The 72,089-nt window shown below is 48.3% G+C and overlaps 1 long non-coding RNA gene across 2 annotated transcripts; it reads left to right on the top strand.

Moving 5' to 3' along the window:
• The first annotated feature begins 34,043 nt into the window (after window positions 1–34,043).
• On the top strand, window positions 34,044–38,312 carry LOC119869997. 2 transcript variants are annotated; one of them, XR_005354969.1, is made up of 3 exons: window positions 34,044–34,347; window positions 34,818–36,971; window positions 37,317–38,312. It is a non-coding gene; the product is annotated as an uncharacterized LOC119869997 (long non-coding RNA). The 2 variants fall into 2 exon arrangements; XR_005354968.1 differs by having other exon boundaries at window positions 34,818–38,312.
• The last annotated feature ends 33,777 nt before the right edge of the window (window positions 38,313–72,089 follow it).

Genomic DNA, 72,089 nt, shown 5'->3' with positions numbered 1-72,089 from the left:
CCCAGCTCTGAGAGCCAGGTCTGGAGGCAGAGAGCTACGTTGATGATAGATAAGGCCAGAACAGGAGCTCTACTGCCACCAGTTCTGAAAACGATTTCTGGGCCAAAGGCAGAAGACTGTTCCCGCCAAACCCTGGAACAGCAGCAACAGCACCACCCCAGGGCAGTGTGTGTACACGTGTGCACTGTTAGAAATGCAGATCCTCAGGCCCACCTGGCCCCGCTGCCCCAGAACTTGTGCTTTAATGAAGCTGTGAGTCATTTATTCCATCATTGAAGTCTGAGTGACTCTGATTGCATCCAGTGGTGCTTAATCATTTCAGTCTTAAGACTCCCCTACGTGAGGCACCTGGCGGGTTTCATCAGTGAAGCATCTGCCTTTGGCTCAGGTCATGATCCTGGGGTCCTGGGATCCAGTCCTGCGTTGGGCTCCCTACTTAGTGGGGCATCTGCTTCTCCCTCTGCCTCTGTCCTCCTTCTGCTTGTTCTCTCTCTCTGTCTCTCTCATGAATAAATAAAATCTTAAAAAATAGAAGACCCCTCTATGCTCTAAAACCTTCCAAGTTTTCCAAAAGCTATTGTCAAGAATGCTTCAATAATAAACATTTTTTGGAAAAGGATAATGAACCTGTTCCATGTTAATATGAAAGATATGAAAGGTAACTGTGTTCCACAGAACATCAGTGAGAGGAATGTGCCATTTTATGTTTTTACAAACCTCTTTCATGGCTGACCTGGAATGAGGCAGCTGGAGGCCCATGCCCACGTCGACCTGCACCTGCTCCAGAAGCAGACCCCACACCGGGTCGGAGTCCTCCCCCACGCGCTCATCCATGAGAAGAAACAGGCCACACAGCGTTGGATGCATGATAGAAATAATTTGGACCTGACAGGCCTGTCTTGGGGACGCCTGGGGGCCCAGAAGTTACGCCGGAGGATGGCTGCTGCCGTCCAAGGCCCAGACCGACAAGCCGTGGGGACTCTGTAAGGAAGCCAGGAGCTACCTTCTGCTCTTCCCTGGGTTTGCCCCTGTTCCAGACACTTTCACACCTGCGCCCGTGGGAGATAACCCAGGAGAGGTGCAGGGCACACTCAGCCGACCTGTCCAGCTAACCACACACTGGAATCGGATAGAGATCTTTCAGAGCTTGGCCTGGCCTCCTGGAGTCCCTGGGATTATTTGCAAGTGGTAAACTGAGGAAACATTATCGAGTAACAGACACGACCCCGTATTCACAGTGCCTTTGCATCGCACCCAGAGACTCAGTGTCCGACCACAGGTTCTCCCCAGGACCAGGCACAGGGGAAAGGCGCAGCCCCGCCAGGACTCTGCGAAATTTTCACATTTCTAAGTCGCTGGACACTCGTGGGACTCTGAACGCCAAGAGCAAAGGGAGTCCTTGCCCACCTGTAGCGTGGCCTGGAGGGCACAGTCGACGGCCACAGAAGGCAAGGTGCGGTACAAAATCGGTGGTCATGGGCTGAGAAACGCGATGTTTTCATTTTAGGAAGATTGGGGAAAAGTGGGATTTTGTTCATGTGAAGCAAATGTATTATTTCCAAGCCACCTGTGGATAGATGGGGAGACGCAATCCGGAGACATGGCAGCCAGCGTAGACGTTTTTGGTGTGTTAGGGAGGTTCCGACCCAGATGCACACTGTAATTAGGGGTCGGGGGGCGAGGGGAGGATGAACACCGCTTGGCCAGGGCTGTAGAGGGTGCAGACCTCCCTGCCCCGGTCACAGCTAGCGCTCCTTGGCCCGTGTCTGCGCTGCGATTGCCTAGGCCTGAAGAGGTTGCGGCCTTGCTCCCATTGGCAAGTCAGCCCCGCCGAAATGGTTATCCCATCCTACCTACTGGCACACCGGACACTCCTCCCAAAGGAGGAGCCTGAGAGATGGTCTTTGCTGTACCAGGTAAAGTGAGAGATGCAGGAACCGTTTAAGGATTGTCAGACCCCGTGGCAGGTTGTATGTTAGCTTTGCCTCAGAGTTCCACACGCAGGGCGGATCGCAGTGATGGTTGTGCTTTCAGGGGAACTGACATTCGGGTGTACAGCCACTGATAAACGTATAAACACGTGATGCCACTGGTGATTTTGGCAGCCCTTACGTGCAGTGTTTTAACATCAATGTATCTTTCATCCACCCATGATGTCTCTATCACAAGGTCTCCTGGAAAGTAGGGCAGTCGTCTGAGTCATAAAAGATAAATATATCCTGAAATGACTATTGTTTCGAGCCCCTGAATCATTTCAAAGGACAGTTCCAGTGCAAACAAATGATGTAACTAACTCTCTGTGCTCTCAGTAATACACCTGCAAGTCGTGTGATTTCCCAGGACCGTATTAAGTCTGCAAATAGACTGTCACTCGCAAACAATATTGTAAATGCGGTCCAAATAGCCTCTGTCCCGTGAAAAGAACATTCATCTGTGTTTTGAGCTAAAGCAATGCTCATTTTCTTAAGGGAATATCCCTTATTTTATTTCACTAAGGCTTTTATTATCACAAACTTCCCTCACGTAAAATGCAGCTAGTAAGAATTCTTTTGGTATACCAGCAGCCTGCATTACACGAAACCGATAAAAAATAGATTAAAAATTAAACATTTATGACCCAAGGAACTGCTGAGCAGATTATGCTCAGAAGAACATCTGTAACCATAAAACCCACAGTCTTGAAATCTGAATTTGCCTGTTGTGCTTACTTAATTACTGTGCAAGCTAACCTGTTGGGTTCTGATAGGGTAATAACTGGATTGCAGAAAGTATTATTCCCTTGGGGACATTCCTGTGAAAATTCTCTTTTCAATACCCACATGTGACCCCGTTGCTATTAAATGGAGTCATGGATACCATACACCAGATAATGGATGGAGAGAAAAAAGACAGAGGAAAAGCAACAGCACTTACTGTATCCTTGTATTCTTTAACTTCCAATTTGAATATGTTAAAAAAAAAGTAATGTTTGTGGGTTTTTTTTGTTTTGTTTTTGTTTTTGTTTGTTTTTTTTTTTTTTTTTTTAGTCTGGTAAGTGAACAAGGCAGCTTATAAGTACTTTTATTAATAAGAATGTAGATTTATGACTTGATGGTAAACCAGAGCTGTCTCCTCCCCAGGACTCATCCTGGCCACCCAGATAGCAAATGTCCAGCAATGAATGAGAAACCACGTTTCGGTCATTTTGCATGTCCTCCACGGTGAGTGGCATGGAAGGAAACAGATTCTCAATCTATGCTTACCGAAATGAGCTACGAAGATCACACAGCTTTTCTTTTCTTTTATTAATATATTTATGATTTCCTTTCTGAGTGGCAAACTCAACATATTCAAGGTTTGCAACCACCAAAATCACCAAATTTCTTAATTAGAGGCAATGTAAGGCTTCCACATATGAGTTTCCAGATGGCTGGATTCAGTGAGTTTCTGGTCTCAGTTAGGAAAAGGAAACTGTGACCATCTTGCTGAAAAATAAGGAACAATGAACCAGAAAATCAGGTCTTAGTTCCAGTTTTGGCACCAAATATCTGTGTTATTTTCAGTTCTCCTTATTGTTGTTCATTATTAGTCATCCTGGGCTGAAAAGACTTAGAGTGTCATGACGATGGAAATAAGGTAAGAGTCATCAAACTGTTTTCAAAAGTTCAATGTAGGATGCACGTGTTTTTAACATCTTTATTATTTGCATAAAGAAGTATTTCACATCTCTGAATTGTAAATGAATTATAGGAAATACACCTGACACAACAAATCATACCCAGAGCTTGGAAATGATAGTCAAATCCTTCTCTAAGATTTGTTTCCAGAAACAAACCGAACTTCACAAATATTAATACACTAAATAATAATCTGCCGCATTAGTATAGTAACACAAGAACAGTAAAGTGCAGAAATAATGCAGATCATCAGGAAACAGGACGTGATAAGTGATTGGAATCAGACACAGGCATGCAGAGAGCACATTCTCCCTCTCCATCATGACAACCACACTGGATTGTGCAAGATATTATCTGGACTTATATTGCGTTGACTCCTTCTCATTCATCGAAAAGTGACAACCCAATATTAATGGCATTCGGTCTAGTACTTCTTGATGAACCAGAGAGCACCTAGTTGCAGCAATTGGCGTATTTCTCCGTCTTGTTCCATACCTGAGAGGTGCCCTTCAGAAAGAGCTGCAGGCTGGATGATTTAGAACCAACAGGAGGCAAGGTGAGTCTTGGTCTTAGCCCCAGATTCACGAAATACAGAGACCGGAGGAGAGCATGGACGTACTGTGAGGACAGCAGCTGTAGTCAGCAGGCCTTAAAAGAGTGTGCATTTGGAGTGCCTGGGGGTCAGTGGTTGAGCATCTGCCTTTGGCTCCGGGCGTGACCCCAGGGTCCTGGGATCGAGTCCCACATCGGGGTCCCCGCAGGGAGCCTGCTTCTCCCTATTCCTATATCTCTGCCTCTCTCTGTGTGTCTCTCATGAATAAACAAATAAAATCTTAAAAAAAAAAAGAGTATGCATTTGTCCGACAAGCTGTGGTCCCACCTCTGGCTATATCAGCACTGAACACAATGTAATCATTCACACGGAGATCGTTGCTCTTAGCCCATACTTACGGTCGAATTGGCTTCCATCACGTATGCCATTTTGGACTCTTGCCCTCATGGTCATCAGTTGGACCAATCTAGAGGATGCCAGTGTGCTCCTTCAGACCAGAGCTACTCCAGGTAGCTCTGGACCAGCACCATCACCACCACATGGGGCCCTGTTATAAATGTAGATCCTGTGTCCAACCCCATCCAAGATTCAAGTCTGCCAGGTGATTCTGATACAATGAGTTTGGATGCTCTGCTGGAGATGAGAGAGATGGCCAACCTTCTCCCTCCATCACCTTAGGAATCCATAGAGCAGTGTCCTTTTCTTCTGTGCAAACATCAGAGGACTGAGGGTAGGGAATAAGAGAGGAGAAGTCCACAAAAACTCAAGTCTCCAAAATGGGTCTTGTCTGCCCTTAGATCGGTGGTTCTCAAACATGAGCAAACATTGGGACCACCGTAGAGCTTGTTAAAGCACTGCTAAGCAGGCCCAGCTCAGAGCGTCTGGTGCAACAGGCCTGGGAGGGGGCTGAGAATTTGCATTTTGAACACGTTCTCATGTGAGGCTGGGCCGGGGACCATACACTGAGAACCATCGTCTTGGAGGAACATAAACTCTTCACTCAGCTGTTCTAACCTTTAGGACTGGGGAGCCCAGTTTAGACAATAAACACAACATGTGCTTAGTAGTTTTGCCAAATGGGGAACGGTGGCTGCTGGAAACGGAGCAGACATTTGAGGGGTCGGAGGGGGACAGTAAGGAGAACCTTCCACGGAGAGAGAGAGAGAGAGAGAGAGGTGGAGAGGAAAGCACCTCCCAGAGAGAGAGAGTGTTCGAGGGAAAACAAGTGCCTCTGAGGTGCCGGAGAAGCACAGGCACTGGGTGTGAATGAGTAGGAAGGTAGAGTCACTCATGGGGCAATGGGCTGCCTGTGAACCAGGAGGAAGGGTCACCAGCAGACTCCAGATCTGCCCACACTTTGACCTTGGACTTTGAGCCTCCAGGACGGTGAGACATAAATATCTGTTGTCCAACCCCCTAGCTGTGGCATTGTGTGGCAGCCTGGGTGGCCTAAGATAACTGGTTTCTTAACCATGATTCACAGATCGATCTGCTGATTCTTAGACTTTGTAAATTGAGAATAAAATTATTGCTTCATCTTCCACTTTAAACACACAAGGCATCCTGGGGGGAAAAAGGTAGATACCCTAAAGATACCCCAAAAGGCGGTGAGAGCTGAGAGCTCACATACCATCCTCGTAGGGGATGGGAGGGGGCGGAGGCATCTCAGGGGGATGTGATTGGGCCAGCGGAGATGGCTGGGTCCAGAGGAACAGAGGGGAGGGTGACAGCTTGTGACACTCTGTGTGGGTGTGCGGTGACTTCTCAGTTCTCAGGGTCTGTCTTCCTGGCTGGCGAAGCTCCCACACTGGGGACTGAGGACATTGAGGTCCTTTTGGAGGATCCGTCTTCGGGCAGATGAGGGGCGTTCACAGAAAGCCTCCTCTTGCACCTGCCGTGTCTCAAGTGCATTTTGCTCAAATACCCAGTAGGCCCCGGCCACGCATTTGGGGCGGCACGTCCTGGACTCCCTCATTACTCATCTTCTCCTCACTTCCCTTACCTTACAAGTGAGCATTGCGTTCAATGACTGAGGCTCCCTTCCAGCTCTAAAATAAGTATATTAAAGGCACCACTCAACCAAGTAATAACACGAAGTTCCTTGCCTTTTAACTTTTCACGGATACAAATTGGAGCGGGTCCAGTGAGCAAAACGCTGATAACTGACTAGTCATCCAAGATACAAGCTGTTCCCAACGTCTCATTTATTTATTTATTTATTATTTTTGTAAAAGCAAATATAAGCCCAACTAGAGTGACACAATTCTCTTCTGGGTTTTAAAGATTTTTTTTCCCTATAAAATAGATGGTAAATGTGAACAAAAGTATTCTATGTATTTTAAAAGTAAATGGGGGTGGGGGGGATACTCTTTGTAAAAAGAATATCCACTCAGAGGCAGGAATCTCTTTATGCCAGTGTTGTCTCCCGCTGGCTCAATTTTGCTTTGCAGCTGATTGTTTCTTAGGGTTTGCAGCGGGAGTGGCGCGGCCTCCGCAGCAGGGCTGAGACGCTGCTGCTGTTTGACCTACACCCTATGGGAATACTCGCAGGAGAAGCCAGCGTTTTCAGGATGTTGGGCAAATATTTCACCTGTGACCTTCAGCCAGTACTGCCGTGTCCCCGGAGACCAGGAGCTTCCCAGCAAGCCACGCTGGAGGCCCGCCGCGGCAGGTGTCCTGGTGTCCCCGGCGCCCAAGCCGGTGCTTGCCGAGGTCACTAAGCTCACAGTCCTTTGTTATTCCATATGGATTTTCCTTGCGAGACGCCTTGCGATTTATGACGCCGACTCTGATTAGACAAGGCTGCACCGATCGATATCCTATTAATTACTAAGTCGAGGTTTGACATGCTCCCGAACACACCTGGCTTCGGGAAGTTGTGACCTCAGCCTTGCACACACATTGTTTCATAAATACGAAAGGCTCGTGTCACCTGGAGAGGAAGCCGCCGTGCCAGGAGGAACGGGATGCTGTCTACACCGGGGCGGGGTGGGGGTTGGCAGAGGGATGACTCGGTGTTAAAGAGAAAATCATTCCATTAGCGGATCACGTCCTGTTCTTGAGGAGACTGGAAAGAAACTGTGCGACCAGCGTAAGTGGCCGGTGCCCGGATTGCGGGGGGATGAGCATGACCCACTTTGCCTGGAGACGCTGTTGTTCGGTTGAGTACTGCAGTCTCCGGCCTGATCACCCCCACCCCACCCCCCAGTGGTGCTTGTGGTCATCAGCCCCACGGAGGTGGGCACCGACACTCAGGGGCCCATTTAGGTTAGGCCCTTGCCGCGAGGAACAGCTCTGGGGCTTAGGACTTCTAAAATAAATGGCTTTGGAGCCAAGTGATCCCCCCTAATGAGGCCCTCCCCTCCCCCTGTCGCCCCCACACCTCTTTCCCTCTTTCCAGGGCCTTGGGAGTGGCCTTCTGCACCTGCTAAGCAGGGTGAGCCTGCTGCTCAGGTAGTTAACCTCTGACTCCCCTCCATCACCTGCCAGTGGCTGGTCGTCCTGCGCCCTGCGCCCTGCACCCTGCGCCCTGCATCCCTGTGGACTGTCCTCACCAGCTGGGTGGAGACCAGCTGGCAGGAGCGCGTGCGTCCCCGCCTGTGTGGCAGGACTGTGGGCACTGTGGGGCTGGCTGCAGAGGGAAGAGCAAAGATGTCCTGGGGCAGCCCTGCAGCCTCTCCTTAGAGCCCGCTGCCTCCTGCTGCCGGCCCCACAGATGGAGACAGGAGGGGCCTCCGCCTTTCTATCCTCACCCTCCTGGCCTGTGAGCCTTCCTCCTCCTCCTCCCCCTCCTCCCCTTCTTTCTCCTCCTCCTTCTTCTTCCTCTTCTTCCTCCCCTTCCTTCTCCTCTTCCTTCTTCTTCTTCTTCTTTTAATTAAGGTAATTGTCTCTTTTTATTTTATTTTTTTAATTTATGATAGTCACACACAAAGAGAGAGAGAGAGAGGCAGAGACACAGGCAGAGGGAGAAGCAGGCTCCATGCACCGGGAGCCCGACGTGGGATCCGATCCCGGGTCTCCAGGATCGCACCCTGGGCCAAAGGCAGGCGCTAAACCGCTGCGCCACCCAGGGATCCCTAGGTAATTGTCTCTTTAAAGAGATTGGCTCTCCGCTTGTCTTTTTGCCTTACACATGGGCAGACTCATGGGGAGCACCCACGCCCACCTCAGGCCCAGGAAACCTGGGTCAGCTGCAGAGCACGGTCTCTTCCAGTCTCCAAGTGGGCAGGGGGATGGCTCCTGCCGCCCCAGGACAGGTCACAGGCTGGGACCCATCTGTGCAGTGAGGACTTTGGCCTCTCCTTCCTAAGCCGGTGGAGTTCACTGTGACTTAGCAGTTTGGGTAAATAATTATTGCACTTCGGGGAACAGAGCGTGGGAGGAGTTGGTGACAGAAGGCCCACGCTCCTGCAAGAATTTTGGGGATCAACCTTCCTGGGGCTTGATGTTAAATTCACTGGCCATAAAAATAAAACTGATTTTGTACCTTGGGGGTGTGTTTTATTGAAAGATTTTTTTTTTTAATTACTGGATGAGCCAGTGGAGACCTTCCCACCGACAGTGATGCAGAAACAGCATCTCTGTCTCGGCCCTCTATGGCTCCGTGACCACCCCTGGTGGGCCCAGACCCACCCACTGCACACCAGCCTGGCCGCCAGCTGCGGGGGCTTCAGCACAAGGCCCACTGGGGCCCTGATTCTTCCAGAACACATCCCCATGGGACCGGGGTTCCCTGCCCTGGTCCGTGAACACCTAGAGGCGTGGGCGTGGGTGAGCTGATGGAAGCCATCCTTTCTGGGAAGGGAGGGCTGAGCCTCTGCTTCCTGCTCCCTTACCCATCATATCATCCCACAAAAGGGAGGAGAAACAGATGCAAGTTCCCTCAAGGCCTTTGTTGTAGGCTTTGTATTTTAATTAAGATAATTGTCTTTTTTTTTTTTTTTTAGTTTTCAAATTTTTTTTATTGGAAGTCCATGCGTTGCCTTCATTTGTTGTATTTCAAATCACTGGACATTGACTTCTGTGCAAACACCGCTGGTATTTTCTAGTACAAAAGAAACCCTAAATATTGTTTCAGGAACATAGAGAAATGTCCAACTTAAAGAGCAAAAAAAGTGCACCATAGATAATTATCTTTTTAAACAGATCTGCGAACAGCTTCTCTTTTAGCCTCACAAATGAAGCGGAAGGAGGTCTTATAGGCTTCAGCCTGTGCCCCGGACCCTGTGCCAGGCTGGCAAGGGCAGCAGGAAGCCTTCCGGGGGGGATGTTCCCCACCTGGTCGTCCTCAGATGGCCACCGTCAGAGGGAAGAGCCTGCCCTACTGAGTGACCCCCAAGGCACAACACTTGTAGGCTGTGCAGGTCATAGGACACCCAACTAAATCCAGATGGGTTTAAATAGTAAAAGGAATGAGCTGCCTCAGGAAAAATGAGTCAGGGCCGCAATCCCAAGCCCCCAGGCCCACGACACTGTGACAACGCCAAGGATCTGGTTCTCTCCGTCTTTCTGTTCCCAACCCACCGGCGGCAGCACATCTCTTCTATCCTGTCCTCAGCATCTTCAAGCATCACGTCATCACATCAAAACCTCCAGGGGCTGAAAGAGAGGACATCCTTTCCTTGAGCACTTGCTAGGAGTGAGGAAGACCCACCCTGGTAGATGCACATGGGGTGACACTGGGGATGGTTGGTTGGGAGCACAGCAGAAGCTAACCCAGGCGATCCTGCAGCCCCCGGAGGGATCGTGCAGCAGAGGAAGGGCTTGCCTCAGCCGCTACCCCGTGGGTGTGGGGCCCACAGCCCGAAGGCCCAGGCAGTGGCCAGCTCTGCTTGCGGGGCCCGTGGTGGCACCTGCTCGGAGCTGCAGGGAGCCAGACACAGATGACAGCAATTCCAAACCTCGTCACCAGAAGAAGCTGCCTGTGAGGCAGGAGCCAGGAGGCAGGAACGTGCTGGCATCCAGGGAACTGTCGGCGGCAGGGCCAGAAGGAGGGAGGCAGAGGGCTGCTTGGGCTTGGTTTCAGATGGAGAGGATCCCTGTGTCCTGCTGCAGAGCAGGGACACGGACTGCATTCTCCTCACACTGTCCCCGAGTGGGATCTCCGCTACGACACCAAACCCACATTTCTAACAAAGCAGATGCTGAAACCTCCTATGAAGATGCATATTTTCAACTGACCACAAAGCATACTTGGGGTTGTTTGTTTTTTTGTTTGTTCGTTTGTTTTTGTCTTATTGTGTGTATTTTTTTTTCAATAGCAACATTTCAGGGGGAAAGGAAGAGGTAGATTGGACTACATATTTTTAAAAAAGAATCTGAGGATACAGATAAAGAAATAAGACCTTCAGCTCTTTGTCATAATTATTAAGATTTAAGTAACCACAGTTTTTTTGGGTGGGAGGCTCTGCCTCAGATTTATTCACTTTGCTCTAAAATAGTTCTTTTTAGGTTTGAATTTTCTTAGAAAAAGAAAAAAAAAAACCCTCAAACCTTTAAATTATGTTTGCCTAACAGACTGGGTTCTGTTTGTGGGTGCCAAACAGAACTATCATTTTCTATGAAAAAAAGTGTTTTTTAGAGAATATTCTAGGCATCACCATTCTGCAACTCCTTGTTCACAGAGCCTTGATATCATTGTCTAAATAAAGCTCTAAGTAGGGTGGCCAATTTTATGCTTAGAAAAGATTATGGTAAATGAGTCTTTCTTTTCAAAAGTTGTGCAGTCTTGCTGGTGAGCTCGATAGCTCTATACTTTCCCAGGAGGAATACCTGGAGTTCTGCAGAGGTATAGGTGCCAGGCAAAATGTAGATTCTTGCTAGGAAAGCCCATAAAACCCCAGAATTATCTCAGGTTCATCCCCCCTTCCTGTGCATGGACAATCATTTACACTATGGGACTTGGGGAGAAGTCAAACAAACAGAGTCAAGGTTGCAAATTCTTCCAGGGATCCAGGGTGGGTTCTCTATTTCCCAGCCCTCAGGATTCAAGGCTGCACCATGGGAACACCTGGCCCCATCCCTGCTAGACCCCAAATGAATGGAGAACACACCTAAGAGCTCCTGCAGACAGGCAGCCCCCTGTCAACCAGTCCACAGGGTGGGAAGACTTAAAACCAGCTTTAACAACAGGATAAGCTCCAGTGGTGAATAGATGGAAAATGGCAGAAGAACTAAGGAAGCCATGTGGAAAGTAGTTGGCGTTTCCCCAAAATGCTCATCATAGAGTCACACTGTGACTCAGCAATTCCATTACCAGGTATCTACCCAAGAGAAATGAGAATCTATGTCCGCAGAAAAAAGTTGAAGATGATTGCTCTAGCAGCATTATTTGTAAGAGCCCCATAGTGGAAACACCTCACATGCCCAGAAAATGATGAATGGACAAGTAGAAGGTGGGATTCCAAGTGATGGAATAGAAAGTGTCAGTAAAGGAACAAGGTACGATACACACTACAACGTGGCCACACCCTAAAACATCCTATCTGTAAGAAGCCAGACACAAAAGACCATGTGTTATACAATACCAGTGGGAAACATCCAGAATAGGCAAATCTGTAGAGACAGAAGGTATATGAGTGGTTGCCTGAGGCTGGAGGAAGTGGAATGGGGGGTGACAGCTCATGGGAATAAGGTTTCTTTTTGGAAGAATGAAAAATCCTCCGTCTAGACTGTGGTGATGTTTGCTGAACCCTGTGAATATACTTTCAAAAACATGATGCACTTTCAGTGGGTGCTTTGAGGGGTACGTGAATTATATCCCCCAAAAAGGAAAAAAGATATTGCAGACTATTTTATCAATTGCTAAAAAGGCAGAAAAGCAGAAAAAAGAAACAAAGACAAATCCCTGTGAATAGATAACAGTACATGATAAATAGGGAACCTCACATTGAAGCTAGAACTACATATAAATATATCAGTAGTTACAGTAAACGGAACACATTCATTCTCAGGTTACATGAGCAAAAACCCAACCATGTACATGTTTAGTTTGGGACTTCTAAAAAGCAGTTGGTGAAACACAGTTATCCAGGCAAGAGCTGTGTTAGAGGCCACCCCTGTAGCAGGAAGTGATGAGGAGCTGGGCTAAGCTGGATGAGCTGACTTGGAGGCAGGTCTGACCTCCAGGATGGGAAGCAGGGAGGGAGTGGGACAGGAGCACCTTAGACTCTAGTTCTAGGAAGGTTTGGCAGGGTTGTGGGGATTCATTCACCCAAACCACCCACCAGAGAGAGATGCCTATTGTCTCCAGAATGGACCTGCTCTTGTACAACTGCCCTGCTGCTCTGTCTTCGGTGGAAGCATCCAGAAGAAGCACAGCCTGACCATTGGATGTGGAGATGGGTCTGGAAGCCCGTCCCTCAGGAACCAGAAGGCACACTCATGGCCACCACCACACTGTCCACCAATGTCACAACATGTCACACACGTGATGCAGAAAGTTGACAATGAAGGGTATTGAAAGAATAAGCTTAGCAAACACCTTACACTTTGAGCTGAGGTACATTCGAGTAGTAAAAGAATTATTTGGAAGGAAGGTTGTAGCTCAAAGACCTTAAGTAGCCTCATTCCACTCCCACTTAGGGAAAAATCTCCCAAAGCTCCAAGTCATCTGCCCAAGATTTTAGTCTCTGCTAACTGTGATAACTAACTTGACGTGTCAATTTGACTGTATTGTGGGGTGCCCACGTATCTGACGAAACATTATTTCTGGATATGACAGGATGCCTACATTGGCTCCCTAATCTGGGGGGTGAAAGTCAAATTGGCCAAACTGCTAGAACTCTCTCCACCGAGGATAATAGTGCACCAAACACCATGGTGCATTTCGGGACGGATTGCAGAGATTAACGCCACCATCGAGGACTTGAAAAATGCAGGGGTGATGATTCCTTCCACATCCCCACTTAGCTCCCCTGTTGGCCTGTGTAGAAGGCAGATGGATGTATGACAGTGGACCACCAGAAGCTTACCCAGGTGGTGACACCAATTACAGCTGCTGAATGAGAGGTGGTTTCATTGCTTGATTTGCTCAATCCCCTCAAACCTGGCATGCACTGTTGACCTGGGAAGGGCCTTTCTCTCCATCCTCATCAATAAACCCACTGGAAGGAGTTTGCTTTCAGCTGGTAAGGCCAGCAATACACCATCCTCATCCTATCACTGTCCAGGACTTGGCCTAATGTCAACCACATTTCCATGGTTGCATGGTTTGTGTAGACACCAGAACTACCAAGTCGGTAATGGCCACCATTTGGGCAACAGTAATTATTTAAATAGGGTTGAACCAAAATAAGCTTTGGAATAGACACTGAGAGAGGTGAGAGATGACATGCTCACTCCTGAGATGTTAGGATTCTCTCCAAACTTCTTACATAGTAAATCTTTGGTAAAATGCCATTGATGGTAAGAGTTAAAGAAGAATAGCCAATGATGAATTCAGCTGCTTCCCAGCTCTGCCTTTGCTTTTGCCCGGCCACAGTATTTTTAGCTCATTTGATCCTACATTTATCTACTTCTGATACTGCTAGTTTCTTCTCCAGCTTTCTGCTGCTGCCAGGACGCTGGTGGTGGCCCTCTGCTGCTATTCTCACCTTCTGCACTACAAGCTCCCAAGCACCTGCTTTCACTGAGAAGCGGGTGCCTCCCACTTCTGGATCTAACATCTGAGCAAGAACCGTATCTGGGATTGTGCTCTGCTGATCTGGGAATGTAGTTTCAGTTTTTCTCTTTTCAGACCTCAGTGTTGATTCTTTATTCCCAGAAGTCTGGATTAGGAAAATAAAATAGTTTTTATTTGATGCTCTTTTAAATGAAGCAAAGTAAACAAAGATGAATAAATTATAGCTATTCCTTGAAATATATTACCAGTCTATGGTAATCCTGCCTCTCCTCCTCCATGCTCCATGCCAACACACTCACACGCATACACTCATCCTCTACATGATCTCACACATACACCCACCCTCTACACACTCTTACACAAAATCGCAGTGCATTCACCCTTTACACACACTATTACACACTCACACACATGCACCTGCTCTATACGCACAAGTCACTCATAATTTGTAGGAAGCTGTTCCTAAATCATTCTAATAACTCACTTTGGCCTCCATTTTTTGTAGAGCCTGAAATATATCATTTGGGAGAGTCTTATTTACAATAAGAATATACAATTGTTAGACATATTTATATTTATTTAGAATAAATAAATATATGAACATACCATGAGGACCTTCCCAGGACCTTGGGCCAGACCCTTGGTCATTAGGGGTCCAGTCCTGAAGCTCAAGTTTTATTAGTTTTATAGTAAATCTGTGCCTAATGGAAAAGAGACTTTACAAGGAAATCAACGCAAAGCCTACAGTGGATTGTACTGTTTGTGTGCCTAACCTCAGTCAGATCTAATCATCCAAAATGATTTGAAATGAGACTACAAATGGTTGAGTCTTTATTCAACCATTTTGATTGTCACCATGGTCTCTGTGTACCTGGCACTTCACATCCTCTCCTGGGCTCATTTTGTGTGCAAGCTCTCTGTGCTGGACTGCCAGGGAGAAGCTTAGAGGTGGGGTGGGGTGATGTACGACCTATGAGAGAGCCACTGAGAAGGCCCAGCACTCTTTCATTTTCCCTCTCCATGGTCTAGGGTCCCATATTGTATCACAGGCTCTGTGAGGCTGCTACAGGCGGAGCTCCAGCAGGAAACAGTGCACTCAAGATGCCTTGGGAAAGGCTTGTATCTTTTGCTCTTTGAAAGACAGACAAGGAAACACAAAGGTAAACTACAAACTGGGAGAAAATCTTGTGATAGATATAGCCAACAAAGGACTTATATGGAGAATACATAAAAAAGTATATCTATATTTATACATTTTTATGTTTTTATATTTTCCTTCTTATAGTCATGCTCATTACTTATTATATTTATGTACTTATATAATGGTTATGTTATCTATTAATATAATCTAATATTTATATTACTCTTTATATATTAATATACAATTATATTTGTTATTTATATTATGTATTATTATGTTATAAACATATCAATGTATTCATATTCATTGCTTATATAATATATATTTTATTATAAATATATTTACATATTTGTATTATTTATTTTATGCATGTGTTTATATTTATATAACATATTTATAAAAATTATTTAATAGTCATGTAACATGAAAATATAAATAATGAGTATAAATATAAGAATATAATAGATAAATGATATATACATATAAAGAGGAATCTCTTAGTAATAAAAAATAGGAACTCAATAAAAATGGCCAAAAGGTCTGTAGACATTTCACAACAGAAGATGCATGAATGGCTAACAAGCACGTGAAAGATGCTCAGCATCACTGCTCATCAGAGAAATGCACATGGAAGACATGAGATACCACTGCACCCAATGAATGGCTAAGTGTAGAAAGACTGTCAATTCCAAGTGTTGGTAAAGATGTAGAGCAAATGAAATTCCCGTTCAGTGCGGGTGGAAATGCAACATGGCACAGCTTCTTTGGAAATAGTATGCAAAGTATTATAAGGTTAAATATGCACTTACCTGCCTATGACCCAAAGATGTCATAGATGTCTCCACAAGAGACACAGAAACAGGTCTACGCAGAGATGTGCACGCAAATTTTCATAGCAGCTTTATTCTGAATAGCTAAGTACTAGAAAGGACCCAAATGTTACCGACTGGTGAACGGATAAACACGCTATAATACCCACCTGTACAAGGGAACCCTGGGCCACAGAGGAGCAATGTAGTAAAGAAATCAGAAAAGAAAATCTAGATGACAGGATAATGTCTTTCACGTGTAATTGTACAAAGAGCAAAGCCATAGTGATGGGAAACAGATCAGTGTGTTTGAGGCCAGGGGATGGGGGAAGGAATTAACTGCAAAGGGAAATAGGACACATTTGGGGCCCTGGAACTGTTGTGTGTGTGTCCTGACTGTAGTGGTGGTGACACAACTGTAAGCAGTTACCAAAATGTATCCGATTGTGCACTTAACAAAACATGGAAGAAATGAAACCACGCAGAGGCGTAACATCACAATTTGGAAACCAGCCTCATAGTCGGGCTATCTTGGAATGCCAGTGGTTTCCTGTGTAGCACTATCTCGGGGACACACCAGCACCCAATAATGTCATTCACATTATATTTTGCTTTGAAGAAACACTAACTATTGAGCAGCTGTAAATGTGCCAAATCTTGAATCATAAAATGCTAAGGAAGAATATAAGCTATTTACAATGGTCTTTCTGGGAAGCAGGACACTAGTTCTAAAGAATTAATCTGGGCAGCCCGGGTGGCTCAGTGGTTTAGCGCTGCCTTCAGCCCAGGGCATGATCCTGGAGACCCGGGATTGAGTCTCACGTCGGGCTCCCTGCATGGAGCCTGCTTCTCCCTCTGCCTGTGTCTCTGCCTCTCTCTCTTTCTCTGGTCTCTCATGAATAAATAAATAAAATCTTTTTTAAAAAAGAATTAATCTAAATATTTTAGAGCTATTTTTTGAAACTGCTTCTTAAACAATGTTTTATTTAAACTCCATTGCATTAACATACACTATATTATTAGTTTCAGAGGTAGAGGTCAGCGATTCCTCTGTTACAGATAACCCCCAGTGCTCATCCTTAATGTCCGTCCCCCAGTTACCCCATCCCCCACCCCCCTCCCTGCCAACTACCCTCAGTTTGTTTCCTATCTCTAAGAGTCTCTTATCGTTGGTCTCCCTCTCTGTTTTCATCTTATTTTATTTTTCCTTCCCATCCCCTATCTTCATCTCTTGTTTGAAGCTGCTTTTAGGCCTCTGAGTACATTTTTCTGATCCTTCTCAGTGATAGGATGATTTTGTCTTGGAAGTCGTGTTGCATTTCTGCAAATAAGTCATTTGGTGTTTAGTGTCTACAGTTAAGTAGGTAACCGACTATTTTAAGGGACGACACTCTTTTGGATGCTCAGGCTCTGGTAGGCTTGTTAATCAAGAGCCTTTGGCTTTCAAGTTTTTCTGCATCTCCATAAGCTTCCATAGACAAGTTGTTCCCAAAATAAATACAAAGACAGAATGGCATGCCCGCACCTGTTCTTGATGCCCGTCTTTGCTCCGTTCATGGTGTGCATATTTTCAGTATGAACAAAAGAAGGACTGTTAGAACAATGATGAGTAACTGGATGTAAAAAGAAAAGAATTATCCTAGAGTTTTGAGCCACCGATAAGACTGGGAACATTAGGGTAAGACTTGTTTCTGGAGATTAATCTTGAGTTTGGTTGTTGTCACATTAGGGTCAAGTTGCAATGGAAGAGTCAGGAAGGAGGTTTGCAAGTCATGATCTGACATGAATACTGTTCTGGAAACAGAGATTTGCCACATAGAGGTAAGGCATAGGTCTTCCAGGGGGAGGGCTCACCCCCAACTCTAGGGTACCTCCACTACACTCAGCAGCCCCCTTAACCTGTCCCACCCTCCAGTCCTAAAGTAGAAGCTGGAATTTAAAGTAAAAACATATTGATTTTATTTATATTTTTTTAAGGTTAAAACTTAGAAGAAGGCTCACGTTTATCCATGGCCAAGTGGTAGTGCAGGAGGAAAGAGAGGTGATGCTCAGAGCATAGCTGCAGCACATCCCGTGCTAGAACACAGGTCGGATGCATCATGTGTGATGCTCTTATCCACAGGAGAGCCTGAGAGAGCTCTCACTGTATCTGGGATCAGAGAGGCCCAGTTAGTTACAGACAGAAACCGTAGGGATGTGGGAACCAAACCCAGAGTTCGGGAATTTCTATAGAACCAATGAACCAATTTCTTCAAGTGACCCAGCACATAAATGGCATGAAAACAAAGCGGGGTGGGGGGAATGGCAGTGTTCCAGACTGAAAGACATACTGGAAACCTACCAACCAAATGCAAAGTGTGGTCCTTCTTTAGGTCATGATATAAGCAAACCGATGGTAAAAAGACATTTATTTTGAGACAATTAGTGAAAATTGAACACAGAATGGGCATTAATATTATTAAGAAGGATTGCCGATTTTATTGGGAGCGATAATGGAATTGTGGTCAAGGACAGCAAATGTTTGGGGTGCATAATAAAACATTTATGGATGAAATGATGTGTTGGGATTTGCTTTAAAGTTTTATAGTTAAAAACTGGTGGGACTGAGGAAACAGGAAGGAAAACATTGACAATTGCTGTAGACAGGATATGAGTGCATGGAGATTTACGGAATTATTTTCTCTAATACATGCACATTTAAAGTGTTCTGTAAGAGGATGTTCACTAAGATAGCAAATAAATCACACTACATCTGTCTGGTAGTTGTAGACACTTGTTTGCTTGAGATGTGGTGGGAGCCATTGACGTGGCAGAGCAGGAACTCAGGGCAAGATGATGCCCTGGGACAGACAGTTCAAATTCTGCTCTTCCAGGACCTGAGTCCTGTTTCCTGACATCTGGGAGCTTCTCTAGCTCCTTACGCCAGTGCCCAGAGCACAGCAGGCAGCATTCATTGAATGAACGCCTGCAGGAATCACTGAAGTAGAACAGGAAGCTTTCTGCAAAAGTATTGGCAATAGTAGTGTTTTATAAACATTCTCTTTAAGCAAATAAATAAGAAGGATAGGTGTGGATCTAGGCTGCCCTTCCAACTCTCCCTGGGAAACGTTTAGTCGGGGGTGAGTGGGGGAGGAGGGGCAGGGTTTACTCTGCACTCATCAGGACCTCCGTGTGCCAATTACCATTTAGAGAGGGGAAATTAATCTACATTTACAATAAGTGCTAATTCTGAGAGTCAAGAAGGCGCCTCCCACGATGGCAAGTATCCAGGTTTCTCTGCACATGTCTATGCAGCCCCTGGCATTTGCTTGTCACAAGATAATGGCTTCATGAACTAAACTGACCTTATCTGAATAACCTCTGCTCTGAGCTTCTCACCTTGCAGTTTGCTACAAGCAAAGATTCCCAAGGGGAGTGGGAACTACATATCCCCCAGGGAGCTCTTCAAGAGCACACCTGCATCATGAAACACACACGTGTTCACACACGTACATGTGTACACACATGGTTGAATGATGGTCGCTGGTGGGGGGGGGACAAGTGTTTTACCTTCAGGAGTGTTGGCCCATAAGCAGGACTGGGAGGGACAACTCTAGGAACTCTTCAACGGAGGAACCTACACATCACTATTTCAGCCTTGTGGTACAAGAGAAAATACCTGTGCCACAGGCAGGTTGGATGTAATAGTAGCTCCACTCCAAAATTTAACAAACACTTGCTGCTACTCTGTGGGCTATAACCTCCCAGTGGCCCAGGGCTGGGGTCTCACGCTTGCTGGCTTCCAGGATACCACTATGCCTACTTTGCCAAATGCTCTGGAGTCCTGTTTTGGGTATTCTGGGGCATTGTGTGGAAAGGGGCATAAGAAGGTTACGTGAGACCTAGTGTAGTCATCCCAATGGACAGCCAATGACAAGCTCAAGTAGACATGGGACTTATAGGGACTTATAGGGATGGGCACGTTGGCGGTAAGTAAGTGGTGGTTTGCTGGGGGTGTGTCTGGGATTCTGGAGGCTGCTGAGTATTTGAGCAAAGCTCCACAGGTGTGCCCTCCTCTCTTTACACACCCTTAGTATTTTCCAGGGGTGGTCTCTGCCCTGCGGCCATGGTCCTCCTCAGCCCCTGGCCCTGCAAGACTCCTCCTGACCATTCTCTCACCTACTCAGCCTCTCTTGGTCCAGTCCCTGCTCCCTCTTTACACCTGCCCTCAAGAAATACCCTGTTCCCTGCCTTTCTAATCCTCGACAATTCAACTTTACTGGCCTATAAAAACCACAGCTTCAATCTTCCAACAACCAGAAGGAAGGTTTTTCCTTCCCTAGAAGATAGACTGGGTTACTGGGCTATACCACCTGCCCCCTGCATTTTAGGAAAGGGACACTGTAGCTGGAAGCCGTGGACAGTGGAATGTAGGAACGAGGAGGGAGGGTGGACTTTCCTTCCTGGAAGAGGTTGACAACTTCCATGAAGTCAAAGAGCAAGAAGGAAAAGCAAATAGCAGTGTTCCTGGCCCAGCAGCAGTGTTCCCTATTATTTGCACAACACGCTGGAATGAGTTAGAATCAACCTCTCCCCCAGGTTGTGGAGAGGCAGCTGTAAAAGTGGAGATGCTACGTGTGGATGGAGGAAGTAGCCAGAGGTGCTCAGGGGAGAGAATGGTAGCCGTGTGAGGAGGGATTCCCTTCCCTGGGTGCAGCCTAGATGGCTTCCAGGGAAAGCTTTGCTCCAGTCCTCTGAATGGTGCCACAGAGGCATCCTGAAGAGGTTTCTGAAAGCCCTAAAACGAATGGGCAGCAGCGCTCAGTCTAGGGTCAGACAGTCCCCCATTACAATCCTGCTCCATCAGCTACTAGATGTGTAACAATAGGGAAGTTATTTAACTTCTTAGCAGCTCATTTCAAAAATGGTATTAACAGCAGCACTTTGTAGTAACTGCTACGGAAATGTTGAGGGAGGAAGGAAGGGAGGGAGGGAGGGGGAGTGGGAGGGAGGAGGAGGAAAAGGAAAGGGGGAAAAAAAGCAGCAAAGCAAAGTCCACGGCTGGAGACCACACCCTGGGCCACCCTGAGCCAGCAGGGAGCGTCCCCGGGGTCACGCAACACGCGGAATACATGTTCTCTGCAACCGTTATCAGAACATTTGCAAGTGATCTTACAAGCAATCAAGGGAAAGACTGGGCTCCATATTTCTTCCACTCCATAGAGCAACGATGGGAGCTGATGTTTATAAAGTGGGGAGATGGTAAACACTACCCACCGCTCATTAATCTAGAAATATAGCGGGACACGTAACAGCGCGTGATTTAGAGGGGCTGCCGGTGGCGCCCGTTTACCTTGCCCAATAACACAGGAGCACAAGGCGGTTGATTAAAAGAGAAGGCGCCCCATTTAAAACAGATAAAAGGGAACACTGTCTTGTTTACTCACCACGTAATTATCTGGTACACGTCCTCACTACAGGACATTATTGTGACAGATAGGCTCAGCGAAGGCTGAGGCATTTGTAATATAAAGAGCACGTGTAGCCACGACGCTCAAACCAAATTCTATGTCCTATCAAGCTCTACGCAGCTGCACAGGAAATGCTCAGTGACGCTGGAAAAGGCAGAGAAGACTTCCCCCAAAATTCAAGGCTTCAGACCAACCCCCGCACTGTCCACACCACAATGTCCCCCAAACACTGTGAAGCGTAGTTTCTCGAGCACAAGAAAAAAAAAATGTTTTGCTTGTGTTTTTTGTTTTTTGTTTTTACATCCTGGATGGATTTCCATTATTTTTTTTCCATTATGTAAAAAAGCACAAGGTTACATTCAAATGCACCTTTTCCCTAAGATTTTTGGCTAAATCATGAATTCAAGGGAGAATTGACTGCAGATAGTACAGTAGGCACCACAGGTGGTCGAACATAGTTGTACTGGTCACAAAATTAGATAATTCAGTGTCCTAAATACTTGGGCGGCAGTGGCTGTTCCAGATTGGTAACTGCATTGACAAATGACCGATTATTACTAAATTGCTATTTCTCTTCTTTTCATGTGGATAGAGCCAGTAGAAAAGGTGTGCTTTCCTCTAAATCGTCAGGATCCAGATTCTATTAGGGACATGACGAACCATTAGCCTGAGTAGGTTGGCAGTGAGAATAAGCATTTTTATTTCCCAGTAGTCTGACTATCACCCATGCCAAAGCCCTGAGAACCTCAGTCAAACCAGTTGCCTAACATTATGGAAACCAGAGCAGCAACAAGCAAAATCCCAAATATTTGTTTTTGGAGAACTCAAGTCCGTTACACTCAACTGATTTAAAATCCTTTGTATTCATAGCTATAACCTCACTAAGCCGGTTATTCCCCAATCTTTGGAAAAGTAGAACCACGGCTTATGTCAGACAATAATGCACCTACTTCAGGAAGAGAACGTGTCCTTACGAATGGGAAACGTAATGTCTGTGTATAAATGTATCTGTTATGAGGCACGGATTTGGATGGTTCTTCTAAATCTCATTTTAATAGTAACCAAATGAAAACAGCACATTTTTAGTTTATCACACCTTGCACTGCTACTTGAATGTGATTGTTTTCTGCCATTAAACTGCATATAAACGAAGCCTAAATAGTCACAGAAATAGACTGATTTTTTTTAATTTAACACATTTTAAATTTACTCTGTATCTTCAGGGATTGGATTGGCTCAGTCAATGAATGGTTCACTGTGGATATAAATATTCTTTTAGTTTTTACAGATTGCGGAGAAGGAAAAGAATGAGCAAGGATTATATTTCCACACACAGGTTCAATGAGTATTTGCCGCGCGGATTTAAAGCATTGCCTTCTACCAGCGTGCCATCTCCTTGGGGAACCATGGCTAACTTACAGAAAACCCAAACACGCACGATGTCACAACGTGTCAGGCCCCTAAGCCAGGGCACTGCTCTTTGAGATCAACAGACGTATGTAGACTCATGGAGGTGAAGAAGGTCCTTAAAAATAACATCTCCCACCAAGGCAATACTCATCTCCAGCAGTCCCCCTCCCTCACGTAGGGTTGCTTCTCTCTTTGTCAACCTCCGCTGGCATTGATCTCAAGCTGATGCTCATGCTTCTCATCTTATGCTTATCCTACTTGGGCAACTAATGCTGACTCAGTTTTCGATGCCAAATCTTCTCCAGTATTGCTTCCAAAGAAATGTACGCCCTACTCGTGTTGACTGCCCCATCTATGCGATACTGATCCCAGCCTGTGTTCTGGCCTGTGCCATTCCCAGGCCAGTGGTGAATGTTCAGAGGGACTCTGGCGTGGCTGAGATGATAAATTCTACATCTTGTGGAAGAGGAAAATCATCATGGGTTGAAATAATCAGAAGGGCTGAGGGAGAACATAGAAACTGACTGGAGTGCTGAAGAATAGGTAGGATTGGACAGTGAGCAAGGCTGATTGATGGCAATCTTTGCGAAGGAAACAGCAAGCAAAACAGAAGAAATGTGTGTCCAAAGACTAACCAACAGACCAGAGTGCTGGTGTATCAGTTAGCTTTCACTGTGTAACAAAGCACCCCTCAAATTTGGCAAGTTAAAACAATGTACATTTAGGGGCCCCTGGGTGGTTCAGGGGTTGAGCATATGCCTTTGGCTCAGATTGTGATCCTGGGGTCCTGGGATCGAGTCCCACGTCAGGCTCCCTGCATGAAGCCTGCTTCTCCCTCTGCCTGTGTCTCTGCCTCTCTCTTTGTGTCTCTCATGAATAAATAAATAAAATCTTTTTTAAAAATCCACATATTTATTATCTCACAGTTTCTGTGGCTCAGGAATGTTTGTGTGTTCTGGCTATCTGAGGATGTCTCAGTAGCCTGCAATCAGAAATTGGTCAGGGTGGGGTCTCATCTGCAGGCTCGACTAGAGAAGGACCAGGTCCAAGCAAGGTTAGAGCTCAGGCATTGAAGAAGCAGAGTGTTCTCGCTGTGCTCAGGAGACCAAGGCGGAGCACGGGATGCTGTGCTCATGTTCCTCGTTGAGAGCCGCTGGCTCACCTGGGAGGCAGGGGGCCATATGAGGGCTCCCCTTTCTTCCAGCTTTCACAGGAGTTCTTGCTTCAGCTTCTTTGACTTCTGGGCCAGGTGTGTGTTTAGTTCTGTTGGAAGGGCACGTGCTTCTCCCACAGGGACACTCCCATCTTCCAAAAACAGGGAGACTGTGAGGACCAAGGTGGGATCCCATTGTTCTCACAAGTTCCAGCTCAGCCGTGGAGGTCCCAGCTGGTCTCTGTCCCCTCTTTCTTGTTCATCTTCACTTCCCAGCTATTGCCCTGGGCATTTCAGGCTCCAGCATGAGATGCTAGAAATAACAGTCTCGTGTCTATTATTCAACGACTGGAGCTCAACCCTGACATATCCTATTAAGCATATACTGTGTATTTTAGTGGATCTGTTTCTCTGATCGAACCCTGCTGACCATGGTATCACCAGTCTGGTGAAAAAAAGGCATCAGAATGTGAAATGCAGACTTTTGAAGAAGCTTTGATAGCAAATTAGAGAGTCTAGTTAAGCTAAGAGAGGAGGTTATTTTCCCTTCTTACTCAAAGAGCTACAGTGCTAAGGTTGTCTTTTGTCCTAAGGAGGCTTAGGAGCATTTTCAGTTTCTGGGATAAGGAGGTGAGGACATTTAGGAAATGTTGCCATATGTGTGAGGATCTCCATAAGCCTCAGAATCTCTGGGAGCATGCCAGGTAAACAGGAACAGGTTCTAACGTTGGATGGCCTTAGATGTCTGCTTTATCTCAGCCTTTTAGATATATTTTTATTTCATAATAAAGGCTAAAACTCATTCCCCTCGAGCACTCCACATTTGTGGTGTGTGCCCTCTGTCCCAGCCCCCACTCTAAAGGAATCTAGCTCTTACTCTAGTATGGGAGGTGATTGTGAGTCACCTAGCCCTTGCTCTTGAATCTAGCTTAGTATTTGTACACTACAGTGTGCACAGAATAGGAAAGATATGGCATCAGGTTGATTATCAAGGAGCAAAATGTCTAGAAGAAACCATCATGTGGCCATAACATGCCCAGACAGGATGACTTAGAAGTGCCCTTTTGAGTCCTCCCCTTTGGAATCATCCCCACCACCATCTCCTTCTGTGTTTCTTTCTAGCCAAAGAGATGTTAAGAGGGATCACTGGGTGGGGATTTTGGGAAAGGGATCCTAAAGGGGATTGTCTCAGTCTATATGCACCTTTGTTCTTGGTCCTTCCATCTTCCCTTTGCCTGGAAGGCCATTGCAAATGTGGGTGCTCCAGCAGGTATTGGGAGGCCACAAGGACACTGAGATGAAGCATTACATGCTTGCTATAGAAGAAACCTGCATCCTGATGACATCTTTAATTTTTACTTCTTTATTTTTTTAGACAGAAAAAGCAGCCATCCCTAGCGAGGGGATGCTGCATCCACTGTAACCTGTACTCCATGGAGATAAACTTATTCTACAGTGCAGCTCTGCTCGGGGATCCCGTGCCCCAGAGCATCAATAAAGCACTGGAGGGAGCATCTTCCTGATGGGGGTGTGGGCACTGCCTCTCCTCGGCAGATCCCACTTGGAGGGTTGTCTGACCTCCCCACTGGGGCGAGTTCTCTGCTGAGAGGGGGGCAAAATGGGCTCACCTCCAGCAAGGCTCCATCAGGCCCCTGCCCTGCTGTGTTTGCTGAGCTGTTTCCCATGCTCCTCCTGAACAGAAACAACACGAGAGACAGACAGTCCATTTGATACCGAGAGAAGCAATAACCCCTCGTCCGACCACGGTGCTCTCAGGCCGGCCCCCCTTCCCTGGGCCTAGCACCAGGCAGTGTCCAAGCGCATTGTCAGGAAAATGCCAGGGAAGGCAATTATGCACAGCACATTTCAACCCATATGGCTGAACCAGGTGGTACGAGGAAACACTCCCAATTACGAGGCAGGCTTGGAGCCTCCAGGTGAGTTCCTGGCTCTGCCACCTGCCTGGCTGGCTCTGTGTAAATGCAGCACTGCTCTATCAATAAACCTGAACGTCTCTTCCTTCTGGAAGGAAGCATTCAAATAGCCCTTCCACCTGGGATTACTGGGTGCTGTCCTCATCACCGATTACTGTCCTCATTGCTATCCACGCGGCCCCGGTTTAGAAGATAGGAGAACTAAGTGATGCTGAAGCCATTGGAGCTTCTTGATTTGGAAAAAATACCACAGACAAAAGCATTGAACAGACACTGATTTCTCCAGTTCTGGATGCTGCATGTCCAAGACCAAGTCACCAGCAGCTATGGCGTCTGGTGAGACCCCGTCTCCTGGTTCACAGATGGGGTCATTTCGCTGTGTCCTGTGAGGGAAGGGGCGAGGGGGCTTCCTGGGGGCTCTGTTATAGGGACACTAACCCATCCTGGGGGCTCCACCCTCATCCCCCAGAGACTCGGCCTCCTGATGCCACCACATTGGGGGGTGAGGTGTCAACATATGAGTGGGGTCAGGGCACAAACACATAGTCTGTATCAATTACCTAACCTACAGTGGTATTATCGATATATGGAAATAGATAGTTTGGTTTGCCTAAACAGTTAAGTCCTTAAAGTTTTCTTTATATCATAGTTTGATTCACTGACCACCAATCAACTAGACTGATGCCCTCAAAGAACAATGAGCTTGCCTCATACCACCTGCTATGGGTTGAATGTTTGTGTTGCTCTCCTCGGCCCCGAATTTATATGTTGAAGTCTTAACCCCAAAGTGACTATCTGAAGGAAGCAAGTAATTAAGGTTAATTGAGATCATAAGGGTGGAGCTCATGACAGGTTTAGTGACCTCATTAAGCGGAGACCCCAGACAGCTTGCTCCCTTTCTGTGTGTGGAGAAGTCGGGGTGTAGGGACACAGTGAAGAGATGCTGTCTGCAACCAACGAGGGGCTCTCACCAGACACTGAACTGTCGCCACCTTGATTTTGGAACCCCCCAAGCCTGAAAACTGTGAGAAACCAATGCCTATTGTTTGTAAGCTTCCTGGTCCAAGGTGTTCTTTATTTATGGCGACCCTAGCAGACTAAGACATCACCTACCATGGGTTATAATTAAATTATTTTTTTATGATTTGTGATGATTGCCTTTCTCCTCCATAAACCCAAAACCCCAAATAGGGCTCCAATCCCCTAAGAGAACAGGAGACGCATAAGCCTCCTGCATGATTCCTGCATCAAATCTTCCTTTTATAGTTAGGAGAGTCCCAAGCAGAAACCAGGTGAATAATTTGTCTAAACTTCTGCAACCGTTTATTGTCCAGTCAGGATGAGATTGAGGGTCTTCTGTAACCCCATAACTGTAGGCAGCTGAGGCGGCAGAGAGAGCTGGCTGTGAGTCAGTGGGAAGGCTGTGACCATGTAGCCCTGAAACATGCCAGGTACTGTGATGATTGTGTACTTAGTCCCAGAACTGTGGAGAGCTCATCATATTCCCATTTCACAAGAGCAGATGTAAGGCTGAAAATAAGTCCTACAAACAGTACAAGGCAGATATGGGCTGCACCCCCCACAGCCCGAATGAGACCCCAGTCCCATCCCATCTGTGCACTACACATTCATGTCACTCACTCACCCTCTTTCCTGGGGTGAAGCTATGATCTTCCATGTGTATTGACAGAGTTTAGTACACGCCACCCTGGCAGACTGAGTACTTCAAGGTGAAGGAGCTTGACGGACCGCAGGTGCGGGAAAAACTCTCCGACCTCCCCTGAAGCAGGTCATGGGACCCTCCTGCCACAGGTGCCCTCCCTCCACCTTGAGGACGGGAGCGCCCTTATCTCCAAAGACGGGGACGCTGAGGGGAGTCCCAGGGAGCAGGCCTTGCTGGGCGTCCCCAGGTCACTACCCTGAGCTCATACCCTTCGTCCTACCACATTTTCCATGAATGTACACACTTCATCACGCCCAGCGTGAAAACACCCGGGTTTAACTGGTTCTCCACGTCTTCATTTCCTTATGAGGGCTCCGTGCCACATAAAACTTGTATTAACCAAATCTTTTCTCTTGTTAATCTGTGTTTTTGTTACAGGGGTCCCAGCTGAGAACTTGGAAGTACGGAAGGAAAATAGATTTCCCCTCCCTTATAATGAATTGCCTTAATCTCCTTGACTGTTTGCCTTCTCTAGATCTGTCCTCTTGTGGATAAGACAGTGTGAGCAATTTCTACCTTTCAAGGTCAGGGGAAGGATGAGACGAAATACTACACGTGGGATTTCTAGTGTGGTGCAACCTCAGAAATGCTTGCTGTTAAGCCACCTTCCGCGTGTGTTTTCATCAGTCGGCCTGTAAAAACGTGCACTGGGGGTGAACCCATTTCAGAGGAGCCTAGATCGTTAGCTCTTGCTGGGAGGAAATCCTCCTTTACCCTCTTTGTTTTCGATAGTTGGAATCTGCCAGTGAACTGGCAGTGGACAGAAACACAGGGCCCACTTTTATGGGTGTGCACACAGTGCGTACTCCGAAATGGCAAAAGGCTGATATACCATCTAACAGAAAAAGGGGAGCCCTAAACGGGCTTCAGTGGGAAAAGCATGGACACTTCCATTGGGTTTTCCATGCTAACGGGCCACTGGATTCCGACTTCCGCACGTGAATTGTCAGCCTTCTTCCAAACAGGAAACTCCCTCGGAGGGGGTGACTGGCAGCTATATTTTGAGGAGCATCTGCTTAGGTTTAGATAATGTTTCTTTCTGTGGCTGCTGATTGTCCAGATGTTGGCAGTGTAAAGTAATTTTAATCCCTTCATTCTCAAACTTGAGCAAGCATTAGAGTCATCTGGAGGCCTTGTTAAAACACAGATGACTGGCTCCGCCCCAGAGCTTCTTATTCGGTGGGTCTGGGGTAGGGACTACAGAATGGCATCTCTACACTTGGAGAATCACCGCCTGGAGGTAACCTTTGCTGCTACACAGAGATACAGCCTCGGAAATCAGTGATAGGTCTCTGCAGTGTCGTGGTGCATCAAGGGCCTGTGATGCGGTGGAAAAAGCTGGTGGGAAGAGCCGGTGAGAAGCCTGGTGTGCTGGGTGCCAGCTGCCAGTGCCACTGCCGGGTCCCTGGTGCCTGATGTGAATGGGCCACAGCCCCGCCTGGGGCTCACAGGCCAAGCGTGCATGGGAAGGGACGGGGTGGAGGGATCAACACACGTCCAACCGCAAGCTCCTATGCAGTCAGAGCAGGGCCCAGGCTGCTCCATGTCCCTTCGCCTCTGCCCTACACACTCCAGGGCTGACCCCCACACTGGTACACAAAATCCTCACTCGCCAGCTTAGCTGTATCCCGGCTCACAGAGCACATCGGCTATGATAAAGAAATAGGGTAAAAAACCAAAAGACCAATACTCAGAAAGAGAAATAAGTGTTAGAGACACAGTTTGGGGCCATCTTCTCACCCATCTGCATGAGGTCGTATTGATCTGAGAGTCGCAAAGGCACCTGATGAAAATCGCCTTGCGCAGACCTCTCCCCCACCGCATGTTGGGCCCAACAGGCACTTCTGGTTAGAGTACTTAGTCCCCAAGATTTAGAAATACGAAAGCAATTTCAGAAATACTACAACTAGGGATAATCCCTGAGAATGGTAGAAAGGAAGCGTCAGAGAGACGTCCCCGCTCTTCCCAGAGACGCTGTAGGATACATCGCTGCCCCAAGTCCTATTTTGCCAGGCGGACTAGCAAGTGCAGAAAAGTTCTGCAGTTGCATTCAGGGGAGGGAGGTCACACCTTCGCAAAGAAATCCGTTCCTTTCATTGAAAAATGTTCATGCCAGCACCAAGAGTTGATTCAAATGCATCCCCTCCGTCATCCCTAAAGCATTTCTGTGAGGCAAGCCAGGCCGCGTTTCCAGGAGTGATTTGGTTTCCAAACAAAGTTATTTCCTGTTCCTGCCATTCAGAGCTGGTGCCACCCTACGACCCTGGTCACTTTTGGGGCCCCGTGTATCTTAGTAAGGGAGGTGGTGGGATGAAGGGGGGAGGGACAGAAGCTTAGGGCTGCTTTGAAGTGTTTGTCTCTGTTGTGAGTTCTGGTTTGCCGTGCTCAGTGTCTCCCAGTGGGCACAGTGACACGCAGCGGGGTAGGTGTTCTCGCCACAGTGCCCGGTTACCCCCCGAGCGGAGCTGAATCCCCATCAGCCATCACATTGACTCAGCGGCCCAATGCCCTGGGAACACTATTATCCATCCCTATATTTTGTGCCTACCATTTGTCCCCAACATGGATCACAAGCAGAGGCGATGGGCTTGGGTTCATCTCAGATGATGAAATGGGTGATATTGTAATAGCTCCTTTCAAATTCCAACCAAAAAAAAAAAAAAAAGTCGCATTCACAGCAAAAACTGTCGTAAGAAGATGAGATTTGGTGTGCTCCCGTTACGAGTCCCCTTTGGTTCTTCACAAGTATTATCTAAGTCAAGATTGTTCTTGGAAGAGGTCCTGTGATGTCTTTTGGGGAAAACATCAAATGTATCTCGTCCTCCCATTCTGACAGAGCTTACCTGTCTCGAGGGGGATGGAAGGTGGTGCCTCAGTGGGCACGGGCATCCCTCGTTCGGCCCTTGGATGCCCCACCAGCTGCATCGTCTTCCTCAGCCTTTGTCGTCTTCCGAATCCTAACCTTTCCCTCCTCCTTGTCCCTCAGGTCCTGTCTCAGCCCCACTGGGGTGATCTCATTCAAGGAAGATTGAATATAAAATTGTGCCTAGCGTGATTACTCTGTTGTCCATATAAAGACTGTAAAATTTGAGGGGCGCCTGGGTGGCTCGGTCGGTTCAGCATCCGACCCTTGATTTCAGCTCAGGTCATGATCTCAGGGTCCTGGGATCGAACCCGCGTCTGTGATCTGTACTCGGTGGGGAGCCTGCTTGAGATTCTTTCTCTCCCTCTGCCCCTCCCCCACACCACTAAATAAATAAATAAATCTTCTAAAAAAATTTAAAAGACTGCAAAAATTTGCACGAACCCTGAACGATTCTCAGAAGTGAAACAAAATTGTGCAAATAGCAGTGAGCTGAATGTCGTCCCTCTGGACGGAGACTCCGGATTTCCCCCCATCTCTTCACCCCTGTGAGTGTCACTGGAAGGGAAGGACAGCCCAGCAGGGTGGAGGATCCTCCCCTAATAACGGAAAGAAATTGGGAGAACAAATCCCATACATTACTAGTGTATGTTATTTTCCAAAGGGATTTACTCGGATGCAATTCTTTTATCTTTTTATTTTTTATTTTTTTTATTTTTTATTTATTTATTTATTTTTTTTTGGATGCAATTCTTCATGTCACGTAGTAATGGGGGAAATTCCGATTGGGGTTTAAAACGAAACATGTGTGTGGGGGAGCACAGTGCTCCAAAGAGCCTCTCCATGAGAAAGGAGACAGGAGAAATGTCCGCAGGGGCAGGATCAAGTTGTTCTTCTAGATCTGTTCTGAGCGGCGCCCTTGGGGAGGTCATGCAGCTTATCAATGCCTCAGGTTAGCATAGAAAGAAAACTTACTTCTCAGTTATGATAAAGCTAAATAATTTAGCATCTATAAAGTCCTAGGAGATGAAAGGCACCATAGAAATGCAAATTATTATTTTATTAGGAGAAGCCTCCATAGAAGAAAAGGAAACTGCTCTCTTTGATGGATCTCCAGCTCAATTGACCGAGAGCATCGTGCTTCTATCTGAGCGATCTGCGATATTTAACTGCCCGGATAATTGCCTCCCCTCCTCCTCTGTTTCATCTGTCCTACTTAGGAATTATTTTGGTGGTTTCTCTTCAGGGGTTACCTCCCTCATTTCATTCTGACATTCCTCAGCACATTGAGCAGAATAAGTTGCCGTGAGTCCCCAAAGAGAAACAGTGCATCTTCATTACAGTAATTATGCTTTATGTGGAGGCTTTTGCATAACAAGAAATAGGTATCAAAGTTTCAATTTAACTTCAAAAGACAGTAGATTGCTGGTGGCAAAAACTGTAGCCGAAGCCCAGTTGTTCAACTCGGCTTCCTGCCTAGGGAAACGTTGCAGTAGGATGCCCTCCTCGGGAAAGAGGCTGTTCCCCCACCCCTTTAACTGCCATAAACAAGATCAGAACCCGCGATGCAGCGAGGAGGCAGCAGCAGCCACCTGCTGGGCTCTCCCGGGGCCCCGGGGTGTGCGCACCTGTCCAGCGCTCCGGCACAGGTGCGTAGACAGGCCTGCGCTCCCCAGCGCAGCCTCTAGTCCAACAGAAGGTCCGCGGCTGTGGCCAACCAGTTCCCCAAACAGGGAGGAAACCCACATGCGTCTCCACCTTAGGGATCCAGGCACCTGGAGAGGGAGGTCGCAATTTTGTGGCTCCCAATTCTCACAACAAAGGCGAACCAGCACCTGGGAGGTGGCCCAGCCAACAATCTTCACGATGGTTCCGGAACTACAGAATCTCGGACCAGGGGGTAAGGGGGAAAAACCCATTCCATTTTATAAAATTGGACTTTCTGGGTTATTTTTATGTATTTGGACAACAGGAAAAATGTTTATAGTTAGGACTACTCAGGAAAAAATATGGGTCCATAGATCGAAGGATCCTGGTGAAGAAAGATGGAGACATCCTTGACAAGCGAGCTGAGCAGCGCAAGTGGCCCGGTCCGTTAGGGCTCCCGCAGAGTCCTTCCCAACCGCAGAAATGCATTTCTCTCAGTTCGGGGGGTGAGGAGCCCAGGACCCAGGACCCGGCACGGCCAGACTCTGGTGGGAGGTGCGCACCGCCGTCTTTTCCTTGTGTCCTCCTGCGTCCTTGCAGGCTAAACCTCTCCCTGCTGTCTTTGGTGAGGGTGCTAACCCCATGGTGCGGGCTCCACCCTCCTGACCGCATCACCTCCCGCAGTCCCTACCTCCTCACATCACCACTTGGGAGGCTTGGTTTCAACACAGGAATTTGGGAGGGACATTGGGTCCGTAACACAAACACCATGGCCCCCTATCAGCACTTGTCTTTGACGTATCTCATCTCGTTGCCCCGGCCTTGGGGTCAAGACAGGCTTTGCAGGGATGCTGGCCTGGCCTAGGGTCTGGGCTCTGCGGCTCACGTGGGCGGAGCAGGTGACCAGCTGTCTGAGTCTTGGCTTCCTCGTGGAAAGACGTACGAGGTCCCACGTGTAGGAAGCACAGCGTGGTTTCCGGCACCAAGTGGGTATTTCATAAACACCGCTCCTTTCTCCTATTTCCCTCAGCACCAAGAGCAGGAAAATGCAAAGACCTCGTCCAAATAGCCTGTGAATTATTGTAATGAGGGAGATTTTGAAGTTGAATGCCTTGCATTTGTCAGCCTCTGGGAGTCTGCAGCAACCATGCGCATTTATTTCAAGTGTTCCTGAAGGTGCAGGTTTATGATCATCTAGAGGAACAGTTATTAAAGCAATTGCCAGATACGGTTTTTCATTAGGAAAGCTGGTTCTTGAACTCATGCCATTTCTAATACGCGTGAGAAAAGACAGAGAGCCAGGGAATTAGAATTCTGGCCTTTGCTTCTTTCTCACAATATTAAAACTGTCACGTTTGAGGGGTAATGTACCCCTCAAGTACACAAATATGCCTAAAAACATCTTTTATCTGTGTGTTTTTTTGTATTTGCAAAGTGCTTTGCCATACACGCTGTTTTATTTTACCCTCCCAGCACCGCTGGGATTTAAATGGGGAGTTTAATTCTCCCCCCTTTTGGGACAAAGCAGCTGAGAATCAGGAAGCTTGAGTGATTTCAAGAACCTTATTCCACGGGAACCATCCTTGCACTCCGGGTGGGGTTCCTGAGTTAGAAAACCAGCACGAAGAGGGAGATGCGTTCGGCAAATCGCTAACTTCCCTTGAGACCCGCGCTTCTAAGCGAATTTGGAACAGAATTGCCAGGGATGAGGTTAACGTGAGTACTTGCTTGTGGGTCTAGGTACACACACAAGTACGAAGGCACTTTCTGTGTCCTTCTTCTCGCTCAAGCTGTTCTGAGATACACCTTAGGCTAGATGGAAATTGGATGTAACCTTGATTCTTGTTCAAAACGGACTAAATTATTGGAAAGCAGGGACTGGGCCAGCAGGTCCGTAATTCAAGGACGATGAAACATTTCTGCCCTACGTTACAGACGTTCTTCTGCTTGTGAGCGCTTGCACCTTGGAAACCCCAAACAATGAGCTTTGGTCACGCATGTGGGTGACCTTAGCTTGCGGTTGAGTTTCGGTTTCATTGTGACTTGGATCTACGATGTGTGACCATCTGTGGGGCGCTACGTCAAATGCTTTACATACACCACGTGGTTGATTTCGTCTCCACCGGCAAGCTACAAAGCAGAAATGGTGACTGTTTTATCAGTAAAGATGCCAAGGCCTACATGGATCAAAAAGTTGCCCAGGGTCAGAGCAGGTAACTCAGACCTGGAATCCTAATCCAGATCTTTCTGTCCTGAAAGCGCTCTTCCGTCCTTGTCATTGGCCAGAAAATGGGACATTATGAGACTCTGGATTCTGCTGGAGGAAGACACTGCCCCTGTACGCCCAGACTCCACGCCTCGATCTATGGAAAACACAAACAGGCAGGTTAGCAGCAGAAAGATGTCCATATTAAGTGATTTTCTTAATCCTACATGCATGGGGGCATCATGGGACAAAGTGCAGATACCCCAAAAGGCAGTGAGAGCTGAGAGCTCACATAGCATCCTCGTGGGGGATGGGGATGGCTGGGGGCATTTCAGGGGGACGTGATTGGGGAGATGGCTGGGTCCTTAGAGGAACGGAGGGGAGGGTGACAGTTTGTGACAGTGTGTGGGTGTGCGGTTGACTTCTCAGTTCTTCCCCTGCGACGGGCGTGCATCTTCCCGGTTAGCGAAGCTCCCGGTGACACTGGAGGATCTGCCTTCGGGCAGAGAGCAAAGTTCGGACACAGCGTCTCTCCCTCTGGCCCGTGTTTCATAGGCTCCTCACCGAGGAGCACGATGGTGGGTGCTTTGGTAGAGGGTGACAGCCTCGTAAGCACCCACCAAGCGGGGCACCACTTTGCATGTCCTCAGCGACGACTGGCCCTGCGCGACGCCGAGTCCGCTGCTGATTTGCTCCTGACCTTCCAGCCTCGACAGCTGTGGGAAGTCACCATCTATTGTTTGAGCCCCCGGTCCACGGTCCACGGGGCAGGGAGCCCCCTGGAGTTCACAGCTGCCCGGTGTCCCAGGAGCCAAGGAGCAGCCCCCCCCCCACCCCGGGGACAGGGGGAGAGCCCGGCCGTGGCCAGCACCGGGTTTGCTTCCAGGGCTCAGGCCGGGGACCGGTGTTGGGGCATCTCCCAGGTGATATGGGACCGCAGGGCCAACCGCGTGTCCTCGTGGTGGCCGTGTGCATTCGGTGTGACGAAGCCCCAGCTTGTTTGGCCGCCCAGATCCAAGCCACCTTCTCCGTGTCACAAGGTGAGGCAGGCTTTGCGCGGGGGCCGCACCTGTGGCCTCAGATGCCAGGCTGGGGGCTTGGGGAGGGCAAGGTCCCTGTGGGCTCCGGGCTCTTCCTTTGCACGAAGGAAGGTCAGAGATGCCTGTTGCCGTGGGGGTGGCATCCCGGGGACAGCCGTCCCTGGCAGGAGGTCCTCCGTGAAGTAGGGCCAGGTTGTTGAGGCCTACGGAGGCCACCAACTGCGCAGCCGCAGGACCACGCGGCTCCCTGGACGTTACCCTCAGCGCCAAGCCCGGTCCCTGGTGTTCCCAGTGCCTCCTGCTCAGAGCACGAGCACGACTTGGCCACCGCTCCGTCTCAGCGCCGGCCTGGGGTCACAGGGCTGCTTCCTGTCTGGCTCGGCCGCTGCGAGGCCACCTCCATGAGCTCCAGGCTCCGTCCCTGCACGCAACAAGCAAGTGGGCTCCACACATGTGGCCACATGGGCCGGGTGCATGCACACGCGGGCACACCCAGCGGCGCCCTCCCGCTCCCCCGGGGTGGGATACCTAGAAGCTCTGCTCTCGCCCTCAGTGACAGGGACGTCCTTCCTGGGCCCCTGGGGCCTTGGGACTGTCCCCGACCTCCTTTTACTCTGCGGCAAACCCTGTGGCGACCCCGTGGACTGTGTATCCCCCGCTACTCGCCCCGACCTGGGGCTGGACTCAGCCCTGGAGACAGGGCTGTGGGCCTGGGGGAGTCAGCCCAGTGCAGCAGCTCCCCGGGCCGGCACCTGCCCGTGGCCACGAGCATCTGGCAGCTGCATCGCCTACATGGGCTTCTCCTCAGCTGCGTGTCCGTCACCCCGAGCCAGGGCGCCACACCAGGTCCTTGGTGTCCCCAGGTCAGATGTCCCCAAACGAGCAGCACAAGGCAGCGCAGGTATGGACGGCTTCAGGAGAGCCCATGGACTGGCCGGTGCCGCGGGGCCCAGGTGACACCCCCGGGGGCCTGGGGACTCAGGGCTCAGGGAGTCACCCGGGGAATGACACCCTCTCAGGTCGCAACCCCGGGACCCCCGCTGCCCTCTGGGAACCCCGGGAGGGTGCAGGAGTCTGGGGAACGGGCCCGGTGGACGGCCTGAGCATGAGGACAGGACAAGGTCAGGGGCGGGGCCACCGAGGTCGCTGGGGCTGGGGCTGCCCCCCCAGGCCAGTGTCTGGGTGAGGTCCCCGGGGCGCGTGGCTCTGGGAGTCACCCGGGACCTGACGGTGCCCGTGAGAACCTTCCCTGGCCTTACGCTCGCTGGTGGCAGAAGACAAGGCCAACCGGTCCCCACAGCAAGGTGGCCAGAGGGCAAGCTGGGCCCTGGTGACAGTAGTGGGAGCAGGACTAGGCCTGGGATCCTGGGGGTGGATGGTGTGCTCTATGAGGGGGGCTTCTGGAAGGTTCTCCTGAGCTGTAGTGGGAGCAGGACTAGGCCTGGTATCCTGGTGGGGGGTGCTCTATGAGGAGTCATGGAGGACTGTTTCCCCACATTCTGCACTGGAATCTCCCACGGAAACGTCTTGTCCACCCAGCACAGAACACCTGATGCTACTACAGATTTCGTCTCTGTAGCTTCTCGATTTCATGGCCTACGTCGGTGTCGCCAGGGTAGTGTCAGCCCGTTATTGTTCGCAGCACATGACCGACCCTGAGTAGCTACTCTCTGAGTTTCCTGCAGGCCGTGGCAAGGGGGACAGGTCATGCTGATCTCCCTCGCTGTCGTGTTCCCGGGGGCCCGTGCTGCCGCCCTTGCAAGGGTATGAGCGTCGGGAGCAGAGGGTGAGCGCTGGGCCAGATGGGGCAGGAGGGGGTGCCCGGCACAGGCCAGGCCAGTCCCCCTGTTCTCGGATGCTGCGCAGTCCAGCAGCGGTGACCATGTCGGGCCTTCTGGCCTGGTTCACCTTTGACCCTGCGTGGCCCCTCCCGGCCCTTTGGCCAGCGGGTGGTGGCTTCGGGGACCCGGAGGGTTGGGGGGGCAGCACATCAAGGGAGCTGCCCACGGAGGCACAATTATGTAGCATCACCACACCCGCACGGGACTCAGGGGGCCCCCAAGGGGCGTGACACCCCTGGCTTCTCCAACCTGAGCCCTCTGCCCGCAGGAGGCCAGCTCCTCAGGGCGGGACATGCAGAAGCACCGAGTCTGCCTGTGAAGCCAGGCCTGCTGCTCCCGGGGCCGACACCCAGACAGGGACCCAACGTCACCCCCGCCGGCACCCCTCCCTCAGTGGGAACTTCCATCCACCTGCCGAGAAACTTCCTTCTGAGCCCCCATTAACGACAGCACTTATTTTATACGAGAATCCATTTCATGCGAATTAGGGGACTGTTTCCCCAGTGATACGACCGCAGGCTCCGCAAGGGACAGACGCGTCTTATGGACACGAGGTCAGAAAGTCGGCCTCCGCGCCTCGCAGCAATTGACTAGCCACTCTGAATTATTTCGTAATAGAATTACTGCCTCTGCTGGCCCATCTTTTAAAAACGCACCGTGAAGGAGGGGCTAACTGGATTTCCCCTGTACTCTTTATTTTAGTTTTTTTTAATAAATTTATTTTTTATTGGTGTTCAGTTTGCCAACATATAGAATAACACCCAGTGCTCATCCCATCAAGTGCCCCCCTCAGTGCCCGTCACCCGTACTCTTTAAAAACATACTTGCAGGAAGAGGAACTCAGAAGGGACACGGGTGGGAGCGGGGACATGAAGCAGGTCCCCAGTCTTGGGGAACCCTGACCACAGCAGCCAGGGGCCCGCCCGGCAGCTCACGCGTAAGGGGACCAGCGGCTGGTTGGGGAGAGATGCTGAAGTCGAGCCCAGATGGCTTTGTGGTGCGGAGGGCGATCGGGGAAGGTACGAGCAAGCCAGAGTGACCCTGGAGACGGGGTCTCCTGGGGACAGAGCCGGTGGGCAGCGGCAGGAGGAGTGGGTTTTGCTGTAATGGGGTCTTTGTCTCCCCCAGGTGTCCTTTGCTCCGTGTCTCTCCGTGGCCCTAATAACTACTTGGGGATGGGAACAGAAGGGCAAATGTCCTGATACCAGGTTATTAATGTTTTTAAGATGGATTTTGAAGAATAAAAACAGAAATGACAAGTAAATCCCTCTCCTCTCTGTGAATTTCTCTTTTTTGCACCACATAGACTTTTTTTTTTAAAAAAACTATGTATATGGGCAGCCCTGGTGGCTCAGCGGTTTAGCGATGCCTACAGCCCGGGGCCTGATCCTGGAGACCCGGGATCAAATCCCATGTCGGGCTTCCTGCATGGAGCCTGCTTCTCCCTCTGCCTGTGTCTCTGCCTCTCTCTCTCTGTCTCCTCTCTGTGTATTCTCATGAATTAAAACAAAACAAAACAAAACAAAAAATCTACGTATATGTAGATTTTGAATAGTTGGGCAAAGACACTGGGGGCCAAGGACTCTCTTCCAGAATCTTGCTTGTCCTTCTGGCGTCAAGTAATCACCAAGTGGAGAGTCGTTTCTCAGGAGCTTATAAGGTGTCAGAAGACGCCGATGGCATGGAGAGGACAAATCCCCAGCAAGATCACACGTGACTCATGTTTAGGGCATGAACATCACAAGTCTCTATTATTTGAAAGCTTCCCTTTCTCGCTGCACCGAGTTAAAAGCTTATAATTTCCTATGGCAGCATTTTCTAGTGCAAGAACACCCTTCCAGCCAGGCAAAAATCATGGCAGGTCAGAATGCCTAGCAAATAAGTGAAAAGTTCAACGGTGATGTCACCGAAATTAAGAAAATCATTGTAATTTGCTTTTCCTGAATTACTGTGTCTTTTTCCCCCCAACACTAAACAGACTAAACAGTGTTCTTCAAAATGTTGCTGAATTAAAAAAAAAAAAAAAAAAACTGGTGCAATCATTATTTTATCTTGCTTTGTCTATTTTTGGCATCTTAAAAAAAGTGTGTATCTAAGTGACTCCCATTTGTGGCCGGAGTCACCTCTTGTTAAGTTGCCCGTCTTGGTTCAGGAGGCCCTGGGAGGAAGGTTGAGATCCGTGTTTCTAGCAAGCTTGAGGGTCGCACCTCTGCTGCTGGTCCCCGGTCTGCACTGTGGGTAGCAGAGGTCACAGGGAGCCGTGCCCCGGGACACCCTCGGAGGGGCCCATAAGGGGCCGGGGCTGGCTCTGTCCTGCCTGCCCCCCGACCCCGTCCAGCAGTAACTGGATGTGGCTCCCGAAAGAATCCTCATCTGCCCCTAGAATGGAAACGAAGCCAGAGTGTGCAGCCGAGACAATGTCGTGTGTGCAGTGGAGACCGCGGCCTTTGCAGCCAGGGGACCCCGGGACGGGTCTTACCTCTACACCGAGAGGCCGTGACACAGGGCCCAGCCTACAATGTCTTGGTTCATTTTATTTATTTATTTTTTAATTTCTTATCTTAAAAAACATAATCCAGGTCACCCCAACTGCACAGTTTTCAAAAATCCCACTTTCTCGAGTGAGATATTACGTCGGTGGAGACTTCTTCAAGAGGTTTTGGTTGATTCTAACGATCTCAAATTAGGCTCCTAAGCCATAGCGTATTTTGTGTGGTAGTATTTTTTGTAACAAATGAATCTATGACACACACACACACGTGTGATGCATGTGCACACGTTTGTACAGACATAGATATGGACACGGATGACAGGTAGGTAGATGGTGGCAGATGGATGTCTGGAGAGACAGGAAATGAGTTCCCGGACTCATGTGTACACCTGCGTAAACGCACACGACCCCCGGGTACGGCCTGGAGCCATACCTATGTAGGAAGTCTGCATTGTCACTAATGTGCAAGCTCAGGACCAGCCACTGACCTGGCGTGTCCCGGTGCCACTGGAGGTGACAGGGGCTTCCACGCTGCAGCCCCCTGTCTCCGTCACCGCCCAACCCGCTTCTGCCTGTGAAAGGGGACGGTTGAGGGGCGTAGCCACATGAGTCGTCTTTGATAGGACTGTTCTAGGCCAGGCTCCCTGGACAGAGACCGAGCGAGGGGCTCACCGGGAAGCCCAGGATCCCCAGGTGCAGGGGCCAGGATTTGCACCCTGTAGCCGGGGCTGGTGGGCTGGGGATCTCCTGGAGGCGGCCCCCGGGGCTGAGCGGGGCCCAGATTGGGGGTCAGCCGAGGGCCTGAGCAGCCAAGCCTGCGGGTTCAGGTCCTGAATGGGTGCCCTGTGCTGCTGTAGGGAAGGCCTCTTCGGGAGAGGGGCGGCCCTGAGGCTGGGGACACTTCATCCCCACAATTAGGGGAGTGCTGGCCCCTCATTTGTGTGATCAGTATCCCTCAGCATGGAGCATGCCTGCCCCGCACACAGGGTTGGGGAGCAGAAGCCCCCTCCTGGCGTCCCCCAGAGGCCTGGGAAGCAGAGGAGCAGTCGCCTGTCCTTCTCCCTTTGTCCATGGGTGGGGGCCCCGGGGCCAGGCTTGTGGCTGACCAGGACCAGTGGCCTTGAACACTCAACAAGCCAACAGTTCTCTCCTCTGACTCAGCTTGCTGATATGAAGCTCATGGGAAGTTATTCACCCTGCAAAGATGTGAGAAGAATGACTCGTTCCTTAGTCCCACACCAAATAAATCAGGGTCTTTTGTTTAGTTCTGTTTTGTTTCCTCCTTTGAAATGAGAAGTTAATAGATTGCTTGGTGTTATAAGGGCCGTTCTTATCTGCCTGTGACATTAATAAGATCCTTAAAAACTGACCAAAGGATGATGAGCATAGTTTCTTTTTAAGATTTATTTATTTATTTGAGGTGGGAGGGGCAGAGGGAGCGAGAAGCAGACCCTTTGCTGAGCGCTGAGACTCACACAGGGCTACATCTCAGGACCCTCAGCTCATGATCCGAGCTGAAACCAAGAGTTGGATGCTCAACCAGTTGAGCCACGCAGGCTCCTAATCAATCAATCAATCAATCAATCAATCAATGTTTTGTACTGAAAGGGCAGTAATTTTAGTTGAGATGTTATTTTAGGTTTTAGAGAAGAGGAAAAGGAAAATGGGAACATAGATAATGTTCGTGGCAGCAGGGCCGGCCTTTGGAAGGCTTACCCTGATGAGGCGCCTGTGCGGACGGGTTTGCACGGCCCCCCAGGATGCGGCGGTGAGTCCATGCGGGGCGCTCCATCTGTCTGCCCCCTGCCGCTCACGTGTGCTCACACCCCGGAATGAGGAATGAGCAGGGCTCCCCGGATCTGCCCCCAGCCGGTCCGTGCTGCGCTCTTGTCCCGGATGGTGGCTGCCGGCTTTCTCCTCTGCTCTTTATATGCCAATCAGACCCTTCCAAATCGCTCTTGAGGTGTACGCTCCTAAGGACTCTCCTGAGAAATAAATACAGATGTCTATGTTCACTACCGACGGCACTCTCCTTCTTTTGTTGCATTTTCAATATTTCCTGAGGTTTCTGATTTACTGTATCTGAATTATTCAGAACAATTCTAAGCTGTTGATCCTGCAGTCTAATGTGAATTTAGTACTTATGGAAAATGCACACTATGGTATATTCAGGGCAATATGGGCACCTCCTCTTTACTTTTTTTTTTTTTTTGATGGCTTGAGAATCAAGTATAAAAAAATTTTTAAAAAATGAATCAATGAAGTAGTTGAGTCCAAATCTGCCTAAGAGGAGCACTATATTTAGGAGCAAGAGCAAGTTGCTAAGTGCTGGTGCACACATATAACATATGGATGCAGGGGCTCCTGGCTCCCTTGGTGAGCATTCAGCTCAGGTCATGATCTCAGGGTCCTGGGATCAAGCCCCGTGTTGGGCTCCCTGCTCAGCAGAGGTGTCTGCTTCTCTCCCTCTCTGTCTCTCAAATAAATAAATAAAATAAATCTTAAGAAAATAAGATATGGATGCAATCCCTTTGCTGGGGAGTGAAACTGTGTCTGTGCAGGCCAACAGACAAGCAAAAACTTTGGAAGTGGCCCCGAGGGTAATTCTGCAGAGGTTCAGAGGAGAGACAGATGGAGGGCTTTGGAGAGCAGCCTGGCTTCAGGGAGGAAGTGTGAGTGAGCAGCAGCTTGAGGAAACGAGAAGGGGTCAGACGGGGCGCAGGGAAGGAGAGAGGTCCAGGAAGAGTACAGGGCGAGCCCGGACAGGAGCGGTAGGTGCAGTCCTGACATAGCCCTTTAATCTACCTAGCCCACCCATGCGTCAGGAGATTAGTACCTGTGATGGTTAATTTTGTGCATCCACTTGGCTGAGGCCCGGTGCCCAGATGTTCCGGCCAAACATGAATCTGGATGTTGCTGTGAAGGTATTATTATTTTTTTTTTTAGCTGAGATTAACATTTAAATCAGTAGACTTTGCAATCTACAGATTCAATGCAATCCCTATCAAAATACCAACCGCATTTTGCACAGAACTACAACAAACAGTTCTAAAATTTACATGGAGCCACAGAAGACTCCAAAGAGCCAAAGCAATGCTGAAAATAAGAGAAACAGAACTGGAGGCATCCCTTTTCCAGACTTCAAGATATATGACAAAGCTGAGGTTATCAAAATGCAATGGTACTTGCACAAAAATAGACACGTAGATCGATACAACAGAATAGAAAACCCAGAAATAAATCCAAAAATATATGGTCAATTAATCTTTGACAAAGGAGGAGGAATGAACATGCAACGGGAAAAAGACTGTCTCGTCAACAAATGGTGCTGGAAAAGTGGAGAGCCACGTGCAGAAGAATGAACCCAGACCCATACTTACACCACACACGACGTAAACTCACAAAAGGAGCCCCTGGGTGGCTCAGACACTTGAGCGTCCGACTCCCGGTTTCAGCTCGGGTCATGATCTCAGGGTCATGGGATTGAGCCCCGCATCAGGCTCTCTGCTCAGCAGGGAGTCTGCTTGCAATTCTTTCCTCCTCCCTCTCCTTTCCCCTCTGCTCCTCCTCCTGCTTGTGCACTCTCTCTCTAAAATAAATACATAAAATCTTTTTTTAAAAAAGTTAAAAAAAAAACTCACAATGGATCAAAGACCTAGTTGTGAGACCTGAAACAATAAAAATCCTAGAGGAAAAAACAGGCAGTAACTTCTTTGACCTCAGCCATAACAGCCTCTTACTAGATACGTCTCCTGGGGCAAGGAAAACAAAAGCAAAAATATAGACTGTCGGGACTACATCAAAGTAAAACACGTCTGCACAGCAAAGGAAACCATCAAGAAAACAAAAATACAACCTATGGAATGGGAGAAGGTATTTGCAAATGACATATCAGATAAAGGGTTTGTATCCAAAATATATAAAGAACTCATACAACTCAACACTCAGCAAATGAATAATCCAATTAAAAATGGGCAGAAGAGATGAACGATTTTTCCAAAGAAGACATGCAGATGGCCAACAGACGTGAAGGGATGCTGTACGTCACTCATCACCAGGGAAACACAAATCAAAAGTACAAGGAGATACACCTCACACCTGCTAGAAAGGCTAACATCAACAACACAGAAGAACAGCAGGTGCTGGGGAGGATGCCGAGAAAGGGGAGGCCTCGTGCACTGTTGGTAGGAATGCAAACTGGTGCAGCCACTGTGGAGAATAGAGTGGAGGCTCCCTAAGAAATCAAAAGTAGAGCGACCCTACACTCCAGCGATTGCAATACTAAGTATTTACCCTAAGGATATAAAAGCACTGATTTAAAGGGATACGTGCGCCCTGATGTCTATACCAGCATCATTTACAATAGAGAAATGATGGAAGCCGCCCAAGTGTCTGCTGACTGAGGAATGGATGCAGGAGATGTGGTATATACCCTATGGAATATTATTAGCCATAAAAAGGAATGAAATCTTGCCATTTGCAATGACATGGAGTGTTATGCTGAGTGCAATCAGTCACACAGAGAAAGACAAATACCTTATGATTTCTCTCATATGTGGAATTTAAGAAACAAAACAAACAAAAAAATAAAAGGAAAAACCAAAAAATAGACCCTTAGTTCTAGAGAACACCCTGCTGGTCATCAGAGGGGGGTGAGTGGGGGGGATGGATGGAACAGATGAAAGGGATTAAGAGGACACTTACCTTCATGAGCCCTGAATAATGTATAGAATTGTTGAATCATTATATTGTCATCTGAAGCTAACATAATGATGTTAATAATGAAATTAAAATTAAAAAGTTAATAAAAAAAAATAGGGCAGCCCAGGTGGCTCAGCGGTTTAGCGCCTGCCTTCGGCCCAGGGCCTGAGATCCTGGATCGAGTCCCATGTCGGGCTCCCTGCATGGAGCCTGCTTCTCCCTCTCCCTGTCTCTCTCTCTCTCCCTGTGTGTCTCTTATGAATAAATAAATAACATTTAAAAAAAAGTTTTAAAAAGTTAAAAAAAAATAAGGAGACTTTGAATAGAGCAGATGGTTGTCCATAATATGGGTGGGCCTCATCCAATCAGTCGCAGGCCTTTAAAAAAAAAAAAAAAGGAAGGAAAAAGCCTGACTTCCCCCCGAGCTGAGCAAGAGGGAATCGTGCCAGCAATTGGCCCTGAGGCTCGAGCTGAAACTTCGGTCTTCCCTGAGTGTCCAGCCTGCCCTGTAGATTTTGGACTCGTCAACCCTTCATGATCCCATGAACTGGTCACTTAAACTAAATCTTTCTCTGTACACAGACACACACACGTCCCACTGGCTCTTTTTCTCTGGGGGACCCCGACAACTACAGCACCCAAGACGCACCTGACACCCTGCCCTGGTCGCAGCCACGTCGTGGACCTGACCACCCGCTCCCGTCTTCCTCACTCTTCCCCGGCCACCTGGGCCTGACGAGCAGGCTGGCATTTGGACTCTGACAAATCCTCGTGGATGCAGTTCTGGATGCTTCTCTGGCACCACGTATCCCTCACTCCCTGGAGCCCAACCCGTGCTGGCCCTGTCTTGCCATCACCTTGTTCTCACCCTCCAAGGACGATTCAAGGCAAAGACGGCAAGATTCGGTGAAAACTCAGTCTGTGGCTCCGTTGGAGGGGCAGGACCTCGTTGGCCCGGGGGTGCTGTCTGCAAGGAGAGCTCACGGGAGCCCCCGGCCTGAGTGTCCCAGAAGAGGCTTGACTTAGTGGGGTGCTGGGGAGCCACGTGGGGCGCTCACCCGGCCATGGGGCAGAGGCTTGCTGGGGACGGGCATGGGAAGAGGTTAACTGGACCGGAGTGCACGAGGGGCAGGGCAGGAGGACAGACGTTAGGACGATGACTTCCTCGGGGACGAAGGGCCACAGAGGTGGTGCCAGGGCACAGAACAGACAATGGGCCACAGCAGGAAGATCAAAGAACACAGACCATAAACACAAAAACCGAGTCCGGAGTCCTCAGCCTCCCTACAGCGTGTTCAGGACGGCCCTTTGCGGAGGAGGAGGGCGCTACCCCCGAACCAGGGCCCGTTGGGGTCATGGAGGAGCAGGGCGGGCGGCAGGAAGGGCTCCCCTGCAGGGTGGAAGGTGCTCACCCTGTGGGGAGCGCTCGGGGCGAGGGACGTCCGGCTGACGGCCGAGCCCCCCCAGCTCTGAGCAGCTCCTGGATGCCCCCACCTGCCCCCACCTGGCGCTTCCTTGGTCTCGGCCTATTTGCCCCAATAAACTCCCACCCCGAGCAAATACGTGCGGGCTCTTAGCCCTGCGTCGGACTCATCCTTCACCAGACCTTCTCTCCGCAGGGCCCTTCAATGCCCGGGCCTCGGTGTCCCCAGGGAAAGAGGAGGGCAGGCCGGTGACGCTGGTGACCTCACCTCTCCCGTATTATACATGCTTTACTGCTGCCCGCAAACGAGCGATTTTCCATGACTGCAAACATGCGGCCCAAGGCAAAGTGCCAGCAGCAGGCAGAGCAGCTCGGGCCGCCCCTCAGGCCCCAGAGCAGGTGCGGCGCCCGCAGGCTCCTCCCGCGTCTCCGCAGGGCCGGATGGGGGCCGTTGTCTAAAACAGTGCGCAGCAGGCACCGGGGCTGCGTCCCTACGGCCACCTGCTCCCCGCCCCCCGGAAACCCCTGGTCCTCGCACACCTGCCACGCGTGGTCTGATTTTCTTTGTCTAATAGGCCCCCAGGTCTCCGTACTGTCTCCCCTATCCCCACCCCCGGGTCACCAGCTGGGGCTGGGGTGCAAGCCCTGCTTCCTGTTCCCAGAACGCGACACGGTCCCTGCTGGGCGGGCCGGCGACACCGACAGAGCAGCCACAGTCCCTATGGCCACAGATGAGCTCGCAGAGCAGCCCGCGTTCAGGCGGCCGCGCTCCAGGGCCGAGGGGTGTGCTGCGCGCGAGTGTGACACTCCCGTCCTCCATTCACCGGCCCCGCCGCGTCCCCCGAGGACCGCGAGCCGCACAGAGACCCGCGCGACCATCCATTATCACCCAGTAGCAGGTGGACGCGTTCCCGCCCCGGTGAGAACGGAAGAGCACTCGTGTCCACGCGGGCGCAGCATTGGGGACCGTGGACCGTGGACCGTGGACCCTGGACGGAGGCAATGTATTTTAATTTTTTTCTCCTGTGTCCTGCGGTTGGCATTGCCGGTGAGGCCGACCCGCAGGGAGGGTGACTCGAAGGCCGGAGCGCTGGGGGCCGCGGCTCTGCAGGTCCGGTTTCCACCCAGGAGCGGAGACTGGCTTGTGCCGTGGAAATGCCGCATAACTTCAAATTAGCCAAGTGAACGACTGCAGCCCAGTTCTTGGGGCATTAATCATCTGTTTTAGAATTTTATGAGAGAAAGAACGTGACTTTTTTCAGCTCCGGACGGATGTTTCCCGACGGGTGGCTTTGCTTCTGGCCAAAGCCAGCGATTTCTTTTCTTTTCTTTTCTTTTTTTTTTTTCCCAACATTATTGCATTTTTATTCTTCTTTTTTTTTTATAATAAATTTATTTTTTTATTGGTTTTCAATTTGCCAACATACAGAATAACACCCAGTGCTCATCCTGTCAAGTGCCGGCAATTTCGTCTCTGCCATACGGGAGCGTCCTCAAATACAGGAATATTCCGCGTCAGTTACTTATTTTCTTTTGTCTGAATTTGAAAGTGTATCTGCCTTCCTGCTCTGAAGGCTGCAGAGTCAGTGGCTTTTTTTTCTTTTTTCCCTTGAGCGCGCAAATGGGTTCAAAAGACCGGTTTCTCGACAACCCACGTTTTAGAATAGTTCTCTCTTAAAGGCCACGAACCCGAACGCTTGTCCTCGAGAGCTGAGCTCACGTGGGGACCGCGGGCAGCCTGGGTTCTCCAGAAGGTGCCCGGGAGGGGGAGCGAGGGCGGAGGGACCCTGCCCCCCCTGTCGCCCCCTGAGAGTGCATGCGGGGCTGATACCCCGGCTCTGCTCCTCGCGGCGTGTGGCACGTGCCCTCCGTGGACAAATGGCCCCGATGGGTAGCGCTGACCTAATGCTCAGGGTGATGTGCGCGGGCGCCGCGGAAGCACTTGCCCTGCGCGATGTGGTTGGGTTGTGATGTCATCTCACTGACTGCGTGGGGAGCTCAGGGCAAGCTCGTCTGGTGGCATGACAGTCACAGAAGGCCCGACCTGCATTGACAGGCGTGCTGCTGCTCCCAAACTCCAGATTTCTAAGGGCTTAGGGCAGGGTGGCCGTCACGGTGCTCTGCTTCTCGCTGGTCCCTTCCAGGTGGCTGAGAGGCACCTGTGCAGACTGCACTGCCCCCGCAGGGTGGGATGGGGGCTCCTAAGGGAGCTGGGTGCCACACTGAGAGCCACCTGGATGCCAAGCGGGAGCCATGCCTCCCTCCCCGGCACCGCTACCATCTTGGGTACGGTTCTCTGGATCTGGGCCTCAGTTTACAGAATGCATGGCTTAGACTTAGGAACCTACAAAATCCACAATTGCAGGGACAGGGGACCCAACAAATGCAAGGAAGAGCTACACCTTCCCTGATGCTGCTTCCCCCAGCTGCTGTCCCCGGCCTGACACGCGCAGGAAACCCTGGTGGGGCCGCGAGGCTGACACGTGTCCGGGGGGGGCCCAGACTCTGTTATGGCTCGTCACTGCTCCCCCAGGTGCTGGCCGGGACCCAGCCAGGGAGCGGAAAGGACCCCCAGGGAAAGGTTGCCCTGGCCGTGCGTCTGGCCTGGCTGGGCACAGGGAGGACGGCCGTTGTGGGCATGTTTACACACTTCTCCGTGTGTGTCCCTCCCTCGGAGCAGGGAGCGTTGGGGTCTACGGAAAGGTGTGCAGCTGGCCCCAGATGACGCGGCCACGTGAGAGCCCCCCAGATCGGCAGGTACCACCCAGGCAGCCCCCGCGGCTGAGAAGCAGGGCTCGCAGATCCCCCCCCAGGGGGGCCAGTATTGGGGCAATGGCCGGGTTATGAAATCTGTAAATATCAAAAGGTATTTTGGGATTTTGCTGACTTATGTCAGAAAGAGCCTGAGAAGAGGTTTTTTTAAGACTCGCGGGCAAGTGGGATTTGCTCTGGGCTTGGAGGGAGACCTCCTGGCACAGCCCGCCCCCCCTGCAGTCAGCCGCGGGCCGCGGGCTTCCCTCCATCCAGCTCCAGGCGCCCGCCAGCCTCCGCGGGCCAGCCCTCCGCTGCCCGGCTCACTTTGGTTATGGACCCTGACCTTGGCCGGTGACCGACTCCCGGGGCCGGTTACCTTGTACTTATTTTCCTGGTGCATCAGGTTCACTTCTGCTGGAAGCAGGGTACGGGCGCGGGTTTGGCCTGGCGTCCCTGCTCCGGTACGTCTGCACCCCGCGAACGCACGGCAAGGCTCTCGGGGCTGTGCACCACCTCCCCGCTTCCTCCAGAAATGACGGGGCGCCCTGGGTTCTTAGGGCGACGGAATGCTTTCACTGGAGTCAGAAGGCTACCGAGATGTTTGAGCCGACCGTGTCGACGGCTGGGAACTGTCGAGGGGACTCGAGCCCTTGTAGACGGCCCCACTCAGGCGGAGATCGCCAGCATCGCCAGACCCGTATAAGGGCCTAATAGGCTTTTCTTTAAAGGTATTAGGACCGCAGTGAATTTTGGTGACTGACGGTACAGTGACCCAAGATAATATGACATTTATGAAGCTTCCCTAAGGTCGGCTCACACTTTTCACGGTCAAGCACACGTCTTATCCGGCGGCGTTGCTTTACTCTGTTGTACTAGCTGCGTGTTCAGTGGCTTCGTGAATCTCACCAATTTCGCCACCTGTTGGTGAAAAGCAACTTCAGGATGCCTGGGTCACGGGGGTAAAGAACTAGGGTTCTCACCTCCCCTGGGGTAGTGACCGTGCCTGGGAGCGCTTGGGAAGACTGTGTTGCATGCACATGCACACGCGCGCGCACCCTAGCGATGCACACACGTGTACATGCACTCATGCTCATGCACATGCATGTACATGCACATACGTGTACGCACGCACTACAGCACTCACTCTCCAGTGCGCATGCACACTCGCATGCATAAGCACACTGTAGCTCATGCATACGTGTGCACGTACATTCACGCTTTAGCACCCCACACACTTTTTTTTTTAATTTTTTAAAATTTTTATTTATTTATGATAGTCACAGAGAGAGAGAGAGAGAGAGAGAGAGAGAGGCAGAGACACAGGCAGAGGGAGAAGCAGGCTCCATGCACCGGGAGCCCGACGTGGGATTCGATCCCGGGTCTCCAGAATCGCGCCCTGGGCCAAAGGCAGGCGCCAAACCGCTGCGCCACCCAGGGATCCCCCCCACACACTTTTATACATGCATACATGTGTACACACTCTCTAGCACTCACACTCCCTGCAGCAGATACACGCATGTGCACACACGCTTTAGGATGCACATGCACAGTCACACTCTAGCACACATGCACACTCAAATATGCACAGGCACACTAACACACTCTAGCATACACACACTCACCTGTGCATATGCACATGCAGTGCCTCCTCAAGCCAGTCGGAAGGCCAGTGTGGTCCTGGCGCTGGCGCTGGCTGCAGACACATACGCCCATACTCACATATGCACATGCACACTCACTGTAGCACACACTCATACTCCAGCATGCACATACACTCACATATGCACACTCTAACACACACCTGTGCTCACACACTCACATTCCAGCGCACATACCCACATGTCTACATGCACACTCTGGCACATGCTCATACTGTAGCACGCACACATATTCGCACGTGCACACACACTAACACACATGCACTCACACACTCATGCCTTAGCAGTGCACACACATCCACGCTTCAGCATGCATGCACATTCACACGTGTGCACACACAGACTCACACTCTGGGATGCACACTCACACATGCACATGAGCGCACAGTCGCACACCATCTAGCACACACACAAACGTAAACCTTCAGCCGTCTGGGTCTTGGCCCCTGTCCTGGTCCGATGAGTTCCTAACTGTGAGTTTTGTGGGCCAGCAGAGTCAGACTTCCACCAAAAAGTTCCAACGTGTAGATCACCCTTTCCACATTCCCCCTTCCCCGAAGTGGGGAACCGACCAGGGACGACATGACCCCTGTTTCACACGTCCTACAGGGAGCTAGTGTTAGGGGCTGGACTGCATCCCCTCGAGATTCATGTGCTGGAGTCCTAGGCCCCCAGCATCCCGGAATGTGACCTCATCAGAGATAAAGTCTTTACAGAGATAATCAGGTTAAAACAAGGTCATTGTGTCGGGGCCTCATCCGATAAGACCGGTGTCCTTATAAAAAGGCAACATGGACACAGAGGGACGGCAAGTGGACAGACAGGAGAAGACAGCCTGCGAGCGAGGAGGGCGGTCGCAGCCCTCAGGAGAGCCCACCCTGACCCACCTCGAGGTCGGACTTCGGCTTCCAGCTGGAGGCAGGGGGCCGCCGTGCTAGGCCACCTGGTGCCGCAGAGAAGCCCGAAGGCAGAGCAGGACTTGCAGCAGCTCCAGCGGAAGCGGCAACGTAGGGTCCCCGGGCCCCCACACCCGCAGCAGCCTCCGGAGGCCGGGCCACAGGCTGGGGCCCAGGGGCGGGGGTAGGGGGCGGTGGCAGTGCCTCCTTAGGCCAGTAGGAGGGCCGGTGTGGCCCTGGTGCTGGCTGCAAGCCCCTCGGTGCCCTCGCCCCTTTCCCAACCACCAAGCACCCCTCAGAAATTCATTGTCCTCTCAAACCTTTCTTAACTTGGTTGGAACCAACAATCCTGACTGCATCAGAACTTGTACCAAGAGCGGTCGCCCAGGCTCCAGGGAAATCCGGGGAGTTGGGGCCGTTTCCTGGACACAGCATGGATTAAGGGGATGCTAACCGGGCGAACTCTAGCTTTCTCCTTGCACAGAACATCTCTGACGTGAAACAGGTGAGATTTTCCCCACCCCAGCTCCAGCTCTCCAGACACCAGCTGCGCATCCCATGGTTCAGAGCCGACGCCAGCCCACCGGAGTTAGCGCAGGCCCAGGGGTACGGGCTCGGTCCCACGAGACTGGCCGTGCTGTAGACACCGATTGCAAATCCCACGTCGTCACCCGGGCTTCTGACCCACTGGTCTCAATCGGAGGTTCCCCTGAAGCCTCCTCAGATTTCCTAATTTGCTATAACAGCTCACAGAATTGGGGGAAACGAGTATATTGGCTTATTATAAAAGATATCTATGTAAAGGATCCAGAAGGAGAGCCAGAAGGTGAGATACGTGGGGTGAGGTGCAGATGGGTCCCAGCACGGGGGCTTCTGTCCCAGTGGACTGGGGACACACCACTCTCCCAGAACGTGGGTGCCGGGTCCCATTCACGTACTGGGTGTAAAAAGGTCAAGGGTTTCTGGGGCAGATGTTACACCCAGAAGCTCTCCACATCCCTTTATTCAGGATTTTTAGGGAGGTTCCATTATGTAGGCATGTTTAAATCAACCATTGGCCACTCGGGGCTGATTCGGCCTTCAGCTCCTCTCCCCTCCCTGGAATTTGAGGAGTTAGGGCTGGAGAGTCCGACCCTCTGATCACTTGGTCAGCTCCCCTGGGGACCAGTCCCCACCCTTACCGGCTTTCCAGATGTCACCTCCACATAGACACGGGTGTGGTTGGAAGGGGCCTGTCGTGAATAACAGAAGACGCATCTTCCACCTTTATCAACCTGGAGGTACTTGGCAACTGGGCACAAAAACCAAATATTACAACCAGAGATGCTGTCGTTGCTTTAGGAAATCACAATGGATGCAGGAGCCAGGCACAAAGTCACCAATATGTGAATTTTTTATTAGGTCACAGTATCGCTGGCCACAGAACAGCTGAGTAGGTGAACAATGTGCGTCACCTAGAAGCGATGGTCCACTGAGTGCCAGGCGGGGGCCAGTGGCTGCTCCTGTGGAGCTGAATTAGGGGCACAACAAATTTGAGGACAGCTGGGGTCAAAGGGGTGGGCACTCAGGGCCTGGACACAGGACAACAAACCTGAAGCTGTAAGTCCTGGGGAAACTCATGAGATGCTGGTGTCTGTGCTAAGACAATGTCCTTTCTCTTGCAGCTGCTGAGCGAGGATGATGGGGAACCAAAAGCGCACTTCCTCTTGTGTCCTAGCACGTTCCGGTGTTGGCTAAGTTTGCAAGTGGCCCGTGTGTTCTGCATGGGAGGGACGTAACCCAAGAACCGACACGGAGACGCGCAGAAAGCTCGGCCTTCAGAGCACCTCGGGCTCCCCAGTGCAGCCGAGCCTTCCTTGCCAGCCACTCCCACCCTCCCTTTCGCAGATGAGTCTTAAAAAAGTGTATTTACTTACCACTTCCTGTTTTGTGCTCTAAGATTTAGTTTTTTAGGGCAATTTCAGATCCCAACAAAATAGAGACAGAGGTGCCGAGATTTCCCATCTGAACGCCACCCCCCTTCCTCCCAGCCTTCCCGACGATGAACACCCCCACCACATTGGGACATCCGTTACTACTGATGAATCCACATCATCATCATGTCCGTGGTTTGCATCAGGGGGTCACTGTAGGTGTGGGGGCACTTCCTGTGGGTTTGCACAAATGCATAATGACCGGTATGTACCGACCATCACATGCAGAATAAGAGTCTCACCGACCTGAAAATCCTGTGTCCACCTAAGCATCCCTTCCCTTGACCTCTGCCCCAGCAACCCTTGACCTTCTTACCATCTCTGTAGTTCTCCAGAGATGTCACACAGGGTGCAGCCTTTCCAGATGAGCTTCTTTCACTTAGTAATATGCATTTAAGTTTCCTCCAAGTCTTTTCATGGCTTGATGGCTCATTTCTTTTCAGTGCTGAGTAAGATTCCATTGTCTGGATGGACCAGAGTTTCTATCCATCCCCTTACTGAAGTTCATCTTGCTTGCCTCCAAGTTTTGGCGACGGTGAACAAAGCTGCGCTAATGAAGCTTCTTATTCATTGAAGACTGCGTAGCTCTCTTGCCTGGGAGAATTACCAGCGAGGAGGAAGCTAATTATACTTACCTATCTCACACCCCGTCTAATCATCTCCAGGCCTACATTTGGAGTCCAGGCTTGCCCGACCCAGGGGTAGATTCACAAAGACAGACTCCCCCATGGGGAAGGCACAGGTACCATAAGATCTGCAAAAATCAGTTATAGTATGAACAAAAAAACCTAGAGATTGCATTTAAGAATATAAATCCTGAAAATGCTACAGCAGGATGGGCAAACCGAAACTGTGTATGAGATTGTACTGAATCCTAAAAGAGCCTTTTTCCAGAAACTCTGGAGTCGCTGTGGTGGTCTGACTAGTAGAAATGATTCCAAGAATATTATTTACATATCCCAATGCTGGACTCAACAGTGGTCCACACACACAAAAATGTCAGTTGCCAGAAAGTTCTTCATATAATATAAAATCAAAACGTTTTTACAGTAGGAATGTTGCGATGGATTATCATGTATGGTTTGCGCACATGCCCTCATGATGACCTACCTATCGATGGTCCCAGAAGATAATTCTTCTGGAAAGGTCTTGAGAAATATATTGGAGTGGGAGTTGAGCTTTTAAATAAAGTCCTTTAGAGGGTTGTTTTTTCTGATAGCCAGAGATGTGGTGGGGGGTAGCAGGGGGTGCTCCCATTGAAGTGGACTCTGATTGCGCTGGGGGGTGGTGATAGGACTCCAAGTGGCGGAGCCAAGAGTGACACCTAATGCCAGTCAGTGTGGTGGACGGCAAGGTCCCTAACATCAGGAACAGGACCAGAACCAGTGAGAATGCTTTCACCTCTAGGATTCTGGGTAAGGGCTCATCAATGAGAGGTAGACAGCTCGTGGAGTCACATCTCATCGATGTAAACGCAAATGCTTCTCTCTGACAAGCTGATGCGTGCTTCCAGGGGCCGCCGTAGAATGCGCTTACTCACTCATGCCCAGTTTTTGGGCCTGAGTCAGTTCAAAGGCTCTGGGCCATGTGTATAAACACTACGTAGATATAAGGAAGACTCTGAGAATCTTCATCCGAGCCTTCCCCTGCGTAGACCTGCAGTCATCCTCCGGGCCGTGTGTCCTGTGCACCATGGAAGCATGCTCTGAATTAAGACGAGTCCCCAGTTCCCAGGATGACATTGAGGTTCCCCTGTTAGAATAAGGGTCTGTGGGTGATCAGGTAATAAGTGGAATTTTTCATCGTGACCGCCTTACCAAGGACTCACCGGACTGAATTTGGAAAAGATGTCCTGGGCCGCGCTCAAGACCCTCACATTGGCTTTGTGACCTGGGAGGACGCACTGCCGTGGTAAAGAGAGAAATCAACACTCGCCTCAAGAAAATTGATCTTAAAAAGAGGGCAAAGAGGCATCTTGACGAGGAAGGAAGGGGCGAGCGGACAAGTTGCCGTGATTTTCCCTATTCGGAAGGTCTTGGCGGAGCTTGACTTGGACTCCCAAGTCTCTCTTGGTTTTTGTTTGGTTTGGTTTTCCTCCGGGGTTTGTGAGGAGGAGGAGGAGGAGGAGGAGGAAGTCTAGAAAGGTGAAGGAAAGAATTTTTAAGGTTCAGTTGCTTGGAACAGAAAACAAGCTGCTTAGTTAAAAAGCTGTTCACTTATGGTCCCCAGGACTACATAGATTCCTAAATAGTATGTGGAGGGAGTGAGGAGGGGATTTCATTTCTTTGTTTTCTCCCTCTTTTGGAGGAAAAGAAGGGAGGAACATATCGATATGGTCTGCAGTTGCAAAATACGGTCTTAAAGCACTGAGGTGCTGAGGATGGAATGGGACGCAAAGCTTGAAAACGTCAGCCATGGAAAAGAAGTCCTGTGGACTAATTTTTTTTTTTTTTTTTTTTTTTTACTTAGACATTTTAAGGAATACCGAGGTGGTTAGCTTTTGTTTTTGAAGGGCTGAGATAAGGAAAAATAAGGCTTTGGGAAGCATATTATTGTGTGTATTTTAGAAGATTATTTTAAGGTTATTGAGTCTTAAATGAGTTTTGAAAATATTAGTAATTAAGAGATTGAAAATATTCACGGTTTCCTTGCCTCAGGGGCACTGCCAAATAACCCAACTTCCGTATTCCAGTCGAGGTGACCACAGCTGGCTACGCACCTGCCTCTGAATATCCCTGATGTGACCCGGGCTCCCACCACTGTGTGAAAACCAAAGCCCTCCTACATCCCCCCCTGTCCTGAGCTCCCCTTCCATGCACCCCACCCGCTGAGCTATGGAAACTGGTGGAACTGGCTTTCCCGTCCCCTTGCTTCTCACCAGCTGTGTAACTTGGCCAAGTTTCTTAACCTCTTTCTACTTAGTCTTTGTGCAAAATGGAGATAACTTCACCGTCTAATAGGACTGATGGGGTACAAAGTAAAAAAAAAAAAAAAAAAAAGGTGCAACTTGTCTGCAAAATGCCCAACTTAGAACATGTGTACCTATTCTTCTTCTAACGCTGTGCTCCTTGAACACCTTGTCCTTACCTTTAGTAGACCTAGTGGAGGTAGGTCCAGTCCAGGTAGGTCTACTAGAGGTAGGCCTGGCTGGTTATGTCTGGTACAGAGAGAAGTCCAGTCGAGGGAAGCCTCATGAAGACAGGTCTAGTAGAGGGAGGTCTAACGGCAGCAGTTTTGGTAGAGGTGGGTCCAGCAGACAGCTCAATCATCACCATGTGTTTCTACATCTGTCTCCCTACTAGAGAATGGGTCCCTGGGGGACAATGTCATGTCTCTTCTACTCTGCTATTCCCAGGACTTCACACACGGGTGGCACACGGAAGTGCTGAATAAACATTTAAGGACTGAATGAATCATGTGACATTCTACTTGGATCCTTAACAGACAAAAATGGCAGTAGAGGGCACCTGGGTGGCTCAGCAGTGGAGCATCTGCCTTCGGCCCTGGGCGTGACCCCGGGGTCCTGGGATCAAGTCCCACATCGGGCTCCCCGCAGGGAGTCTGCTTCTCCCTCTGCCTGTGTCTCTGCCTCTCTCTCTGTGTCTCATGAATAAATAAATAAAATCTTAAAACAAAACAAAACAAACAGCGGTAGAGAGTTTTCCCAGCATCAAGGTTCATAATCTGGTAAATCTACATTAACTCCTTTTTAAAAGGATTTCCACATTCTTTAAAATCTTATTATACTACTGCTTGAAAATGTCACTCTGAACCTCCCATTGTCCCTCTGTCCTTGTCCCACATTCTCTGCAGTCTCACGGCATTTGGTCAGCCACAGAGGTGAGCTGGTTCCCTGTTAGTGTCCTCCTGTCTTTCGTGCCACTCACCTCCCTTCTCTGTGCTCCTGGTGCAGCACTCCTATTCGACTCCCCACTTCTTCTGTGTGTTTGGGGTGTGCCTAACCACCCCAGCTCCAGGGTTGGGTGCTGAGGAGGGCAGTCACTGAGCAAAGTCCACAGCTCTGGCCCCAGGAGTTGGCCAACCTACTTACAGGGAAGAGAATCCTGAAGACAATTTAGGGGATTCTGGAAAGAGAAACCTCTTTCAACTGCAGTAATGACTAGAGGAGAACTTTCTAGATCTAGAGAGGTGAGAGTATGGTAGATCCACCGGAAGAGGAGGGCTGGACCTGCAGGCAGGAGGCAGAAATGAAGTCTCCGTGACAAAGCAGAAGCACCTGGTCTCCAGTGACCTGTTTTGAGTTGGGGGCTCAAACTTTTATCCAAATCTAAATTTGCCTAGGGATTTACTTATGAAAGCCACTAAATCCCCCCTTCTAAAGTTTAGCTTGAATCGAATGTTCTGTCAATTGCAAGAGAAAATGTGTTGCTTATATTTCCCACATGATAAAAGACATCTGTTAATATTAGGGACTGTTACCTTGGTTTTTATCCTGAAATAATCTGGCATCACTGTTGTTTGGAGACACCTGGGATCATTGCTCATTGAGCCAAGGTGGAAAACGAGCATGCTAAGGATCGGAGAGGGACTGGATTTGGAAGGAGAGGTCCTGCAGTGTTTGTTCCCATTGGCCGGCTCCAATCTTGCCCTCAACATGTCATAGTTCTTGCTATTATTTTTAGTATGTTCACATCAAATGCCCAAATCAGTGAAGATGTTTTACTTCAAAATATATACACCCCAGAGGGCAAGATGGGACCTAAAAATCTTTTTGGAACGTGTGCTTAATGACATACTTTCATGGAACTTTTTGGCTGTTGTGGAGAGGATTTTGGCGTGAGTTATATATAGCTTCTTTTAGCAAATTCCCTAAAAAATAAAATGCATTTTACACTTGGTGACACAGTAAACCCTAAAAAGAGCTGCCTAGGGTGGATTAAAGCCTGAGAAAGCAAATGCCAACAAAAAAACTCCTCTCTGTGTGCTCAGAACTACATCACCAGTTGAATTGGGTTCTGTGGGGACTCATCCCAGGAACTTCCTAAGGCTATTTTTCCCTTTGATTTCTCAAGATTTCACTAAGGATTATATTAGATCACATTCTACCTTGAAGCCAGAATCAATTTCAGTAAGCAATACGCTGTGACATCGGGGCTCAGTTACCACGTTGAGAAATTCATTCACGCCACGTCTTCATTGGATTGTTATGAGGAGCAAAGGAGGCCACATTTACGGGGGAAAAAATGTGGCACTGTTCTTGGCACATAGTAGCCCTGTACGTATACGTAGGCTCATGGATGCTCATCACTGTATCTGTGGTGAGTGACAACGAATATTTTAAGACAAAAGGCTATACTTCAAATATGGACAGACCAGGACAAATTTTAATTTGATTATGTGGATCCAGGAGACATTAGAAGATTTGTCCTGGAAAAGCTGTCACAAGTAGAATAAAATGCATATGGTCAAAAGTCCCAGGTGCTGTGCTCAATTGGGAGCTGAGCAGACATTGGAACAGACGAGGTCAGGGAAACACCAGCAATGGTGTTGGAAAGGTTATCAATGGGAATTCAAGGGTTTTGTTGGATCCCCCTGAATGAAATTGGGAAAAAGTAGTGAGGAAAATTATCATGAAACTGAGAAATATGCCCTAGAGTTTAGGATTCCAGAAAAAATGTAATAGAAGTGTGTGGTGTCAATGGAAGTGTGGACGCCAAGTGAAGGGAAAGCTGGGAGTCTGCTCAACACCTAAGCATCTTCTGCTGGTCTCAGGGCTCCATGACTTCCTCTCCGGAGGGTCTTCAACCTGGTGATGGCTTAACTGGACTGTGGCTCCATGGTCCCCAGTCACTCTCAGAGACTTGGTGGTCCAGTAGCACCCTCAGTCTGGGAGGTCCAAGCTCATTCAGTGCTCCCTCGCTGTTTCCTGAAACCTCTATTAATGGTGTCACCCTTTATAACTCACCTTCTCCTCCGGTACTTGAAACTCCAGTCCCTACTTTGACTTTCATGTCACTTGCTGAGTCCTGTGCACTCAGTAGCTACAACCTCAAATTTTATTTATCTCTTTACCATTTTCCATCAATGCTCTCAGAAGCATTTTTAGGTGATTTCTCCCCATCCATTCTTTTCCTTCCCCAATTTTACTGATATGTAAATTACAAAATAACATTCCAGAAAACAGCTTTAACATGACCCTTAATTGCTGAAAATGAATGGCTCTCCATTCTTTTCCTTTTTGAAAATACTGTATTTATATATTTTGCTTTTATTTTTTTATATTTTTTTATTTTTTATTGCATTATTGTTTTATTCAAATTCAATTAATTAATATATAATGTATTATTGGTTTCAGAGGTAAAGGTTAGTGACTCTTAAATAACACCCAGTGCTCATCACATCACATGCCCTCCTTAATGCCTCATCACCCAGTTACCCTATCCCCCCACTGTCCCCCTTCCAGTGACCCTCCATTTGTTTCTTATGTAAGAGTCTCTTATAGCTTGTCTCCCTCTTTGATTTCTTCTGTTTTGCTTTGTTTCTTAAATTCTACATATGAGTGAAATCATGTGATAGTTGTCTTTCTTTGATTGACTTATTTCACTTAGCATAATACCCTCCAGTTCCAAGTTGTTGTAAATGGTAAGATTTCATTTTTGATGGCCGAGTAGTATGTGTGTGTGTGTGTGTGTGTGTGTGTGTGTTTATACCTATATATATCTTTATAGTATATAACAATGTTATATACTATAAAGATATATATAAAGTATATATATAGTAGCATATATAGTGTATATATATATATATCACATCTTTTTTTATATCACATCTATACATCTACTACTAAATATAGTAGTGTGTATGTGTATATATATATATATATACACACACTATAGTATCACATCTTCTTTTTTTTTTTTATCTTTTTTTTATCACATCTTCTTTATCCATTCATCTGTTCATGGACATCTGGGCCCTTTCCATAGTTTGGCTATTGTGGATATTGTTGCTGTAAACATTGGGGTGCAGATGCCCCTTCAAATCACTACATCTGTATCTTTGGTGTAATTCCCTAGTAGTACAATTGCTGGGTTGTAGAGTAGCTCTATTTTCAGCATTTTGAGGAACCTCCACACAGTTTCCAGAGTGGCTGCACCAGTTTGCATTCCCACCAACAGTGTAAGAGGGTTCCCCTTTCTCCACATACTCGCTATTATCTGCTGTTTCCTGCCTTGTCAATTTTCACCATTCTGACAGGTGTGAGGTGGTATCTCACTGTAGTTTTGATTTGTATTTCCCTGATGCAGAATGATGGTGAGCATTTTTTATGTGTCTGTTGGCCATTTTTATATCTTATGCCCATTTCTTGACTGGATTATTTGTTCTTTGGGTGTTGAGTTTGATACATTCTTTATAGATCTCTGGTACTAGCCCTTTATCTGATAGGTCATTTGCAAATATCTTCTCCCATTCTGTAGGTTGTCTTTTGGTTTTGTCAACTGTTTCCTATGCTGTGCAGAAGCTTTTTATCTTGATGAAGTCCCAATAGTTCACTTTTGCCTTTGCTTCCCCTGCCTTCAGAGACACGTCTAATAGGAAACTGCTGTGGCAGAGGTGATAACACACCGACAGGGTTGCTGCCTGTGTTCTCCTCTAGGATTTTGATGGATTCCTGTCTCACATTTAGGTCTTTCATCCATTTTGAGTCTATTTTTGTCTATGATCTAAGAAAATGGGCCAGTTTCATTCTTTTACATGTGGCTGTCCAGTTTTCCCAACACCATTTGTTGAAGATACTGTCCTTTTTCCAGTGGATATTCTTTCCTACTTTGTCGAAGATGAGTTGATCATAAAGTTGAGGGTCCATTTCTGGGTTCTCTATTCTGTTCCATTGATCCATGTGTCTGTTTTGTACCAGTACCAAACTATCCTGATGATCACAGCTTTGTAGTACAGCTTGAAGTCTGGACTGTGATGGCTCCCCATTCTTAAGAAGAAAATACACACTCCTTTGCTTAGCATTTCAATGTACTTCCAGGTCACATCCTGTCTAATTCTCTAATGACTTCCCTTCCTATTTTTTGTAGCTCAGCTACACTAAATTATTCATGATTGTTCACATATGCACACTGCTGTCTCCCTGTCCCAGGCCTTTGTCACTTGCTCATCTAAAATATACTTTCTTTTTTCTCCTATTTCCATACATCTGACAATTTAACTTTTCTACAAACAGAACCCAAATACTACCTCCTCTATGAGCCTCCTCTCTCCTATTGAGATGGAGGAGACTTTTTTTTCCTTCAAATCACCAAAACACTGTGTAAAATAATCTTTTATAGTGCTTGACACCCATGAATCATCTACCTTTTGAGGTGATTATTTCAATAAAGCCATCAAGAGCATAGCAATTTTTTTCTCAAGTATATGACAAACCAGTTCAACACATTCCACATACAAGGTGCTCATTTAATGTTACAAAGCAAATAGCCTAGCAGGTTGCACATAGTAAATGTTCATTCAGATATAATCAAATGAATTTTAAAAATCTGGACCCTATGAGGTGCTATTAAAGTATTACATATCTCATGCTATGTAAGTATAACTGAATGCATATTTTACCAAAAAGACATCCCAGTGTCTAATAATCACATATGAAGATGCTCAATATCATTAGTCATCAGGGAAATGAGAATTACACCACAACGAGATACCATGGCACATCCCCTAGAATGACTCCAATCAAAACAGCAGACAAGAACAAATGTTGGCAGAGAGGTGGAAAAGCTTGAACCTCTCATATATTACTGATGGGAATATAAATGTTACTGTCGTTTTGGAAAAGTTTGGCAGTTTCTTTAAAAGTTAAGCCTAAATTTATCATAAGACCCAGCGATTTCAACTCTAGGAATTTACCCAGGAGAAATAAAAATACACATTCAAAGACCTGAATGCAAACACTCATTGCAACTTTCTTCCTAATAACAAAAAAGTGGAACCAATCCAAGTGCATATCATCTGGTGATTGGAGAAGCAAAACATGCAGTATTCATATAATGGAACATTATTTGGCAATAAAAAAATGAATTACTGGGGCACCCGGGAGGCTCAGTCAGTTTAGCGTCTGCCTTCAGCTCAGGTCATGGTCCTGGGGTCCCTGGATAGAACCCCACACCGGGCTCCCTGCTCAACAGGGAGTCTGCTTATCCCTCTCCTTCTGCCACTCTCATCTGCTCCTGCTCTTGCTCTCTGTTTCTCTCTCTCAAATGAACAAATAAATAAAATATTTTAAAAAATGAACTACATATACATGCTACAACATGGATGAACCTTGAAAACATGATATTAAGTGAAAGGAGCCAGTCCATAAGACCATATCATATATGACTCCCTATGTATGAAATATCCAGAGAAAAGCAAATCATTAGGAAAATGGATTTTCAATGGAAAACAGATTCCTGGCTGCATAGGGTTGGAGGTCGGAAATGTGGAGAGACTACCAAGAGGCAGTGGATCTTTTTTTGATTCTAAAACGGGATTGTGGTAAATGGTTTCACAAGTCTGTATATTTTCTAAAAATCATTGAATGCTACACTTTAAGCGGGTGAGTTTAATGGTATGTAAATTAGACGTCCATAAAGCTGTTTAAAAAATAATTGGATTTCCAGGTTGTACAACCTTTACTCATTGGAAAAATAAAATAAAACTTAGCTTCTTTTAAACAATATTGTCACAGAAACATGGTCAAGTACCACAAAGGGAGAAAATAAAAATATGTCTAATCCATTTTACTATGTTTTGATGGATAGTTTTTGGACTAACGTAACAAAATAGAAACAATAACTTCTTCATATAAACCATTGAAATAGGAATAAATTTTTAAAGAGAAATCACGTTTAATTATTTTTTTAAACAGCAATTTTGTAGGTATCTTAAATTTTCAACAATTAGGTCAGAAAGGATTGCTTTCACTAAGACGTTATTGGATCTAAACTATTAGGCAGGTCACATAAATTGTCAGCACATCGCAGTCTTTTGCTAATTAATTATTCACCCCAAGCCTATTAGCAAATATTTACCACTTATAGCCTAATTAAAATTGAACCCAGCCTCTATTACATAGAGGTCATTATAAAACTCTTCTCCAGAGCAATACAGGCTTGCATATAGAAGAATTGCTAAGAAAGACCCACTCAGAGAGTAGTTATCCGGAGATCAAGAAGAAATTTAGGGACCCTGGTGATTTTCAATACTCATAGATCTATCATTGTTCATTTTACTCAAGGATCAGGTATGTTGGAGTTGGGTGGTGGCATAAATCTGGAAAGAGAAGGGTGAATTTTCAGGAAGATATGAGAAAACCAACACCTCCATCATAGAGAAACATACATGGTGCCATTTTTTTTGAGGAGGGCATCGTGACCTCTCTCTACCCATGTGTAGGCTGTGTCCTTGAAAAAGCAATAGGTCAATAAGAAGGTAACTTGACTTTATAGGGCAAGGTTTCCTGCCCCGTGGGTTGTAATCTGGAACTCTGAAATCAGTTCAGAGGTCTCTCTAGAGGAGGCCCTTCCAAGACCAATCCTTTCTTCTCTCAAAGAGACAAGAGGAGGAGATTTCCTTGTTCTTCCTCTAATTTCACTGTATAAACCTCTGTGCAATTCTGTCCAAACGTTGATGTCACGTTTGTGCGGCCTCGGATGTATATCAGGTAATAAACTGTTCTATAAGAGAGTACGCTTTCTGCCTCTCCTCTGCGCTGGTGCAGAGGGTGCAGGATTGTTTTGTTTTGTTTCTCCAGTAAGACATAACAAAGTTGGAGTGAGAATGTCAACGATTCACCAGAAGAAGGGACCCTTAATGAAAGGTAAAGTCTTGTTTTAAATTCTGACTCATATCATGTTCAGCAGCACACACTCATTGAAAAGGAGACTTAACATCAAAAATGGCCTAAAGAGTCAAGACAAGCAACAACCAAAAGCGTTCCAAAGGTCGTAGGCAGATTGCTGTAAACAAAATATACAGCAGAGGACCGTTAGGCAGACAGGAAGGGGCGTGAAGTATTTCTGCAGTATTAGCAAAGTAGCAGTTATGGTGCAAGAAATTTAAGACAATTTGCCAATCAAGACAAAAGGAAAAAAAATCTGTTTTTTGCCCATCAAAGTTGACCATGAAAAAGTTTTAAGATATAGTTTTGGTGAGTGTAAACGTTTTCTATTGCTGCTATAACAAATTGCCACAAGTTTAGTGCCTGAGAACAGCACAGATTGACCATCTTCTGGGTCAGGAATTCAGAAGTTTCTTTTGCTTGTTTGTTTGTTTTAATGATTTCAGATTTCATTCATTTATCCATGGAGATACAGAGAAAGAGGCAGAGACACAGGCAGAGGAAGAAGCGGGCTCCCCATGGGGAACCCGACTTGGGACTTGATCCCAGAACCCCACAATCATACCCTGAGCCAAGACAGATACCCAACCACTGAACCACCCAGGTGCCCTGGAATTCAGAAGTTTAACACAGGTCTCACTGCACTACAGTCAAGGTGTCTGTAGGTCTGTGTTCCATCTGGAGGGTCCAGGGGAGAACCAGCTTCCGTGCATCTTCCATCTTGTAGAGATGCCCACATTCCTCGGCTCATGGCCCCTTCCTCCAACAGCGGTGGTGAGTCCTTGTCACGTTGCATCACTGTGACCTCCACTTTCACTTTTAAGGTCTCTTGAGCTTACACTGGGTCACTTGGATGATATGGACAGAATGTGCCCACTGTAAATCCATAACTGAAGCTCTAACTCCCAGGGTGACAGTAATTATCAGTGGGGCCTTTAGGAGGTGATTAGGTTTAAATGAGGTCATGAGAGTAGAGCTCTCATGATGGGACTATTGTCCTGATAAGAAAAGCTAGCATTCTCTCTTTCTTTCTGCCACATGAGGACACAACGAGAAGCTACTGTTTATGAACCAGGGAGTGCTCCCTTGCCAGACCCCAAATCTGCTGATGCCTGGACCCTGGACTTCCAGCTTCCAGAGCAACGAGAAAGAAGTATCTATGGTTTAAATCACTCAATCTGTGCAATTTTGTTAGGGCCACTCAAGGTGACAAGGACCATAAAGAGTGAACAAACCAGGATACCCCCCACATCAAAGTCCCTGACTTTTGCACATGTGTGAAGGCGTCTTTGCCAGGTACTGTAATGTATTCACAGGGTCCAGAAATTAGGATGCAAACATCCTTTAGGGAGCATTATTCTGTGGACCGCAGTGAGGAAATGAGAAGACTGTTATTCTCACACTTCCCATTGGGAATGTAAAATGCTAAAATCCCTCTCCAGGGAGATACATGAATGAAAAGGCCTAATGAATATGTGAGTTGCTAGTCCAACAAGTCTTTGGAAATCTGCCCTAAGGATATGACTACTTACGTGTTGTCCATATCGGTGCTATGGCACTAGGAAAAGTTAGGAAAACCAAATGTTTAACAACAATAGATTGGTTAAATAAACCCAGGTGTATCTACGGCTCTCGCTCACCTATTCCTGAATGAATAATTACTCTGAAGTTTAGGAACTTGAAACAATTATCATTTACTTTTCCACGCAGTCTTGAGGGTCAATCCAGGAGCAGTTCAACTGCAGGGCTGTTTCAGGCTCTTCCATGAGGTTGCAATTGGGATTCCATGGGCTGTAGTCACCCAAGGGCTGACTGCGAATGGAGGAGTCCCCGTCACGGCGTCCCACTCACACGCCTGGAAGGTCACCGTTGGTTGTTGTCAGGGGGCCATGGGAACTTCTCCTGAGGGCTGCCTGAGTGTCTGGTGACCCCCCAGCTGGATTCCCCAGGGAGAGTGACCCAAGACAGAGCATGGAGGACACTGCCAATGCCTTTTATGATGCATACTTGGAGGTCCCTCCTCATCATCTCATACATACTCTATTCTTCAGAAGGGATTCACTAAGTCCAGCCACACCCAGAGAGAAGGTAGAATGTACCTAATCTACAATTAGGTAGATTCCTTCTTTTGAAAGCAAGTCATGTCAAGGAGTTAAAGAAATATTTTTAAGTCCCCAACATCAGATAATCAAGGGCATTATTGTTGCAAAAATGTACCTAATAAAGGGCACCCACAGGATAACGTGGTTGCACAATAGGATGTGTGATATGATACATCTCCAAATGCATATCTAGTTACTAGTCAAAAGCTTGGAACTAGTCTAGTTACTAGTTACTAAGCTTAGAGCTTAGTATCCTCTAGACCCCTGATACTAACATATTACATATAGAACCTCAGGTGCCCTCCAAAGGGAAATAAATAATTCAGGAATGGGACAGACATGACCACCCACTGCCTCTGAATGTGTGTGATCTGAAATGTTCTTATTTGGCATTTTTACTGGTTTGCATTTTCTGATTGTTCTGTGAGTTCATTTAAGATTGTTCGTGTGAGTTCATTCCGATAAAGAGCAAAGGCTCTGGAGTTAGGTCTCCTGGTATGAAGGCCAGCTTTGCCTACTGTCACTCTGTGGCCTTGGGAGAGTTAATTATTAACCTCTCTATGCCTCAGTTTCCTTACCTGTGAACTGGGAGTGATAGTAATCCAATCTTCAAAACCACTAATGCCTGACCTTCCTCACACACTGACTCAATTGGTATTGATTGCTGTCTGGATATCAGGACTTTTTGATGATCTGCTAAAGAGTCTGACCTTCATTTGAGTTTGGGAACCAGAGATGAGCCCCACCTCCCACCCTCTGCTCATTTCTGGATTTCTTTAAATAGTTCTTACTTCATCCACATGTGACACACGTAACAGGAGTTGAGCGACTTCAGTGGTCCCTTCTTGCTGAATTTGGAGAAAGAGAAAGCACCACTTAGGACACAAATCAAATACCAATAGAGTGTTGCAACAGGTAAACCATTTATCTCCAGTGTTACCGACTCTAAAAGGACTTTAGTTGCTAGGGAATGGTTCAACCTTTGAGAATCACATCTCTTTGACTAGCTCTTCAGGACAGATTAATATGGTGTGGAATACACTGATTTTATATTATATGTATTTAAAAATTGCACTGTCGTTTGTCGCTCGTGACCTGACATGGGTTACATTCCAAATAACATTTATCTGTCTGCAAGTGAGTGAGCAAAAACAAAACCACAACAGTGACATTGACTTAGGGCCATCCTAATTATTTTGAGTTATACTGAACTATCCCTTCAAGTAAATTTTGTAGAATACTATTTGGTTGACGGAAACTCTGAGTAAACTGGCAAGAAGTAAATAAGCCTGGATGCTGAGCTTGGCGTGGGTAGGATGGAATGCCCCTTTCCTGTGATCAGTCAAGATAATGCTTGATAATCCTTTTTGAGCAAAGTTTAATTGAAAATCTCAGCCCCCACATCCTAAAACCATGGAATTATACCATTTTAGAGCTCGGAAATCCCCTGGAGATGATCTAGTCTAACCACCTAATTTTATGGATGAAGAATCCAGTAAAATACAGTTTCGGTTTATCAGAAAATGTCTCTAACTGAGCAGAGCTGCCAGGAAAAATTCTCCCAGCTTAGCTCAGCGAAAAGGAATTAGAAATTTCTGTCACTAAGCAAAGATTTACCTTGTGTCTTGGATGTTAGGCGGGGTGTGCCTGTGGAGCCCCCTTTCACCAGTCCTGTCCCAGGTAAGATAACCCGGAGTGCTGAGTGGTGGCTGAGGGCCTAGAGCAGAATGTGTCCTCCTTGAGCAACATGTGTGTGATTTTGCTGAGATACGAACCAAAAGGAAAAAGGGGACAGAGAAGAAAAAGGAGGAAGAAGAGGGAGAAGAGGAGGAGAAGGAGGAGGAGAAATAGGGGTGAGGAGGAGGAAGAGGAGAAGGAAAGAGAAGCAGAGAGGAGAAGGAGGGGAGGAGGAAGGGGAAAAAGAAGAGGAGGAGGATAAGGAAGGGTGAGGAGGAGGAAGAGGAGAAGGAAAGGAAAGGGGAGAGGAGAAGGAGGGGAGTAGGAAGGAGGGAGAAGGAAGAGAAGGAAGGGTGGGGAGGAGGAAGGGGAGAAGGAAAGGGAAGAGGAGAGGAGGAGAGGAGGAGGAAGGAGGGAGAGGAGGAAGAAGAGGAGGAGGAGGAGGAAAGAGAAGAGGAGAGGAGGAGGGGAGGAGGAAGGGGAGGGAGAAGAAGAGGAGGAGAAGGAAGGGTGAGGAGGAGGAAAAGAAGGAAAGGAGAGAGGAGAGGAGGAGGAAGGGAGGAGGAAGGGGAGGGGAAAGAGGAAATGGAGAAGGAGGAAGAGAAGGAAGGGTGAGGAGGAGGAAGAGAAGGAAAGGAAAGAGGAGAGGAGGAGGAGGAGGAGAAGAGGAAGGGGAGGAGAAGGAGGAAGAGGGGAAGGAAAGGAAAGAGGAGAGGAAGAGGAAGGGGAAAGGAAGGAGGGAGAAGAGGAGAAGGAGGAGGAGGAGAGGAGGAGGAGGAGGAGGGGATGAGGGGGGAAGAAGTACAGGATGCAATCTGACAAAATGAATGCGGAGTCAGGATTTTAAGAATATGCTCAAACTTGCCCTTCTTGTATTTTTAACTACTACCTGACAGCTTGGAATTTCATAAGCAATTACCTTTCCATTCTGGATCGTTCTCCCAGGACCATTTGAAATTGTCGTCTAGAAGTAAATGTGAGGAATCAACCATTCACTGATGAGTCATCTTAAAGAGGCAGAGTAGCCCTCCAGCCTGTGCTCTGTAGCATGGCCTGAGACAGAGGGACCAGTAGGAAGGGCGATGGGTCCCTTGGGGGTCCCTTAGGAAAGGTAAGTCAGAGCAGGAGGGCTGGCTGTGACCACTGGGAGGCTAGACGTGGTTGCCCATGGGAGGCACACCTCTGTCCTGGAGGGTCACTGGAGGCCACTTATAATTCAACCAACAACCTCCCATCACCGTCTTGCTCTGATTCTATGTCCTCCAAGCCACCTTCTGACTGTCGTGTGCATCTCCAAACACCACCAGCCCAGCAGGACCTGATGTCTTGTCCCCCAGACGACATTCACGGCAATAAGCCAAGTACCACCTCCACCCCTAGGAGCTGGGGTGATGGCTCTGCCCTCGGACAGATGGATCCAGTCTGAGGATCCTTCCTGGAGAAACAAGAGCCCCGAGGGTGGACCTACTGTGTTCATGGTGCTCCTGGGGGCTTCAGGGATTCGGCTTTGCCAGTCTTGTCCTACAGGTGTCTGCTCCTATTTTAGCTTCTATAGTTTCCATGTAGGACTAGGATAGGAGGGAAGAACTCAATACACAAGGATGCTAAAGGGAGGCAGGATCATTTCCACAAGGTCTGTTGCACAGAATTCTCTCGGCTTCCACTCCTGGTCCTTGGTGATGAGGACGTGACTTTGCTCCAGGCACAGGAGAACCTTGTCCATGTGGGGTCCCCCCTCCTGCTTCCAGGAGAGGAAGGGAGGGCAAACCACTGTCTTGGACCTGACGCTTTTCAGGGGCCTTCAGCCAAGATCATCCTTCTGCCAAAGCGGTATATTCTGGGTGGCGTATCCTGCCCCCCTTCCAAAGGAAAGCCTTAAATAATACCTCACATGTCTTTAGCGGCTCATGATTTCTCAAAGCATTTGAATATCCAGTTTTGCATTTGCCCTTCCCAACTATCCTGGAAGGTTGACCAACAAGGCATCATTATTTCCACCCATTCTCCAGCTCAGAAAAGTGGGGCTGGCTGTGGTCAGAAAGTGAGGCCAGGCCTCGAACCCAGGTGTCTTGAATCCTAACCCAGTATGGTGAAGAATGACGATTGAAACATTTCTTTTAAAATATGCCGAAGTCGAGCATAAAACAATGACTTGGGAGGCATGTGCCGTGGCTTGGAAATTGTACCGGCTGGTGCAAATACCGCAGAAAGAGGGAGATGGTAGGGGTCTTTGGTCCTTTGGGCCCTTCTTCAGCACTGGAAGGCTGATACAGACGTGCTGATGCACCACTTGGAGGTTAGCTCCACGGGTCCCCCAGGGGAGCCGTGTCCTGATTCACGACGCCCTTTGTCAATAGGGGGGGTGGCGGACAGAGCACCAAGCACCTCCACGTTCCACGGATGCCCGAGGTTGGGGTGTTTTCCAAGATTTACTCCTTATTCACAGAGGACGATCTGCTCTGAAGACCCCATGCAGCGCTGGCTGGGTGGCTTTGGATTTCTTCACCATCAAGGCGCAAGTTCTAGTCCCCCTGGGCATTTTTTTTTTTAAGATTTTCTTTATTTATTCATGAGAGTCACAGGGAGAGAGGCAGAGATGCAGGCAGAGGGAGAAGCAGGCTCCCTATGATGAGCCCGATGGGGGACTCGATCCCAGGACCCCGGGGTCAGGACCTGAGCTGAAGGCAGACGCTCCACCACTGAGGCACCCGGGTGCCCCTGGCTTATAATTTTAAGCATGCACGTGCAGCATGGTTTCCATAGGATTTCAGGGAGGCTACTAACTAATAGCCCACCCCCATCATGCCCCGAGAAGGAGGGTCTGTGGTTCATTAGAGGGATTCTCACTAATTGGTGCTGTCAGCAGGACTGCAGCTGGCTAAGGGCTAATGCATCGTTAGACGAGGCTCTGAACATTTCATAAACATGGTAAATACCCCAGTACAACGGACTGTTGCTCATCACGGCATTATCAAAACGAAAAAAAAAAATCGACTTTAATGAAGGAGGCTGATAGACTGTGTTTAAAGGAAAATGTTTGCTTGTAGGTTTGTGTCTTGGACTCCGTAATTGGCAATTTCAGGCGAGAACGGCCGTGGAACCCGTCACGGGCTTGGCATTCTGAGACACAAGCGTTAGCGTCTGGATCAAAACATCTTGGTGTGAACGGTCCTGCCGAGAGAGGCCGCAGCCTTGGTGTCCAGCAATGTTGCAGTTTAAAGGGGGAAGAGCCAAGCTGATCATCCATTACACTAGCAGGAAAAGGTCGCCCCAAATTCAATGAAAAGGTCACTAACGAATATCTAAGGTTTCTCTATGTGCAGAAGCTCTAATCAGTTCACTTTTTTCCCCCCAGAAATACAGACTGTCTCTCCTCTGAGTTTTGTGTACCTTTCCCTGTAAAGCTTGCACCAAGATGGCAGCTGGGCATGAAGAAGCCACGGATGGGCCCCAATAGAAGGACCCAACCCCATATCTACACAGGTCCCTTGGGGGGGACCATCTAGAAAGGGGCTGTTCGGAATGCCTCAGCCTCCTCTGGACCATTAGAAAACCCATTTACCCATGAGGTCATTGTCTTCAGGTGTTGGAAAAACAGGTGCATCATAGTCAGGAAGGAAACCGTGAACCCTAGGCCTTTTTTATTCGAAGAAAGCTTTACGGCGAGAGACAAGATGCTATAACGATCGCAATATCGAGATCTCTAGGTAATTTTTAACATTACCAACCAATAATTGAGGTGCCCACTGGATTACTGCCAGGTTTCTGATTTCCAGGGATGTGGAGGTCATGCAATATCTACCCGTGATCTCATAATTGCATTGTAGTCGATTATGCGGCATTTCAGCTCATCAAGCCTTTGGCTGGAGCCGGGAAGAACGGCGTATGTTACCGATTTACCCCCCTTTTCCTGCTCAGGGGGGACCAGATCTGCCAGTTGTTGGGAGACCCTAAAACAAAGTCTCCTTCAACCAAAATTCTCCGTTTACCTGCCTCTCTGCTTCTGCCGAAGATGCACCTGTGGTCATTTCAGTCTTTTAGTTGCTGCAGGAGCCTGGTGTCAAAACATGACTCATCAGGGAAACAGCCTTTGTAAGGCGCTATTAGCAATAATAGTATTTATTGTTCCGGTTAATACAAATAGAAGCAACAGTTAAAATTGTCGTGTGCCCTCAGTAGGGCAAGAATTACAGATCATCTCATTTAGTCCCTCGAACCACATGAAGTGAAGACGCTGCTGTGATTTTCATTGTGCTGGTGAAGAAACAGACAGGAGGAGAGGCTCCCAGCTTTGGTCGAAGAGCCAGGACGGCACCGAGCCATCTGCTGGACACTCAGACCCTCTCCGGACTCCAATCTCTCTCTCTCTTTATATTATTATTATTGTTATTATTATTATTATTATTATTATTATTTTTTTTTTTTTAGAGAGAGAGCACGAGTGGGGGAGAGAGAAGAAGCAGGTTCCCCACTGAGCAGGGAGCCCGACTCGGGACTCGATCCCAGGACCCCAAGATCAT

The sequence above is a fragment of the Canis lupus genome, chromosome 2, assembly GCF_011100685.1.
Source record: "Canis lupus familiaris isolate Mischka breed German Shepherd chromosome 2, alternate assembly UU_Cfam_GSD_1.0, whole genome shotgun sequence".
Lineage (NCBI taxonomy): Eukaryota > Metazoa > Chordata > Mammalia > Carnivora > Canidae > Canis > Canis lupus.
The sequence above is the reverse complement of the archived record's forward strand: the minus strand, read 5'-3'. Positions and strand labels throughout refer to the sequence as shown.